The following is a 72089-nucleotide window of genomic DNA, read 5'->3' as shown; positions in this document are numbered from 1 at the left end:
ATCAAAGAAATACGAGCTAGTATAAAAACATTGTTAATTTACATAACTATTATTAGAATATGTGTTTGTATAATGAAATTATTCGTTTGTATGTGTGTTAGACCATGTATTATTAAAATTTATCGATTTACTTTAATATAATAATTGTTTAAGTAAGAATTGTAATATTATTATAATAGTATTGCATAATTAATTCTAATTTTATTCGTAAATCTTATGTTGTTTTGAAAACGTTTACTTTTAAAAAGCATGGAAGGTAACTCGTGGAACGGTTAGACCGGTTCTGCGTAATACGACGACGATTCGTGTAAATCATGAAAATTCATAGGAGCTGCTTTTACTCGTCACCACTTTGTCGTGTTACGAAGTAACCTCGCGTAATTTCCGCGAAGTTTGAACTCGGAATGAGTACGAGATAATAAATAGACTTACGAGGCGTCCTTAAACATTAAATCTTATTTTAAATGGTCAAATGATTGATTCAAATAAAAATGATGTATTCTAAAAATATTCAAATAAAACTTTTTACTAATTGGTTAGTGAACTAAAAATATTTAATTATATTTAAAAATTAATAGTTCATTCATTTTATGTGTTTTTGCAACTGAAAACAATTACGAGATTTTAATGTTTTATAACACTATAGTGTATAAGTAAATGATTAAATGATCGTTTACAATACAAATTATATATACTAATATAGAATGTGAAATAGTAGTCGATTGGATAGTTAATACAATCATTTCTTATACTTAAAAATATATAATGTTCATTTTAAATGTTCAGTCGCCTAGTAGCGGATACTTAAGATTTTTTAGAAATAAAATAAAAACTATTTCGAAAAAATTAACTTAATTTATTATTAAGTGAAATCAACAAACTATAGAATCAACATAAATTAACAAAAATACAACTTCTGCACAAACATATTTAAAAATAAGAATTAAGCTTTGATGTAAAAATATAAAATCGCTGGAAGTGTCACCTAGTACGGGAGAGATTTCACTTCGAGTAATTAGCACCGGAAGTTTTTGAATCATCCAGCATTGATCAAACATGTAGACGTATGAAAATTCAGGATTGTCTGACATGCTTCATGAGCCCACCCATAGCAACTGTAGCACTGAATCCAGTCTTCGCCATAGTTCGCTAAGCACCCTACGCAAATAGTTCTTTCAATTTTAGATATCTCAATTAGTGGCTGTTTCATCTTATCTCTATTTAAACTTTTATCGTTAGCTTTCACTCCTTTAGCTTGCTTCCCAAATACTTCACTACTTCCTTTGGCCTTCACGTATTTGGTTCATTACTCGTACTTTTCTTTTGCTATTTTCTATGTAGTTTTCACTGTTCAGCGTTAAAGAACTATTTTTTTCCGGTACTAGAGGAAAGTTTAGGAGCAAAATTACATGATCCATACATAATCCATTTTAAAAATAAACAAAAAAATTCATATACAACGAATAATAATAGAAAACTTTATAAATAGACAAGCAGAAGTAAATAGATTTCTGTAGATGGCATCAGCGACAAGTAGATGTCGAATACATATATATAAGACAGCTTGGAATACTCTTTAACATTTCGTGAAGGTATAGGTATATATACTTGGTAGTATCAGTTGTTAGCTTGTGTATACATTTTATTGTTATTTGTAATTAGAAATGTCAGTTTATAAGCCAACAAGGCGTCATTTGCGGGAGGTATTACTTTACTATTTTAATAGTAATGCTTACGCTTATGAGGCTCACCAAATGCTCGTACACGCTTATGGCAAGAATATTATATCCCTAAATACGTGTCAAAAAAACTTTAGGCGCTTCAAGAGCGGTGATTTCAACTTAAACAGATATAATTTTGAACCACAAAATAAAGAACGGTTAATTGGAGAATTAGTGCGTTTGAGACTTGAAGACCCGGGTATTACTCAAGGAATGATGGCAGCAAAAGTTGGAACAAGTCAAATGACAGTTTCAAATTACCTCAAAAGTCAGGAATATCAAAATAAAATAAAAAAACTACAGCAGGACCAAAGTTCTATACGTCCTGGTAATATATATATATAAAATTTTAATATAATACAATATATATATTTTGTCTTCTATTAATTTTACGGAAAAAATTGTAAAATTTAGGAAATAAAAATTTATTTTATCTGCAAATATAAATATAAATTAGGGTTGGTCAAAAAAATCAATTACTTTTTCTTTTTCAAGAAACACTGAAAAATTGAGTGCTAGACACCATAACAAATTTCTCACCAGATATGATGTCTTAATTTTAATAGGAAGATCCTCCGCATCGCAGTTTTTTGTTTTTTTCTCAGTCCAATAAAATAAAATTCATACCTCATCATTAATTAACTGTACAAAAAAATGTTTTAAAAGAATCTTGTAGGAAATTTAATGCTCTACAAAGAAGGTGTCTTATAATTTTTCCGTTAATCTCTCCATTTGAATGATATTGAAGATTTAAGTTTAATATTTTTAAGACAAATTTCATTTTTTATAATGAATTTTTTTACTCGACAATAAATGACTATTATATGATGCGCAATACAAATTTTTGTAGGAAATTAACTGCTCTATAAAAATTTATGAAAATTTATGAAAAGTCTTATGTTTTAGCGATTAAGTTAAGCGTTTAAAAGGTATTCGTCATCTAGTTTTTAGCAACCAATTTTTCAGTGTTACGTGTAGAAAAAAAAATTGATTTTTGGACCCACCCTACTATATATATATATGATATGAAATCCTTAAGGAAATTTTGAGGATTGTATAAACGCTACAAGTCGGCTTATTTTATCTTAGAAAGAACTACTTTAAAAAGAAAACATAGAGAATTGGAAGAGGAAGAATCCCTGAATACTCTGGATGAAATTCCACCTATAACTAATGACAAGATAGCAAAAAGACATGAATTAAGCATATCTAAAGCAGAAGGACTCAAAAAGAGTGTAGAAAACAGGCTGGAGTCAGGTTCTCAACCTAAAAGTAATATAAAATATTTAATATTACTATAATATAATGTATATATATATATATATATATATATATATATATATATATATATATATATATATAAGACATTATATCTTTAAGTAAATGTTGTGTGTGGTAAAAACGCTTCACGAAATGTAATTTCAACTTAGAAAGACCTACTTCAAGAACACTGTGTAGAGAATGGGAAGATAAAGAATTAGTGCGTTTGCTCTGTGAAAACCCTGGTATACCTCATAGCGAAATCGCAAAACAATTGGGAATGAGCAAGCGTATAGTTTCAAAGCGAGTACGCACTCAAGAAATACAAAGCTTATTAAAAGATAAAAGGCGTAAGCTAAGTTCTATAACTAATATATATAATAGTAACATAAATAATATAATAGAAAGTATAAATATATATCTATAATATTAAATAATATTCATATTTTGTTTCTTCTATTTTTGTTTGTTTGAAATAATTATGAAAATTAAGAAATAATATTAAACGACAGGAAAAATTATATATAATAGATATATACATATACAGGATTTTTTATCCTTAAGTACATGTTGTGTGTTACGTATAAACGTATTAAGAAAAGTGATTTAATTTCAGAAAGACCTACTACAAGAAGATCACGTAGAGAATGGGAAGATGGAGAATTAGTGCGTTTGCTCTATGAAAACCCGAATATACCTCACAGGGAGTTGGCAATACAATTGGGAATAAGCCAAACTACACTTCCAACTCGCATAAACAGTCCGGAAATACAAAACAAATTAAAAGAAAGAATGCAGGAGAAAAGTTCTATACCTAAAAGTAATATATATATTAAATACTAATATTATATAATGCATATATGTATGTATATAATGAAAATGTTATTTTCTTATTGACAGCTTTGGAACATGTCAGTTTAAAATGAAAGGAATTTAAGGAAAAGTTTTATTTTTTTGTTTGTTTTAAACCTATTTTGACACTTTTATTATAATTGTCAAAGTTTTTTTATGATTTGTTTTCTTTAGTGTATAATATCATATAAACCGTTACTAGACAGTACAAATAATATTGATTTACAAATATTCGCGTTTCACAGAATTCATTTTATATTTCAAGTACTAGATAAATATGATATAATATTCCTAATTTCTTTTTTTATATCATTTATCTGAAATAATATATTTATATAGAATATAATATTATTTCGAAAGTAGTAAAATTGATATAAAATTATTTAATAAACGAATAAATAATTTTTAAATAGATTAACTGTGTATATAAATTTAAAAACATTCTGTTTCAAATATTGTTTATAAACAATGATATATAAAATAACTCTGTGACTAACTGAGTATATAAATATTTATCTTTTTTTTTTCTTTTGCTATTTTGAATGTAGGTCTAACTGAACAGCGTTAAAGGTCTATTTCTGTTTGGTACTAGGGGACAGGATAATATTGACAATACGTGATATATTCCAAATCTGTTTTGAAAATAAAAGAATAATACATATATAACGTATAAAAATGGGGCGTCTTATAGATAAACAAATACTATATTGACTAAAGCACAGAAATGTTGCTGTAAAACTTACCTCAATCTTAGACGATGCAATGTTTTCCTGCTGATAAATGAAATCGACCGATGTTGCCTCGAGCGTCTCTGGATAAACTGGATCATATGACCCTGCACCTCTTTCACTTTTCTTGATTATTATTTTTTGAGATAAATGAGAAGCGGTCGCTAGGGAAAATCTCAAAAGATTATTTGATTTGTTTCTTTTATGTGTGGAATTGAAAGTTTTCCGCATTTTAACTATCTAATGAACACATTAACCGTTTCTGTATCGTTAAAGTATCATTGAAGAACATTTACCTACTCTAGAAATATTTTTACGTCCACTAGTAATAAACTAATTGCTTGATACTCTACAGGGTTTCAGAAAGTGTTAGTGCAAATTGAAATGTACCTTAAATGTAGATATGATTATCTTATAATCTTTAGACAAACATAAAATTATTATATTTATTGTAAATTTATTTTTATAATTGTAAATATATTGTACTTAATTTTTCATAATTCGATTATTTAACATTATTTTATGAATATCTAAAATATAATTTATTTTAAACATTACTTTATTTCTATTAAAAATTTTTGTTTAATCTAAATTATCTGCATATTACTCAAAGATAATTTTCAGGATAAATGATTTCCTCACTTATGTATTCTTATAACAAACATAAAAATATTTTTTCATATCATTATATTTTTGGTGCAGTTTCTTTCTAATGTATTATTAATAAAAAATGATTCGTTTTATTCAGAAGCACGGAAAAATGTCGTTGAAGGGGTTATACTTAGTTGCAAAGCTCAAAGAAGACGTCTTTTTCTAAATTTTTTATAGAAACAGTTTTTATTTATCAATTACAAGTTATAATAGTTCAAACAGAGGCTTTTTTTGAGAATACAATATCGCGTCGATCATGTAAAAATATTAATTTTCACCGCTCCTGTAGATGATCTCTCGAAGGACCTTCAAAAAAGATGCTTAGCGTTGATCTCCGTCTCAGCAGTTGGGATTATTTGAAATCAAAAACTGTTGTCGATTCTTTTAAACAATAGATCAATGCAGGAATTGGACGAATGTAATTATAAATATTTTGAATTTTGACAAAATGGTGGGTATTAGAATAATGTTTTGTTTTTGACTCAAATTTTCCTTTCAAAATAATTAAAAAAAAATATTAGTAAATTTTTAAAATTTGTACTTTAACTGCGTATAAACCCTTAAAATAATGCAATTAAACAATTTTTTAATATTATATACTTAATTTATAGGCTCCAAAAAGAAAGTTTTTCCAAATAAAACATTTTAAATTTTCAAAATTAAAAAATTTGTTTTTCGATTAAATAAAAAATATAACTAACTAACTCGGCCTACTCTGGGACTGGTAAGGATAATAGCAGAATTAGTCGAAGGTTTTTTTTAGAGAATAAAAAAGAAAATGCAAAATTGCGAACTTCGAAAATATAACGGTTTTATTAAAAAAATGCGAAAATTTCATGGATATCTTAGTTTTAAAATTTTATTTTTAAGTTTTTTAGATGTCCATATAAAAGCAAAAATTTGCAAAAAAAATCATGTGTGCAGATCACACGTGTTAGAAGTGAAACCTTCAAAAATCTAAGTTTCGAGAGAATGAGACGAATGGACAGTTTTAAGAGTAAGTTAATTGTAGGATTTACTTATTACAATATTATTACTATATATAATAAAGGTCACCGGTATGGTCTCTGTGTGGAATATCTGATGAAAAGTGCACTTTTCACAATTCAAGCAAGAAAAACGGAATGCTGAATGCGATTGTTATAAATAATCACCAAAATGCTAGGATGTTTATTAAAGGAAATATAATTCGTCAGAAATTAGGTAAAAATAAATAAACCTTTTTTTGAAACTTAGGTAAAATATTTTTTTTTTAGTATGGTTTTCTATTTCCCGTTTTCATCTATATTTTTGCGCTGTATAACAAACATTTTAGGATAGATGAAATAAAGACGTTATGAAAAACATAGGGAAAATACTGCTTGACTAAACGAAGGTTCAGGTAAAATGCAATGAAAGATCTAATAAAGATATTCTCTAGAAATGTTTTTTCAACTCTGTAGCCTACCACATTTCGCGAGACCCTTATTATTTATAACATATCTGGCCCTTATTTTTTGGATCACAAACTTATCTTTTTTAAATACTCTCGTCTAAATAAAGATCTGCACAACGAAAAATCCAAAAAATGCATTGAATCGTATCGCTCTCTCAGCTTATCGAACTGTGTACACTACGAGTCTTAAATTTCAGCTCCGTGGTAATCTCCACTGATTCACGCTGCACGTTCAACATCTTAAAAATGTTTTTAATTTATTGAAAAATTAGTATAAGTTTCTTAAATACTCAAATATCACAATTTGTAATATAATTTTCATATATGCATGGGTCAGTACATCTCTTTGGATATTTTTCATAAAAACATATAAAAATCAAATTTAATAGACATATTAGGTTGGGGAAAAAGTTATGCATTATTTTTACGTTATTTTCAAACCTTTATTTAACATACTTCTGGTTGTCTGATTTTGATCAAATATGCACAGTTTTGTTCGTTAATTTATTAACGTTTTAAAGGTAGCTTCATAATGCCTGTCTCATAAAAGTCTTGGTCCCTATTTGCGAAAAACTCTTGTGATCGATTTTTACAATCTTCTTTTAATGTCAATTTCTTATCAATAAGAAAGTTTTGCAGTGCAACAAAAATATGATAATCGCTTAGTGTAAGGTCTGGTCTATATGATGGATGCATCAAAATTTCCAAACCAATCTCCTGGAGGTTCTGGGAAGTCACTATAGTCATGTGTGACCAGGTGTTGTTCTGATCAAACACAACACCTCTCCTTTTGGCCAATTCTGGCCGTTTCTGGTCAATCACTTGCTTTAAATGATCCAGTTGTTGACAGTAATGATCCCAATTTAGTGTTTGGCCATATTTAAGCAACTCATAATAAATGATTCCTTTCCAGTCCCACCAAATGCACAGTAGAACCTTCCTGGCCGTTAGTCCTGGTTTGGCTACCATTTGAGCTGCTTCATCGCGCTTTGACCACGATTGTTTTCGCACAATATTGTCGTATGTGACCCATTTCTCATCCCCAGTCATCATCCGTTTAAGAAATGGGTCGATTTCATTCCGTTTGGCCAAGGCTTCGCAGATGGAAATTCGATGCATAATGTTTTTTGGTGTTAATTGGTGTGACACCCAAACATCGAGCTTCTTTTTGAATCCAGCTTTGCGCAAATGGTTTAAAACTGTTTTATGGTCGATCTTTAGCTCCTGGGCGATGCTACAACTACTAAGAAGCTGATCAACTTCGATTATTTCTGTGATTTTATCGACATTTTCGACGATAGGCCAGCCTGTGCGAGGTGCATCTTTAACATCAAAAATACCTGAACGGAATCGACGAAACCAAAATTGCACGTAATTATCTGTTACAGTATTGAGAGTGTAAGCACCATTTACAATTTCACCCGCCTAGCTTGAATTTTCGTCTTTAGAAAAGAAAAAGTGTGAAATGTACGGAATTTTCTCTTTGTTGACTTTCATTTTGAACACCCTGTAAATCACAATTAAATAGACCAAACAAAAAATGGTAAAGGAATTTTTTTTAGCTCTAAATGTCAACTTTCTAGCAAGGATAAATTTGAAATTGTTTGATTGATATTTTGCGAGAAATCGATAACTAAAGTCATCTAACGAAAAAATAATGGATTACTTTTTCCCCAACCTAATATTTTGTCTTTATGCATCAAATATATTTTATAAAGAAGCAAAATATAAAAATGTGACAATAATTTACTTGCTTTTGAATGGAATTTGTCAGCTGCTTTTCATTTATTCCACAGTATTTAATTTTTTTTCTCTGATGTATCTGGTAATCCTTTTTTTTTTTTTAAATATTTCAGACAATACAGTTATTATATTCTATATATTTCGTAACTGTTAATTTCAATATTTGCGAAATAAATAATTTAATATTAATTTTTCAATAAAATAGAAACATCTTTAAATCGAAAAGAAATACCACGTTTGGTAAAATAATAACAGACCACGCACCTTCTTTCTTTATTTCGGCCGTCGGTCCGTTTGAACCTTAATTTTTTGTCGCACACCTACGTGCTTATCTCTGTATATTCTTCTACCCTTCTATCGCTTCTACCAACAAACATTTCGAGTATCGAAAGAATATGTGTTTTTACGCTGCGTAGTATGCAGTCGCACACAAACACACACATATACAACCAGGGGCGATAACTACGAAGCATAGCATAAAAAGGAGACCGAGAATAGGAAAAACTGTATAGATATATTCCGTCTCTTTCTCTCGCAGGCTAAATCCTATATGTTTGTCTCTTTTTCTCTCATTATTTAGTAGAGAGTTTCATAGCTTCGTTACATAGCTGCGTTACCGTTTATTTACTATTCAGATCACTTCCATTCTAAAGAAGATTTCACTTCAATAAATACGTCCCAATAGGTTAAACTTTGAAAAAGTTATAGCCTTTTTAAATAAAAGAACCATTCTATTTAAAAATTATTAATTTTCTTTTGGTTTGGTAAAAAGATTTAAAATAATCTGAAAATTGTTTTTCATAGTGTAGAATAAGACAAAAAGCTTTCATCCAAATCGAAAGGCATCGGAGTACAAAGTGGCCGATTTGACGACGAATGCCCCATATATTTATAAATTTCTGTAGATGGCATTAGCGACAAGTAGATGACATACATATAAGACAGCTTGTAATACTCTTTAACATTTTGTGAAGGTAACTTGGTAGTACCAGTTGTTGACTTGTATTTACATCGAATAGTTATTTCAAATTAGAAATGTCTGTTTATAGGCCAACAATGCATCATTTGCGAGAAGTGTTACTTTATTATTTTAATAGTTACAAATCCGCTTCTGAGGCTCACCGAATGCTCGTACACGCTTATGGCAAGGGTATTATATCCCTAAATACATGTGTACAAAACTTTGGGCGCTTCAGGAGCGGTGATTTCAACTTAGACAGATCTACTAGAAAACGACTAAATAAAGAACGGGTAATTGGAGAATTAGTGCGTTTGACACTTGAAAACCCGTGTATTACTCAAGCAGAGATCGCAGCAAAAGTGGGAATAAGCCAAACTACAATTTCACTTTACCAAAGAAGTCAGGAATATCAAAACGAATTAAAAAAGCTACAGCAGGACCAAAGTTCTATACCTCTTGGTAATCTATATCAATTATATATCATTTTTATATATACATAAGATATTATATTCTTAAGTACTTGTTGTGTGTTGTATAAACGCTTCAAGAGATGTGATTTCTACTTAGAAAGACCTACTGCAAAACGACCAAATAAAGAACGGGTAATTAAAGAATTAGTGCGTTTAAAACTTGAAGACCCGAATATGACTCGAGCAGAGATGGCAGCAAAAGTAGGAGTGAGTGTAACAACAGTTTGGAACTACAAAAAAAGTCAGGAATATCGAAATGAATTAAAAAAACTACAGCAGGAGCAAAGTTCTATACCTCTTGGTAATCTATATCAATTATATATCATTTTTATATATACATAAGATATTATATTCGTAAGTACATGTTTGGTGTTGTATAAACGCTTCAAGAGATGTGATTTCTACTTAGAAAGACCTGCTGCAAAACGACCAAATAAAGAACGGGTAATTAAAGAATTAGTGCGTTTGAGACTTGAAGACCCGGATATGACTCAAGCAGAGATGGCAACAAAAGTAGGAGTGACTATAAGAACAGTTTACAATTACCAAAGAAGTCAGGAATATCAAAACGAGTTAAAAAAACTACAGCAGGACCAAAGTTCTATACCTTCTGGTAATATATATATAAAATTATAATATAATACAATATATATATTTTGTCTTCTATTATTTTTTCGGAAAAAATTTTAAAATTTAGGAAATAAAATTGATTTTATGTGCAAATATATATATATAAATTAGGGTTGGTTGAAAAATCAATTATTTTTTTTTTACAAGACACACTGAAAAATTAGTTCCTAGACACCTTTAAAAATTTCTCAACACATATGATCTCTCAAGTTTTATAGATCTTTTAATAAGTTTTAAGATCCTCCGGATCGCAGTTTTTTATTTTTTTCTCAGTCCAATAGAATAAAATTCATACCTCATCATTAATTACCTGTACAGAAAAATGTTTTAAAAATCTTGTAGGAAATATAATGCTCTACAAAAAGGTATCTTATAATTTTTCTGGTAATCTCACCATTTGAATGATATTGAAGATTTAATTTTAATTATTGTAAGACAAATTTCAATTCCGTTTATGTATTTTGTTACTCGACAATAAATGACTGGTATAAAATGCGCAATAAAAATTTTTGTAGGAAATTAACTGCTCTTAAAAAATTTATGAAAATTTATGAAAAGTCTTATGTTTTGTCGATAAAGTTAAGTGTTTAAAAGATATTCATCATCCAATTTTGAGCATCGAATTTTTCAGTGTGACGTGTAGAAAAAAAATAATCGATTTTTTTGACCCATCCAAATATATATATATATATATATATATATATAGAATATGAAATCCTTAAGTAAATTTTGTGGATGGTATAAGCGCTATAAGTCGGCTTATTTGACCTTAGAAAGAACTACTTTAAAAAGACAACATAGAGAATTGGAAGAGGAAGAATCAATGAATATTTTGGATGAAATCCCGCCTATAACTCCAGACGAGAGAGCAAATGACCATGGAATAAGCATATCTGAAGATGAAGGACACATAAACAGTGTGGAAAAACAAAACAATTTAAAAGAAAATGTGCCTGAGAAAAGTTTTGAACCTCTTGGTAATATATATATTAAATTTTAATATAACATAATATATAGATATTTTTCTATTTATTTTTCTGAAAAAATTGTATAATTTAAGAAATTAAATTTAACGATTAGAAAATGATATATCATTAATATAAGTACGGGATTCGTGAAAAAAATTGGACCACTGACCGACTGGACCAAGACTCGAACTACGAATCTTTCGCATTCCGGGCGACTGCTCTTATAACCAGTTGAGCTATCCAGAGCCCACCGACCAATTCTTCTCACGAATACCTAATAAGTTTGAATTGAAGGCGCTAGTCCTATATATATATAAGATATTAAGTAATTAAGTATATGTTGTGTATGGTAAAAACGCTTTAAAATATATAATTTCAACTTAGAAAGACCAAGTACTTCAAAAACACCACGCATAGAGTTGAAAGATGAAGAATTAGTGCATAATATGGATGAATTCCCGCATCTAACTCCAGACGAGTTAGCAGAAGAAAGTGATATTAGCATATCAATAGCTCAAACGTTTATAAACTGTATGAAAAAATATAACCAATAAGAAGTAAAAAGACGTAAGCAAATTTCTATATCTAATAGTAATATATATATAATAAAAATATTACTCTTTTCGAATTCGGCGAAATTTAATAAAAAATTTTATTATATTTTGGTTTTTTTTTTGTTTATTTAAAACATATATTCAAACTTTTACTATCATTATCAAAGTTTATTTATGATTTATTTCTTCAGTATATAATATTACATAAACCGTTAATAGGTATTAAAAATAATATTGATTTACGAACATTCGTTTTAAAGAATTCATTTTATATTTCAAGTGCTAGATACATATGATATAATGTACCTAATTTCTTTTTTTATATCATTGATCTGAAATAATATATTTATATAAATTAAAATATTATTTCGAAAGTAGTAAAATTAATATTTATAAAATAAAATTATTTATTCATTAAAGGAATAAATAATTTTTAAAATGATTAACCGTTTATATAATATTGAAAACATTGTGTATCAATTATTGTTTATTGTTTATAAACAATTATATATATAATAATTCTATAATTCAATGTGTATATATTTATATTTTTCTTATTTTTTTTTTCTGTTGCTATTTTGAATGTAGGTCTCACTGAACAGCGTTAAAGGACCATTTATGTTCGGTACTAGGGGACAGGATAATATCGAAAATACGTGATATATACAAAATCCGATTTGAAAATAAACGAACAATCCATATATAACGTATAATAATGATGCGTCTTATAGATGAAGAAATACTATATTGACAAAAGAACAGAAATGTTGCTGTAACCCTTACCGAAATCTTAGACGATGCAGTATTTTCCTGCTGATAAAAGAAATCGACGGCTCCTAATGTGGTTTTGAGCGTCACTGATAAATTGGATCGTATGATCCTGTACAACACGCTTTATCCGTTATTTATTATTATATTTTAATATATAGACCGTTTATTTTAAAAGTTGTTTAATGTTTTAAAAAGTCCATTTTTAAAAAGAAAGAGATATCACGTTATTTATACTTAATTTATTGTAAACTTCTCATGTATAACTAGATAGTATTTAACTTCTTAAAAAATGCCTATGTTTTGTACAATTTAAAATTTTTCGGCAAAAGAAATGCATAATCATTGATTACGAAAGTTTTATATTAAGAAAAAAAAGAAAGAAAGAAGGATTTTCTATATAAACCAGAGGATTATTATGATTTATTAAGACAATATAGAAAATATAAAAAATTCATTTTACATGAAATATAAAGACAGAATTTCGTCTCAAGAAAAAATCTTCATAACACAATCAAAAAGAAGATAAGAAGAAACTAATGAAGAAAAGGTTAATTGCTTGCTAATATCTTGGATTAGGTTTATTAAAATTGTACCATACACTATTTTATTTAAAACATCGATTAAAAACAAAGAATTTTAAACTGTAAATTATCTACATGTCCTAAAAAATCGCTGAATTTAAAAAAATAGCCTTAGCAGCCTTGTACCTAGATGAAAGACTTATAATTCATAAAAAATATAATCATATCAAGTAGTTATTATCTTATATACCTCCTGCGCATCATAAATTTTTCCAAACATTGCTATATGCAGAGTATAAGTTAATACTAATAATATCTTGAAATTTTAACAATTTAATTAACGTCTCAAATAAAAAATACTACTTCAATTTTAAATCTTGTCATTCTTTGTAAACAAAATTGGAATAATATAAAACATATTTTAAATGTGATATTTAATTTCTCAAAATTAAAACAAAACAATTTTTACAATTGTTGCGTTTAAAAAGCGGTGTAAGTTTATTTGCAGCCCGTAAATATATATTAGTGTAGTCAAGTGACGCACAGAGTCGGAAGATGAAGAATTAGAGCATATTATGAATGAATTCCCGCGTATAACTCCAGACGAGATAGCAAAAGAATATGGAATAAGCATATCTGAAGCTGAAGGACTCATAAACTGTGTGGAAATACAAAACAAATTAAAAGAGTAAGGGCTGGAGCCAAGTTCTATACCTAAAAGTAATATAATATATGTATATATATATATATATGTAGGGATAATTTTATTTAGGGTGAGAGGTGCGAGTTGAACATACACCCAGTTTAATCCTACTAATAAGATGTATTTAAAACAGGTATTAGAAAAAGTACAATAATAGTTTAACAATCATACGACTACAACTTAGATAAGCGACTGCGTTCTTACAACTGATAACGTCTTATAATGCAACTGCGATTGTTACGACTGAGGACTAACCGAATATTCCTGAACTCCTGAACCGACTGACTGACTTCTCTTTAAATCTGTGTCCTCTTATATTCCTCTGCGTCGTTCTCGAATTTTCCAGACATACGTCTCGAGAACCTTCTAGATTTTTACACATTCTCACCCACAACTTAACAATTTACAAAGAACCGACCACGCATCGTATTTCTTTGTTTCTACCATTGGGTTCTTTTCCCTTTAGTCTTTCGTCGCCTACCTACTTATCTATGTTTACTCTTCGACACCTAAAACTCTCCTACATTGGGCCATTCTGCGTATCTTCGGTCCCCGAAGATTGAGTTTCTTCTTCTTCTGGTTGGTACAATTTCATATAATCCGCTGCTGTGGTTGTAACTCGTGGCTCTTCTCCTTTACCAACGTTCTATACTTCGTATCGGTGGTTCCCGATAACACGTGCAACTTTATATGGTCTTAAATACTTGGCGGAAATTTTTATATTCGGACCAAACTACGTTCTTTTGATGAACACAACGTCACCATCTTTGTACTGTATTGCCTCTTTACATCGTTTGTTGGACTGTCGTCGGTTTTCCTCTTGTATCCACAAAAGGTTTTCTTTCGCTAATGCTCTAATTTGGTCGCGTTCTTCTTCAAACATTTCAAACATTCGAACAATTCAAATTGCTTCTTCCTCGATAGTTGTTTTGATGGCAATGTCCTCTTTCCGCTTCACCTTTACTCCAAAAAGGACTTCAAAGAGGGTACGGCCTATCCTACGTTGATATGTACTATTTAAATAGCGTTGTACCTTATCTACGTGTCGATACTACTGTTTTGGATTATCCAAAGACAACTTGGTCAAAACCGGTATTAGGGTTCCAATGATCCTCTCTACTTGATCATTGCCCCTTGAAACACCCGTCGTAACCAGCACGTGATGGATTCCTTCGGATTGGCAATATTCACGGAAGTCCTCCGACGTGAAGGCTGGCCCTCTGTTGCTGATGATCCATTTCGCGTTGCCAAATATCTTTTGTTGATCTTTCAGCCTGGCCAATACTTCCCTACTGCTGGTCGTCTTGGTTGGATACAACCAGGTGAATTCTGTAAATCCATCGATAACGACAAAAAGATGTTTATATTGTTTGCTAGTTGCAAAGAAGGTCTCGGTCAAAGTTGTTGTGGATCCAATGTTTCAATACCCGTCTTCGCGTAACAACGTAAGGTCCCTTCCAGAATCCACCAACGCCATGAAAACTTTACTCTGTATGGTTATCGTCCTTAGGTCTTCCGAGGCCATAACAAAGTTAACATGCTTCCCACATGTCTTCGAAATGTGTCCACATTTGTTACAACGAAAACATTTTGGACCTTTTCCTACCATCGGACACTGCTTTACGCTATGGTCGGCTGAACCACATGAGAAACAACGTGGTTTTTTCGTCTTACTTTGCTCCGTTCTCCTTCATCTTGGGTCCTCATTATCACTTCAGCTCGACCTCTTAGTAGCTCTTGATTTTTCTTTCATAATATCGCATATTTTCATATTTCTTATAAACTCCTCTAGAGATCGTGATTTATATAAGATCCCTTTATTCACCTCATCGTCTACCACCCCGTTAATTATGTGGTCTATCAACGCTCTTTCTTCAACTACACCCTGTGCTGCTATTTTCTTTATTACGTAGATATATTGACGATCTGTTTCGTCCGGCCGTTTCTTTCTTCCAACCCACTGAGCGTGAATCGTCGCGCTACTGATATTATCTTTAAATTCACCCGATAACTTCTCTTGTAAAGCTGCCCACAAGATAATACCTTTCTCCAATATTACAAATTGCTTAGCAGAACATCACAGACTCAAATTTTCCTTTCAAAATAATTAAAAAAAAAATTAGTGAATTTTTAAAATTTGTACTCTAACTGCGTATAAACCCTTAAGCTAATGCAATTAAACAATTTTATAATATTATATACTTTATTTATAGGATCAAAAAACAAAGTTTCTTAAAAAAAAATTTAAAATTTTGAAAATTAAAAATTTGTTTTTCGATCAAATAAAAAATATAACAAACTAACTCGGCCTACTCTGGGACTGGTAAGGATAATAGCAGAATTATTCGAAGGTTTTTTTTAGAGAATAAAAAAGAAAATGCAAAATTGCGAACTTCGGAAATATAATTGTCTTATTCAAAGAATGCGTAAATTTCATGGATATCTTAGTTCTAAAATTTAATTTTTATGTTTTTCTCAAATGTTTATATAAAAGCATAAATTTGAAAAATGATTACGTCCCAATAGGTTAAACTTTGAAAAAGTTATAGCCGTTTTAAATAAAAGAGCCATGTTTTTCCAAAGTTATATAATTTTTTACGTTTTCGTAAATAAATTTTAAATATTCTGAAAATTGTTTTTCATATGGTATAATAGGATAAAAAACTTTCCTTCAAATCGAAAGGCATTTTAGCCAAAAGTGGTCAATTTGACGACGAATACCCCATTTATATATATTTATTTATAGATTTCTGTAGATGGCATTAGCGACAAGTACACGTCGAATACATACATATAAGCAGCTTGGAATACTCTTTAACATTTTGTGAAGAGAACTTGGTAGTATCATTTGTTAACTTGTGTTTACATCGTATAGTAATTTCAAATTAGAAATGTCAGTTTATAAGCCAACAATGCGTCATTTGCGGGAGGTGATACTTTATTATTTTAATAGTAGAGAATTGGCCGGTGAAGCTCACCGAATGCTTATATACGCTTATGGCAACAGTATTATATCCCGTCAAACATGTTATAATTTGTATGCAAGATTCGAGAAAGGTGATTTCAACTTAGGCAAACATACTTCAAAACATCTAAGCAAAGAATGGTTAATTGAAGAATTAGTGCGTTTAAAACTTGAAGACCCAAGTATGTCTCAAGCAAAGATGGCAGCAAAACTAGGAGTGAGTAGAAGAACAGTTTACAATTACGAAAGAAGTCAGGAATATCTAAACAAAATAAAAGAAAAAGAGCAGGACCAAAGTTCTATACCTCCTGGTAATCTATATCAATTATATATCATTTTTATATATACATAAGATATTATATTCTAAAGTACATGTGTGTGTTGTATAAACGCTTCAAGAGATGTGATTTCTACTTAGAAAGACTTACTTCAAGGGCAGTAAAAAGAAAACGGAGAGTTGAAGAATTAGTGCGTTTGAGACTTGAAGACCCGGGTATTACTCAAGAAGAGATGGCAGCTAAAGTTGGAACAAGTCAAATGACAGTTTCAAATTGCCTAAAAAGTCAGGAATATCAAAACGAGTTAAAAAAACTACAGCAGGACCAAAGTTCTATACCTTCTGGTAATATATATATATAAAATTATAATATAATACAATATATATATTTTGTTTTCTATTAATTTTTCGGAAAAAATTGTAAAATTTAAGAAATGAAATTTATTTTATGTACAAATATATATATAAATTAGTGTTGGTCAAAAAATCAATTACTTTTTTTTTTTACAAGAAACACTGATAAATTGGTTGCTAGAAACCTTAAAAAATTTCTTACCAGATATGATCTCTTAATTTTTATAGGAAGATCCTCCGCATCGCAGTTTTTTATTTTTTTCAGTCCAATAGATTAAAATTCATACCTCATTATTTATTTATTATACAGAACAATGTTTTGATGGAATCTTGTAGGAAATTTAATGCTCTACAAAAAGGTATCTTATAATTTTTCTGGTAATCTCACCATTTGAATAATATTGAAGATTTAATTTTAATTATTTTAGGACAAATTTCATTTCTGTTTATGTATTTTGTTACTCGACAATAAATGACTGTTATAAAATGCGCAATAAAAATTTTTGTAGGAAATTAACTGCTCTAAAAAAATTTATGAAAATTTATGACAAGTCTTATGTTTTGTCGATTAAATTAAGTGTTTAAAAGATATTCATCATCCTATTTTGAGCATTCAATTTTTCAGTGTGTCTTGTAGAAAAAAAATAATCGATTTTTTTGACTCATCCAACTATATATATAGAATATGAAATCCTTAAGTAAATTTTGTGGATGGTATAAGCGCTATAAGTCGGCTTATTTGACCTTAGAAAGAACTACTTTAAAAAGACAACATGAAGAATTGGAAGAGGAAGAATCACTGAACATTCTGGATGAAGTCCCGCCTATAAGTACTGACGAGAAAGCAAAAGAACATGAATTAAGCATATCTAAAGCAGAAGGACTGAGAAAGAGTGTAGAAAACAGGCTGGGGTCAGGTTCTCAACCTAAAAGTAATATAATATATTAAATATTACTATTATATAATGTGCATATATATATACATAGAATAGATATTACATCCTTAAGTACATGTTGTGTGTGGTGCAAACGCTTCAAGAAAGACAATTTAAATTTAGAAAGACGTATTTCAAGATCACCAAGTAAAGAATTGGAAGAGGAAGAATTTCAGAATATTCCGAATGATATGTTTCGTAAGACTCCAGACGAGAGAGCAAATGAACATGGAATAAGCATATCCGATTATGAAGGACACATAAACAGTGTGGAAAAACAAAACAATTTAAAAGAAAATGTGCCTGAGAAAAGTTTTGAACCTCTTGGTAATATATATATTAAATTTTAATATAACAAAATATATATATATTTTTTTCTATTTATTTTTCTGAAAAAATTGTAAAATTTAAGAAATTAAATTTAACAATTAGAAAATGATATATCATTATTATATGTATGGGATTCGTGAAAAAAATTGGACCGCTGACCGACTGGACCAAGACTCGAACCACGAATATCTTTCGCATTCCGGGCGACTGCTCTTTTAACCAGTTAAGCTATCCAGGGCCCACCGACCAATTCTTCTCACGAATACCCAATAAGTTTGAATTGAAGGCGCTAGTCCTATATATATATATATATATATATATATAAGATATTAAGTAATTAAGTATATGTTGTGTATGGTAAAAACGCTTTAAAATATATAATTTCAACTTAGAAAGACCAAGTACTTCAAAAACACAACGCATAGAGTTGAAAGATGAAGAATTAGTGCATAATATGGATGAATTCCCGCATCTAACTCCAGACGAGTTAGCAGAAGAAAGTGATATCAGCATATCTATAGCTCAATCGTTCATAAACAGTATGAAAAAATACAACAAATAAAAAGTAAAAAGACGTAAGCAAAGTTCTATTTCTAATAGTAATATATATATAATAAAAATATTATTTTCTTTTCGAAATCGGCGAAATTTAAAGAAAAATTTTGTTAGTTTCGTTTATTTGTTTGTTTGTTAGAAACATATTTTCAAGCTTTTATGATCATTATCAAAGCTTATTTATGATTTATTTCTTCAGCATATAATATTACATAAACCGTTACTAGGTATTAAAAATAATACTGATTAACGAACATTCGTATCAAAGAATTCATTTTATATTTCAAGTACCAGATACATATGATATAATGTACCTAATTTCTTTTTTTATATCATTTATTTGAAATAATATATTTATATAGAATATAATATTATTTCGAAAGTAGTAAAATTGATATAAAATTATTTAATAAACGAATAAACAATTTTTAAATAGATTAACTGTGTATATAAATTTAAAAATATTGTGTATTTATTATTGTTTATAAATAATGATATATAAAATAACTCTGTGACTCACAGTGTATATAAATATTTATCTTATTTTTTTTCTTTTTCTATTTTGAATGTAGGTCTAACTGAACAGCGTTAAAGGTCTATTTCTGTTTGGTACTAGGGGACAGGATAATATTGACAATACGTGATATATTCAAAATCTGTTTTGAAAATAAAAGAACAATACATATATAACGTATAATAATTAGGCTTCTTATAGATAAACGAATACTATATTGACTAAAGCACAGAAATGTTGCTGTAAAACTTACCTCAATCTTAGACGATGCAGTATTTTCCTGCTGATAAAAGAAATCGACCGATGCTACCATGAGCGTCACAGGATAAACTGGATTGTATGACCTTGCACCCCTTTCACCTTTTTAGATTATTATTTTTTGAGATAAATGAGGAGCGGTCGCTAGGGGAAAACTCAACAGATTATTTGATTTGTTTCTTTTATGCGTGGAATTGAGAGTTTTCCGCATTTTAACTATCTGATGAACACATTAACCGTTTCCGTATCGTTAAAGTATCATTGAAGAACATTTACCTACTCTAGAATTATTTTTACGTCCACTAGTAATAAAATAATTGCTTGATACTTTACAGGTTTTCAGAAAATGTTAGTGCAAATTTAAATATACCTCAAATGTAGATATGATTATCTTATAATCTTTAGACAAACATAAAATTATTATATTTATTGTAAATTTATTTTTATAATTGTAAAAATATTGTACTAATTTTTTGATAATTCGATTATTTAACTCTATTTTATGAATATCTAAAATATAATTTATTTTAAACATTACTTTATTTCTATTAAAAATCTTTTTTTTAACCTAAATTATCTGCATATTACTCAAAGATAATTTTCAGGATAAATGATTTCCTCACTTATGTATTTTTATAACATACATAAAAATATCTTTTCGTATCATTATATTTTTGGTGCAGTTTCTTTCTAATGTGATATTAATAAAAAATGATGCGTTTTATTCAGAAGCACGGAAAATGGCATTTAAGGGGTTATGCTTAGTTGCAAAGCTCAAAGAAGACGTCTTTTTATGAATTTTTTATAGAAACAGTTTTTATTTATCAATTACAAGTTATAATAGTTCAAACAGAGGCTTTTTTTGAGAATACAATATCGCGTCGATCATGTAAAAATATTAATTTTCACCGCTCCTGTAGATGATCTCTCGAAGGACCTTTAAAAAAGGAGCTTAGTGTTGATCTCCGTCTTAGCAGTTTGGATTATTTGAAATCAAAAACTGTTGTCGATTCTTTTAAACAATAGATCAATGCAGGAATGGGAAGAATGAAACAGTAAATATTTTGAATTTTGACAAAATGGCGGGTATTAGAAAAATGTTTCGTTTTTGACTCAAATTTTCCTTTCAAAATAATTTAAAAAAAATATTAGTAAAATTTTAAAATTTGTACTATAACTGCGTATAAATCCTTAAATTAATGCAACTAAACAATTTTATAATATTATACACTTAATTTATAGGCTCAAAAAACAAAGTTTTTCCAAATAAAAGATTTTAAATTTTGAAAATTAAAAATTTGTTTTTCGATCAAATAAAAAATATAACAAACTAACTCGGCCTACTCTGGGACTGGTAAGGATAATCGCAAAGATGGTCATAGTTTTTTTTAGAGAATAAAAAAGAAAATGCAAAATTGCGAGCTTCGAGAATATAAGGGATTTATTCAAAAAATGCGAAAATTTCATGGATATTTTAGTTTTAAAATTTTAATGATATGTTTTTCTTAAATGTCCATATAAAAGCATAAATTTGAAAAATGATTACGTCCCAATAGGTTAAACTTTGAAAAAGTTATAGCCGTTTTAAATAAAAGATCCATTTTTTCCCAAAGTTATATAATTTTTTACGTTTTCGTAAAAAAATTTTAAATATTCTGAAAATTGTTTTTCATAGGGTAGACTGAGACAAAAAACTTTCATCCAAATCGAAAGGCATCGGAGTAAAACGTGGCCGATTTGCCGACGAATGCCCTATATATATATATATATTTATAAATTTCTGTAGATGGCATTAGCGACAAGTAGACGTCAAATACATATATATATATATATATATATAAGACAGCTCGAAATACTCTTTAACATTTTGTGAAGATAACTTGGTAGGCTCAGTAGATGACTTGTATTTACATCGTATAGTTATTTCAAATTAGAAATGTCAGTTTATAAGCCAACAAGGCGTCATTTGCGGGAGGTATTACTTTACTATTTTAATAGTAATTCATACCCTGCTGAGTCTTATCGAATGCTCGTAGACGCTTATGGCAAGGGTATTATATCCCTAACTACATGTGAAAGAAACTTTAGGCGCTTCAAGAGCGGTGATTTCAACTTAAACAGACGTACTTTTAAACAACTAAACAGAGAACGGTCAATTGGAGAATTAGTGCGTTTGAGACTTAAGGACCCGAGTATGACTGAAGCAGAGATAGCAGCAAAATTAGGAGTGAGTCTAAAAACAGTTTACAATTACCAAAGCAGTCAGGAATATCAAAATGAAATTGAAAAACTACAGCAGGACCAAAGTTCTATACCTCTTGGTAATCTATATCAATTATATATAATTTTTATATATATATATAAGGTATTATATTCTTAAGTACATGTTGTGTGTTGTAAAAACGCTTCAAGAGATGTGATTTCTACTTAGAAAGACTTACTTTAAGCGCACTAAAAAGAAAACGGTCAATTAGAGAATTAGTGCGTTTGAGACTTGAGGACCCGGGTATGACTCAAGCAGAGATGGCAACAAAAGTAGGAGTGACTATAAGAACAGTTTACAATTACCAAAGAAGTCAGGAATATCAAAACGAGTTAAAAAAACTACAGCAGGACCAAACTTCTATACCTTCTGGTAATATATATATATATATATAAAATTATAATATAATACAATATATATATTTTGTCTTCTATTATTTTTTCGGAAAAAATTGTAAAATTTAGGAAATAAAATTGATTTTATGTGCAAATATATATATATAATAGGGTTGGTCAAAAAAATCAATTATTTTTTTTTTACAAGACACATTGATAAATTGGTTGCTAGACACCCTAAAAAATTTCTTAACACATATGATCTCTCAAGTTTTATAGGAAGATCCTCTGGATCGCAGTTTTGTGTTTTTTTCTCAGTCCAATAGAATAAAATTCATACCTCATCATTAAAAACTGTACAGAAAAATGTTTTAAAAGAATCTTGTAGAAAATTTAATGCTCTAGAAAGAAGGTGTCTTATAATTTTTCCGTTAATCTCTCTATTTGAATGATATTGAAGATTTAAGTTTAATTATTTTAAGACAACTTTAATTTTTTATAATGAATTTTTTTACTCGACAATAAATGAGTATTATATAATGCGCAATACAAATTTTTGTAAGTAATTAACTGCTCTATAAAAATTTATGAAAATTTATGAAAAGTCTTATGTTTTAGCGATTAAGTTAAGCGTTTAAAAGGTATTCGTCACCCAATTTTGAGCAACCAATTTTTCAGTGTGACGTGTAGAAAAAAAAATTGATTTTTTTGACCCACCCTAATATATATATATATATATAGGATATGAAATCCTTAAGTAAATTTTATGGAATGTATAAACGCTACAAGTCGGCTTATGTTAATTTAGAAAGAACTACTTTAAAAAGAAAACGTAGAGAATTGGAAGAGGAAGAATCCCTGAACATTCTGGAAGAAATCCCGCCTATAACTCCAGACGAGAGAAAAAATATATATGGAATGAGCATATCTGAAACTGAAGAGCTCATAAACAATATGGAAAGACAAAGCAAATTAAAAGAAAATGAGCTGGAGAAAAGTTGTAAACCTCTTGGTAATATATATATTAAATTTTAATATAACATAATATATCTATATATATATCATTTTTATTCTATTTTTTTTAGAAAAGATTTTAAGATTCAAGAAATTAAATTTAACGAGTGAAAAAATGACATTTAATTGATATATATGTACATATGTATATAATGAGAATGATATTTTCTTTTTGAAATCGGCGAAATTTAACAAAAAAATTTATTATTTTTTTGTTGTTTGTTTGTTTATTTGAAACATATATTCAAACTTTTATTATCATTATCAAGGTTTACTTATTTCTTTAGTATATAATATTAGATAAACTGTTACTAGGAATTAAAAATAATACTGATTTACGAACATACGTTTCAAAGATTTCATTTTATATTTGATTTACTGTTTACAAATGATATATATATACGGGATTTATTTTTTTAAATAATTTATCTAAAATAATATATTTCTTTTAGAATGAAATATTTTTTTCATTGAAAGTAATAAAATTGATCTTTATCTATTCATTAAATTAATAAATAATCTTAAAATAAACTTTCTGTGGAATGAGATGATGTGAATTTGAAAACATTGTATATCAATTATTGTTTATAAAGAATGATATATAGAATAATTCTGTGGCTCACTGTGTATACAAAAATATTTGTCTTTTTTTTTTCTGTTGCTAATTTGAATGTAGGTCTCACTAAAAATATTTAAGGGACTCTTTCTGCTTCGTACTAGGAGACAGGATAATATCGAAAATACGTGATATATACAAAATCTAGTTTGAAAATAAACGAACAATCCATATATAACATATTATAATGGGGCTTCTTATAAATGAATAAGTATCACACTGACTAAAGCACAGAAATGTAGCTGTAACACTTACCTGAATCTTAGACGATGCAGTGCTTTCCTGCTGAATACAGTATTCGACCGCTCCTGATGTTGTCGTGAGCGTCACTGATAAACTGGATCCTATGATCCTTTACAACACATTTTATCCGTTTTTGATTATTATTTTTTAAGATCTGGACAGTTTATTTTAGAAGAAGTCTTAGTCCCATTTTTGTAGTAAAATAAGAAAAAAAAGAGAGAAAGGATTTCCCATATAAATCACAGGATTATTATGATTTAATAAAACAATATAAAAACCATAATAAATTCATTTAACATGAAATATAACGAGAAAATTTCATTTCAAAAAAAATTTTAAAAACACAAACAAAAAACAGAAAAGAAACAACATTATTGAAGAAATGATAAATTGATGTCAAGTTTGTTGGATAAGGTTTCTTAAAAGTGCACCGTACACTATTTTATATAAAACATCGATGAAAGACAAAGAAATAAAAACTATAAATTACATAATCGTCTTTAAAAATCGATAAAATTTGAAAACATAGTTCTCGCGTCTATGTACCATGATATCAGACCTATTAGTTATGGAAAATATAGAGATATCAAGTAGTTATTAACTTAAATACCTTCTGTGTACCATAAATATTTCAAAAAACTCTCATATATAGAGCATAAGTAAATACTACCAATATGTTGCAATTTTAACAATGTATATAACGTCTAAAATAAAAAGTAATATTTCTATTTTATAACTTGTCATTATTTGTAAAGAAAATTGGATTAATATAAAATATATTTTAAATGTAATATTTGATTTTTCAATATTAAAATTAAACAATATTTATAATTGTTTCATTTACAAAGTTGTTTAAGTTTATTTGCAGCCTATAAATATACTTTAGATTAGTAAAATTCACCTAAAACAAATTTATATAATTAAATGAAATATTGATAAATTTGTAGAAATATTGGCAGGCTTCATATAATTTGCCTAAATTTTTTAATGAACAGATATACAAAATATTAATATTCTTGTAACAAGAGAAAGTAGATTTACAAAACTTTAAAAAGAAACCTTCCATATATGAGTAGCCGACGCTAGGTGCTGTTAGACTTTACGTGAACTCTATATTAAATATAATAATAATATATTTTGTGGAGATATTTATATAGCTTTTCTGTAGATGGCGTTAGCGACAAGTTGACGTCGAATACGTATATATATATATATAAGATAGCTTGAAATACTCTTTAACATTTCGTGAAGATAACTTGGTAGTATCAGTTGTTGACTTGTGTTTACATCGTATAGTAATTTCAAATTAGAAATGTCAGTTTATAAGCCAACAATGCGTCATTTGCGGGAGGTGATACTTTATTATTTTAATAGTAGAGAATTGGCCGGTGAAGCTCACCGAATGCTTATATACGCTTATGGCAACAGTATTATATCCCGTCAAACATGTTATAATTTGTATGCAAGATTCGAGAAAGGTGATTTCAACTTAAACAGAATTACGAGAAAACGAATAAATAAAGAACGGGTAATTGGAGAATTAGTGCGTTTTAAACTAGAAGACCCGGGAATTACTAAAGCAGAGATGGCAGCAAAAGTTGGAATAAGTGACATGACAGTTTGCAGATACGAAAAAAGTCAGGAATATCAAAACGAGTTAAAAAAACTACAGCAGGACCAAAGTTCTATACCTCTTGGTAATCTACAGGAATTATATATCATTTTTATATATACATAAGATATTATATTCTTAAGTACATGTTGTGTGTTGTATAAACGCTTCAAGAGATGTGATTTCTACTTAGAGAGACTTACTTCAAGCGCAGTAAAAAGAAAACGGACAGTTGAAGAATTAGTGCGTTTAAAACTTGAAGACCCGAATATGACTCGAGCAGAGATGGCAGCAAAAGTAGGAGTGAGTGTGACAACAGTTTGGAACTACCAAAAAAGTCAGGAATATCAAAACGAGTTAAAAAAACTACAGCAGGACCAAAGTTCTATACGTCCTGGTAATATATATTCAAAATTTTAATATAATACAATATATATATTTTGTCTTCCATTAATTTTTCGGAAAAAATTGTAAAATTTAGGAAATGAAATTTATTTTATGTGAAAATATATATATATATATATAAATTTGGGTCTGTCAAAAAAATCAATTACTTTTTTTTTACAAGAAACACTGAAAAATTGGTTGCTAGACACCTTAAAAAATTTCTCACCAGATATGAGCTCTTAATTTTAATAGGAAGATTCTCCGCATCGCAGTTTTCTGTTTTTTTTCTCAGTCCAATAGGATAATATTCATACCTCATCATTAATTAACTGTACAGAAAAATGTTTTAAAAGAATCTTGTAGGAAATTTAATGCTCTAGAAAGAAGGTGTTTTATAATTTTTCCGTTAATCTTCCCATTTGAATGATATTGAAGATTTAAGTTTAATTATTTTAAGACAAATTTCATTTTTTATAATGAATTTTTTTACTCGACAATAAATGAGTATTATATAATGCGCAGTACAATTTTTTGTGGGAAATAAACTGCTCTATAAAAATTTATGAAAATTTATGAAAAGTCTTATATTTTAGCGATAAAATTAAGCGTTTAAAAGGTATTCGTCATCCAATTTTTAGCAACCAATTTTTTAGTGTGTCTTGTAGAAAAAAAATAATTGATTTTTTTGACCCATCCAACTATATATATATATAGAATATGAAATCCTTAAGTAAATTTTGAGGATTGTATAAACGCTACAAGTCGGCTTATTTTAACTTAGAAAGAACTACTTTAAAAAGAAAACATAGAGAATTGGAAGAGGAAGAATCCCTGAACATTCTGGATGAAATTCCGCCTATAACTAATGACGAGACAGCAATAGAACATGAATTAAGCATATCTAAAGCAGGACTCAAAAAGAGTGTAGAAAACAGGCTTGAGTCAGGTTCTCAACCTAAAAGTAATATTTTTTTTTTTTTTTTTTTTTTATTTAAAATAATGATTCCCTTTCGGGATACATGGGGTGCGTCGACTAGTTTTAATATAATACCTCTTTACAAATATACATTTTTACAATTACACCTATACACAAGTACACCTTTATTAACTTCTTCTTACTACTACATCCTCTTAACACCGCTCTCTCCTCCTACATAATTCCTTCATCCATTCCATTCCCTTTCCCTCCTCTCCCATCAACACTTCCATCCTCTCTTCCGTTTTCGAATAGTTACATTCCCTCATCACATGCATTCCTGTCTCTTTCTCTATCCCACACAATCTGCACATAACCTTCTCATCCTCTTTTATCCAGTATCTGCTTGCCCTCCATTCATTCCCTAATCTGAATCTTGCCATCATTTTCAATTTTTTCCCTTTACTTTTTTCTTGCAGATATTTTGGTATCCCTTCTGTTCTCCATCTTCCATATTCCCTGTTGTACTTTGATTCTTCTATCCTTTTATCCCTTTCCTTTCTTTCCTCTTCTACCACTTTATTTCTCCATATCTCTGCCACATTCTGTCCATTATCATCTCTTGCCTCTGCTTCCCATCTGCTTAGTCCTGCTCTTTCATACATTTTTTTCCTCAATCTACCCATTCTCGTTTCCTCCCATTTCTCCCTATCCATCTCTCTCCTGCAATGTCTCAGAAGTTCATTTTCCGCCCTCTTAATCTTTTCTTCATACTTAATCACCCTTACTCCTTCTTCCACTGCTATTCTTTCCACCTTCGTTTCCTCCCTTATCAAATATCCCGGTACACTTAAATCCAGTCCTAGTATATTCCTTAAGTACCTCTCCTGTATTCTTTCCAACTCCTTCCTCCCCTCTATCCCCCAAATTTCCACTGCCTACATGAATATACTCTTTACCATCGCATTGAACATTATCATTCTCCTCCTAAAGTCTCCACCAAATTTCCTCTCTCCAATGCTCCATACTTGTACCATAGCTGCTGCTGCTCTCCTTCTTACATCCTGAATATGGGACTCTTCCTTGTTATTGTACCTAAACGTGTATCCTAGATACTTGAACTCCTTTACCTCCTCTATCTCTTTCCCATTATAGAACCACTCTCTTTTCTTTCTGCTCCTTCCCTTACTGAACATCATCACCTTCGTTTTTTCCGTGTTTACTTCCAGATCCTTCCTCTTGCAATATCTCCCCACGCTTTCCATCATTTTTTCTAGTTCCCCCTCCGTCTCCGCTATTATCGCCAGATCATCTGCGTACGCCAAGGTGTATATTCTCTTCCCTCCTATCGTTATTCCTCCCTCCTGTCTTCTCCGCAAATATTCCTCTATGTCCGCAATAAATATAATAAACAAGAGTGGGCTCAATGGACACCCCTGCCTCACCCCTTTCTCCGTCCAAAACTCCTCTGTTATCTTCTTCCCTACTCTTACCCTGCTCTTCGTTTCTTCATATATCTTCCCTACGTTGTAAATTATATCTTTACCTACCATCTTTTTCTCCAAATATTCCATCAATTTCTCCCTATTTACCCTGTCAAAGGCTGCCTTCAAATCTACAAACATTACAAAAAGCTTTCCTTTCTCTTTGTTTATTGCCTTTTCTACTGCCGTCTTCAAAATATATATATTATCTATTTCCCCTCTACCTTTTCTAAATCCTGATTGTGTTTCTGGAATTAATTTCAACCTTTCTGCATCCTCCCCTAATCTCTTTTCCACTATCGCTGCATATATCTTGTATGCTGTACACATTAATGTCACTCCTCTATAGTTACCTACTTCTTTTCTATCTCCCTTCTTGAAAATTGGACATACTATTCCTTCTTTCCATTCTTCTGGCCACCCTTTACCTTTCCATATATCATTTATGATTTTTCTTAATTTCTCCCTAACCTCCCTACTCGCATATATCCACACCTCGTTTCTTATCCCATCTACACCCGGACTTTTCTTTTTCTTCAGTTTCCTTATTGCTTGTTCCACTTCTCCTATTTCTATTTCCCTCGTATCCTTTCCTTCTATCTCTATCCCTCTCTCCTGTCGTTTCCTCTCACCCGTCCCCTCATATTGCTTCATAAAGTGTTGTTTCCATTCCTCCATTTTTATATTCTCTTCTATCCTTTTTCTTTTACCTCTTTCCCTTCTGATGTATCCCCAAATCTCCCTCTCATCCTTTATTTCCATGACCTTCCTAATTTCTGTTTGCCTATATGCCTCCTTCTCTTTGCATTTTCTCTTGTGTCTTTTCCTCTCCTCAACATATTCTATCCTTTCAACTTTTCCCTCCTTAAATCCTCTCAGTTTTCTATTCAGGCTCGTTTTACTTTCTCTACATTCTCTATTCCACCATTTTTTCCTTTCCTCTCCCCATCTACCTGATTCTATTCTCTTTTTTGTTACTGCACTCTTTATTTTCTCTATCAATTCTACTAACTCTTCCTGCACTCATTCTTTACCAAACTTTACACCTTCTAGCTTTTCTCTAAACTTCCTTATTCCCTCCTCTGACCAGTCTTCTATTTCGATCCTCTCCTTTTTCTTTCCTTCCTCTAGACTATTCACTATTTTTTCCCTTATCCTTATTTCTATCGGCATGTGATCCGATTCTGTTCTCTCTCCTATTTGCATTTCTTCTATCTCCTGCAGTCCCAATATATCAAATATCTCCAAATATTCCCAAAAGTCCTTCTCCTTGTTCCTTATCCCTTCTACATTCTATGCCATTATTCTCACCCTTCTCCCTTCCTTTGTCTCTATACTTTTTCCCTTCTGTTTTTTCCCTCCTCCTTCTTGCCTCTTCTTGTTTCTCTTCTTTCTCTCCCTTCCACCTAGTTCCTGTTCTCCTCTGTTATATAAAAATTCTGTTTCTCCTTCACTAGCTTCTTTTCTCTATCACTCCATCTATACCACACTCCGTCTATTTCCAATTTTCTATAACGTATTATCACCTTCCTTCCTTGCTTTCTTAATTCCCTCGCCTGATTCACTATATCTCTTTGAACCATTCTCTCTTCCCTTGATCTGTCATGCTCAATATATACCGGTTCATCTCCTAACTTCTTCTTATTTTGCATAATACTCTCCTTTTCTTCTCTCTTGCTCAGTTTCACTCTTATAATTTTCTTTTCATACCCTATCAGATTCGCTTCTTCTACCTTCACCTCTGTGTCCAATTTTCGCTTAAAAAAGGCCTCCATCTCTTTCTCCAAACCTTTTCTATCTCTTTTTAACCCCCTTACTATTACACATCTTTTTCTTTCCTCCGCCTCCCACTTTTCACATCTTCTTTCTACCTCTTTTACCCATTTCTCTACCTCCGTTTGTTTTCCTGCTTCCATTCTTAACTCACTACTGCCTCCCACAACCCCCTTGTTTCCTTCTTTTGTATTGTTCTCCCATTCCTGTAATTTATTGCTAGAATCCTGTAATTTTTCCTCTAGTCTTACTTCTAACTCTTGACTTCTTCTCTCCCACTCCTTTCTCTTCCTTTCAATCTCCCTCGCCACCTCTTCCCTTATCACCATCCTCAACTTTGCCACCTCTTGCTTTATCTCTCTCTCCACCTCCGTCATTTTATCCATCATAATCAACATCAACTCTCTATCCGTCTTATTCGCATATTTTTCCTGTGACCCCCCCATTACTGACCCTTAACCTTCCATTTGCCCTGTACTTTTTTTTGTCACCTTCTCCCTCTCCTCCGGCGAATTCAACTATCTCTTTCTCGATATCATCTCTCTTATGTCTCCTGTACTCTCTGATCTGTGCCTAGACCAGGTCAGCGCCCTGTTCGGTCTCCCTCTTTCCTTCTTCTTTTCCTCCTTTTAAACACCTACCTCTTCTGTGCTCCCTTCAGAACCCTTCTTTACCGACCGTCCTATCTCACTTTGCCTCAAACCACTCTCCCAACCGTTGTCGTTTTTTGGCGCTTCTATCTCCATGCGCTCTTCTTTTCTATTCTCACTCTAACCTCCACTACCTTTTATACTTCACTCCTTTTTCACCTCTACTTCTAACCAATTTCCACTTCTATTATCTCTTTCCACTAAGCCCTTTTTCAACCTCACTTTCCTCTATTTTTTCCATCTATTAATCGCCTTTAAACTTATTCAAACTATATTTTCTCACACTACACCAACGAACGCTGTTTTCCCTTCAAGCGATCGACGCGCCTCCCCTAAAAGTAATATAATATATTAAATATTACTATAATATCATGTGTATTATATATATATATATATAAGAAATTATATCTTTATGTAAATGTTGTGTGTGGTAAAAACGCTTCACGAAATGTAATTTCAACTTAGAAAGACCTACTTCAAGAACACTATGTAGAGAATGGGAAGATGAAGAATTAGTGCGTTTGCTCTGTGAAAACCCTGGTATACCTCATAGCGAAATCGCAAAACAATTGGGAATGAGCAAACGTATAGTTTCAAAGCGTGTGCGCACTCAAGAAATACAAAGCTTATTAAAAGATAAAAGGCGTAAGCTAAGTTCTATAACTAATATAAGTAATAGTAACATAAATAATATAATAGAAAGTATAAATATATATCTATAATATTATATAATATCCATATTTTGTTTCTTCTATTTTTTTTTGTTTGAAATAATTATGAAAATTAAGAAATAATATTAAACAACAGGAAAAATTATATATTATAGATATATACATATACAGGATTTTTTATCTCTAAGTATATGTTGTGTTCTATAAACGTATCAAAAAAAGTGATTTCATCTCAGTAAGACCTACTTCAAGAAGATCACGTCGAGAATGGGAAGATGGAGAATTAGTGCGTTTGCTCTATGAAAACCCGGATATACCTCACAGGGAGTTGGCAATACAATTGGGAATAAGCCAAACTACACTTCCAACTCGCATAAACAGTCCGGAAATACAAAACAAATTAAAAGAAAGAATGCAGGAGGAAAGTTCTATACCTAAAAGTAATATATATATATTAAATAATAATATTATATAATGCATATATGTATTTATATAATGAAGATGTTATTTTCTTATTGACAGCATTGGAACATCAGTCAGTTTAAAATGAAAGGAATTTAAAGAAAAATTTTATTTTTTTGTTTCTTTTAAACATATTTTGACACTTTTATTATAATTGACAAAGTTTTTTTATGATTTTCTTTATTTAGTGTATAATATCATATAAACCGTTACTAGACAGTACAAATAATATTGATTTACAAATATTCGCGTTTCACAGAACTCATTTTATATTTCAAGTACTAGATACATATGATATAATATTCCTAATTTCTTTTTTTATATCATTGATCTGAAATAATATATTTATATAGAATGAAATATTATTTCGAAAGTAGTAAAATTGATATCAATTTATTCATTAAAGGAATAAATAATTCTTAAAATGATTAACCGTTTATATAACTTTGAAAACATTGTGTATTAATTATTGTTTATATACAATTATATATAAAATAATTCTAAGATTCAATGTGTATATAAATATTTTTCTAATTTTTTTTTCTGTTGCTATTTTGAATGTAGGTCTCACTGAACAGCGTTGAAGGACCATTTATGTTTGGTACTAGGGGACAGGATAATATCGAAAATACGTGATATATGCAAAATCCGATTTGAAAATAAACGAACAATCCATATATAACGTATAAAAATGGGGCATCTTATAGATGAAGAAGTACTATATTGACAAAAGAACAGAAATGTTGCTGTAACCCTTACCGAAATCTTAGACGATGCAGTATTTTCCTGCTGAAAACCGAAATCTACCGCTCCTTATGCTGTCTTAAGTTTTACTCGATTAGTTGAATCGTATGACCCTGCACATTTCACCTGTTTTGATTGTTATTTTTTGAGATAAATGAGAAGCGGCCGATAGGGGAAAACTCAACAGATTATTTGATTTGTTTCTTTTATGCGTGAAATCAAGAGTTTTCCGTATTTTACCTATCTATTGAACACATTAACCGTTTTTGTATTGTTAAAGTATCATTGAAGAACATTTACCTACTCTAGAAGTATTTTTACGTATATTAACAAAATAATCCCTTGATATTTGCCAGGGTTTCTGAAAATGTCACTGCAAAATATAAATTAGCCTCCAATATAGATATGCTTATCGTATAATCTTTGGACAAGCATAATATTATCATATTTATTGTAAATTTCTTTTTAAAAATCTAATAATAATATTAAAATATTTTTTGACTGTTTGATTATTAAACTTTATTTAATATATATCTGAAATATAATTTATGTTAAACATTACTTTTGTTCTTTTAAAGATCTTTTCTTCTAACCTAATTAATCTGCACATTAATCAAATATAATTTTCAGGATAAATGATTTCCTCACTTATGTATTTTTATAACAAACATAAAAATATTTTTTAATCATTATATTTATGGTGCAGTTTCTTTCTAATGTGTTATTAATAAAAAATGATTCGTTTCATTCTGAAGGACGCAGCAATGTCCTTTAAGGTGTTATGCCTAGTTGCGAAGCTAAAAAAAAAACGTCTTTTTATGAATTTTTTATAGGAACAGTTTATATTAATCAATTACAAGTTATAGTATTTCAAATAGAGGCTTCTTTTGAGAATACAATATCGCGTCGATCATGTAAAAATATTAATGTGCACCGCTCCTGTAGATGACCTCTCGAAGGACCTTCAAAAAAGATGCTTAGCGTTGATCTCCGTCTCAGCAGTTTGGATTATTTGTAATCAAAAACTGTTGTCGATTCTTTTAAACAATAAATCAATGCAGGAATTGGACGAATGTAATTATAAATATTTTAAATTTTGACAAAATGGCGGGTATTAGAATAATGTTTTGTTTTTGACTCAAATTCTCCTTTAAAAATAATTAAAAAAAAATATTAGTAAATTTTTAAAATTTGTACTTTAACTGCGTATAAACCCTTAAAATAATGCAATTAAACAATTTTTTAATATTATATACTTAATTTATAGGCTCAAAAAACAAAGTTTTTCCAAATAAAACATTTTAAATTTTCAAAATTAAAAAATTTGTTTTTCGATCAAATAAAAAATATAACTAGCTAACTTGGCCTACTCTGGGACTGGTAAGGATAATAGCAGAATTAGTCGAAGGTTTTTTTTAGAGAATAAAAAAGAAAATGCAAAATTGCGAACTTCGGAAATATGACGGTTTTATTCAAAAAATGCGTAAATTTCATGGATATCTTAGTTTTAAAATTTTATTTTTAAGTTTTTCTCAGATGTCCATATAAAAGCAAAAATTTGCAAAAAAAATCATGTTTGCAGATCACACGTGCTAGAAGTGAAACCTTCAAAAATCTAAGTTTCGAGAGAATGAGAGGAATAGACAGTTTTAAGAGTAAGGTAATTGTAGGATTTACTTATTACATTATTATTACTATATATAATAAAGGTCACCGGTATGGTCTCTGTGTGGAATATCTGATGAAAAGTGCACTTTTCACAATTCAAGCAATAAAAACGGAATGCTGAATGCGATTGTTATAAATAATCGCCAAAATGGTAGGATGTTTATTAAAGGAAATATAATTCGTCAGAAATTAGGTAAAAATAAATAAACCTTTTTTTGAAACTTAGGTAAAACATTTTTTTTTTTAGTATGGTTTTCTATTTCCCGTTTTCATCTACATTTTTGCGCTGTATAACAAACATTTTAGGATAGATGAAATAAAGACGTTACGAAAAACATAGGGAAAATACTGCTTGACTAAACGAAGGTTCAGGTAAAATGCAATGAAAGATCTAATAAAGATATTCTCTAGAAATGTTTTTTCAACTCTGTAGCCTACCACATTTCGCGAGACCCTTATTATTTATAACATATCTGGCCCTTATTTTTTGGATCACAAACTTATCTTTTTTAAATACTCTCGTCTAAATAAAGATCTGCACAACGAAAAATCCAAAAAATGCATTGAATCGTATCGCTCTCTCAGCTTATCGAACTGTGTACACTACGAGTCTTAAATTTCAGCTCCGTGGTAATCTCCACTGATTCACGCTGCACGTTCAACATCATAAAAATGTTTTTAATTTATTGAAAAATTAGTATAAGTTTCTTAAATACGCAAATATCACAATTTGTAATATAATTTTCATATATGCATGGGTCAGTACATCTCTTTGGATATTTTTCATAAAAACATATAAAAATCAAATTTAATAGGCATATTTTGTCTTTATGGATCAAATATATTTTATAAAAAAGCAAAATATAATAATGTGACAATAATTTACTTGCTTTTGAATGGAATTTGTCAGCTGCTTCTTATTTATTACACGGTATTCTTTAATTCTTTTTCTCTGATGTATCTGGTAATCCTTTTTTTTTAAATATTTCAGACAATACAATTATTATATTCTATATATTTCGTAATTGTTAATTTCAATATTTGCGAAATAAATAATTTAATATTAATTTTTCAATAAAATAGAAACATTATTAAATCGAAAAGAAATACCAAGTTTCGTAAAATAAAAACGGACCACGTACCTTCTTTCTTTATTTCGACCGTCGGTTAGTTTGGACCTTATACTTTTGTCGCATTCTTACGTGCTTATCTCTGTCTATTCTTTTACCTTTCTATCGCTCAAACCCACAAACATTTCGAGTATCGATAGAATATGTGTGTTTACGCTTTGTAGTATGCAGTCGCACACAAAAACACTCATATACAACCAGGAGCGATAACTAAGAAGCATAGAATAAAGAAAAGACCGAGAGTAGGAAAAACTGTATAGCTATATTCCGTCTAATTCTCTCGCAGGCTCAATGCTATATGTTTGTCTCTTTCTCTCTCATTATTTAGTATAGAGTTTCATAGCGTCGTTACATAGCTGCGTTACCGTTTATCTACTATTCAGATCACTTCCATTCTAAAGAAGTTTTCACTTCAATAAATACGTCCCAATGGTTAAACTTTGAAAAAGTTATAGCCTTTTTAAATAAAAGAGCCATTTTTTCCAAAGTTATATAATTTTTTACGGTTTCGTAAAAAAATTTTAAATATTCTAAAAGTTGTTTTTCATAGGGTAGAATAAGACAAAAAACTTTCATCTAAATCGAAAGGCATCGGAGTACAAAGTGGCCGATTTGACGACGAATACCCCATATATTTATAAACTTCTGTAGATGGCATTAGCGACAAGTAGACGTCGAATACATATGTATAAGACAGCTTGGAATATTCTTTCACATTTTGTGAAGATAACTTGGTAGTATCAGTTGTTAACTTGTGTTTACATCGTATAGTTATTTCAAACTAGAAATGTCAGTTTATAAGCCAACAATGCGTCATTTGCGGGAGGTATTACTTTACTATTTTAATAGTAAGGAATCAGCTGCTGTAGCTCGCCGAATGCTCGTACACGCTTACGGCGAGAATATTATATCTACAAGTACATGTGAAAGAAACTTTAGGCGCTTCAGGAGCGGTGATTTCGACTTAGACAGATCTACTAAAAAACGACAAAATAAAGAACGGATAATTCGAGAATTAGTGCGTTTGAGTCTTGAAGACCCACTTATGACCCAAACAATGATGGCAGCAAAAGTTGGAATTACTCAACAAGCAGTTTCTAGATACCAAAAAAGTCAGGAATATCAAAACGAGTTAAAAAAACTACAGCAGAAACAAAGTTCTATACCTCTTGGTAATCTATGTCAATTATATATCAGTTTTATTTATACATAAGATATTATATTCTTAAGTACATGTTGTGTGTTGTAAAAACGTTTCAACAGATGTGATTTCTACTTAGAAAGACTTACTTTAAGCGCACTAAAAAGAAAACGGAGAGTTGAAGAATTAGTGCGTTTGAGACTTGAAGACCCGGGTATGACTCAAGCAGAGATGGCAACAAAAGTTGGAACAAGTAGAATGACAGTTGGTAGATACCAAAAAAGTCAGGAATATCAAAACGAGTTAAAAAAACTACAGCAGGACCAAAGTTCTATACGTCCTGGTAATATATATTCAAAATTTTAATATAATACAATATATATATTTTGTCTTCCATTAATTTTTCGGAAAAAATTGTAAAATTTAGGAAATGAAATTTATTTTATGTACGAATATATATATATATATATATATATAAATTAGGGTTGGTCAAAAAAATTAATGATTTTTTTTTTACAAGACACACTGATAAATTGGTTGCTAGAAACCTTTAAAAATTTCCTACCAGATATGATCTTTGATTTTAATAGGAAGATCCTCCGCATCGCAGTTTTTTGTTTTTATCTCATTCCAATAGGATAAAATTCATACCTCATCATTAATTAACTGTACAGAAAAATGTTTTAAAAGAATCTTGTAGGAAATTTATTGCTCTACAAAAAAGGTATCTTATAATTTATCCGTTAATCTCTCAATTTGATTGTTATTGAAGATTTAAGTTTAATTATTTTAAGACAAATTTCATTTTTTATAATGAATTTTTTTACTCGACAATAAATGACTATTATATGATGCGCAATACAAATTTTTGTAGGAAATTAACTGCTCTATAAAAATTTATGAAAATTTATGAAAAGTCTTATGTTTTAGCGATAAAATTAAGCGTTTAAAAGGTATTCGTCATCTAATTTTTAGCAACAAATTTTCAGTGTTACGTGTAGAAAAAAAAATTGATTTTTTGGACCCACCCTACTATATATATATATATATATATATATATATATATATATGATATGAAATCCTTAAGTAAATTTTGAGGATTACATAAACGCTACAAGTCGGCTTATTTTATCTTAGAAAGAACTACTTTAAAAAGAAAACATAGAGAATTGGAAGAGGAAGAATCCCTGAATACTCTGGATGATATTCCGCCTATAACTAATGACAAGAAAGCTAAAGAACATGAATTAGGCACATCTAAAGCAGAAGGACTCAAAAAGAGTGTAGAAAACAAGCTGGAGTCAGGTTCACAACCTAAAAGTAATATAAAATATTAAATATTACTATAAAATCATGTGTATTATATATATATATATATATATATATATAAGAAATTATATCTTTATGTAAATGTTGTGTGTGGTAAAAACGCTTCATGAAATGTAATTTCAACTTAGAAAGACCTACTTCAAGAACACTATGTAGAGAATGGGAAGATGAAGAATTAGTGCGTTTGCTCTGTGAAAACCCTAGTATACCTCATAGCGAAATCGCAAAACAATTGGGAATGAGCCAACGTATAGTTTCAAAGCGTGTACGCACTCAAGAAATACAAAGCTTATTAAAAGATAAAAGGCGTAAGCTAAGTTCTATAACTAATATAAGTAATAGTAACATAAATAATATAATAGAAAGTATAAATATATATCTATAATATTACATAATATCCACATTTTGTTTCTTCTATTTTTTGTTTGTTTGAAATAATTATGAGAATTAAGAAATAATATTAAACGACAGGAAAAATTATATATAATAGATATATACATATACAGGATTTTTTATCTCTAAGTACATGTTGTGTTCTATAAACGTATCAAAAAAAGTGATTTCATCTCAGTAAGACCTACTTCAAGAAGATCACGTCGAGAATGGGAAAATGGAGAATTAGTGCGTTTGCTGTTTGAAAACCCGAATATACCTCACAGGGAGTTGGCAATACAATTGGGAATAAGCCAAACTACACTTCCATCTCGCATAAACAGTCCGGAAATACAAAACAAAATAAAAGAAAGAATGCAGGAGGAAACTTCTATACCTAAAAGTAATATATATATATTAAATAATAATATTATATAATGCATATATGTATGTATATGATGAAAATGTTATTTTCTTATTGACAGCTTTGGAACATCAGTCAATTTAAAATGGAAGGAATTTAAAGAAAAGTTTTATTTTTTGGTTTGTTTTAAACCTATTTTGACACTCTTATTATAATTGTCAAAGTTTTGTTATGATTTTCTTTCTTTAGTGTATAATATCATATAAACCGTTACTAGACAGTACAAATAATATTGATTTACAAATATTCGCGTTTCACAGAATTCATTTTATATTTCAAGTACTGGATACATATAATATAATATACCTAATCTTTTTTTCTTACTATTTATCTGTAAAAATATATTTCTTTTACAATAAGATTTACATTCAAAGGTAGTAAAATTGATATCAATTTATTCGTTAAAGGAATAAATAATTTTAAAAATGATTAACCGTTTATATAAATTTTAAAATATTGTGTATCAATTATTGTTTATAAACAATGATATATAAAATAACTCTGTGACTCACTGTGTATATTAATATTTATCTTATTTTTTTCTTTTTCTATTTTGAATGTAGATCTCACTGAACAGCGTTAAAGGACTATTTCTGTTTGGTACTAGGGGACAGGATAATATTGACAATACGTGATATATACCAAATCTGATTTGAAAATAAAAGAACAATACATATATAACGTATAATAATTAGGCTTCTTATAGATAAACAAATACTATGTTGACTAAAGCACAGAAATGTTGCTGTAAAACTTACCTCAATCTTAGACGATTCAATGTTTTCCTGCTGATAAATGAAATCGACCGATGTTGCCTTGAGCGTCATTGGATAAACTGGATCATATGACAATGCACCCCTTTCACCTGTTTTGATTAATATTTGTTGAGAAATATGAGAAGCGGACGCAAGAAGAAAATTAAAAAAATTATTTGATTTTTTTCTTTTATGTGTGGAATTGAGAGTTTTCCGCATTTTAACTATCTAATGAACACATTAACCGTTTCCGTATCGTTAAAGTATCATTGAAGAACATTTACCTACTCTAGAAATATTTTTATGTCAACTAGTAATAAAATAATTGCTTGATACTCTACAGGGTTTTAGAAAATGTTAGTGCAAATTTAAATATACCTCAAATGTAGATATTATTATCTTATAATCTTTAGACAAACATAAAATTATTATATTTATTGTAAATTTATTTTTATAATTGTAAAAATATTGTACTTAATTTTTCATAATTCGATTATTTAACTTTATTTTATAAATATCTAAAATATAATTTATTTTAAACATTACTTTATTTCTATTAAAAATTTTTGTTTAACCTAAATTATCTGCATATTACTCAAAGATAATTTTCAGGATAAATGATTTCCTCACTTATGTATTCTTATAACAAACATAAAAATATTTTTTCATATCATTATATTTTTAGTGCAGTTTCTTTCTAATGTATTATTAATAAAAAATGATTCGTTTTATTCAGAAGCACGGAAAAATGTCGTTGAAGGGGTTATGCTTAGTTGCAAAGCTCAAAGAATACGTCTTTTTATGAATTTTTTATAGAAACAGTTTTTATTTATCAATTACCAGCTATGGTTATTCAAATAGAGCTTTCTTTTGAAAATACAATATCGCGTCGATCATGTATAAATATTTGACTGCAACGCTCATGTAGATGATCTTCCAAATGACCTCCAAAAAAAGGCGATAGGTGGTGATCTCCATTTCGGCGGTTTTGATTAGCCGAAATTAAAAACTGTGGTGGATTCTTGTAAAGGATAGATTAATGCAAGTATTGAGCTAGAAGAGTAATAAATAATTTGATTTTTGACAAAATGGCGGCTATTTGAAAAAATGTTTCGTTTTTAACTGAAATTTTTGCTACAAATTGATAAAAAAATAGATAGTATTAGTTTTTTAAGTTTTTTTTCCTGGTTTAATACCTGGAGAATATATATTAGAAGATTGTGTTAAAATTTGAGACGGATAGGTTAAGTTATTTCTGAAAAATCGAGATCACCGACTTTAAAAACACCATTTTGAGAAAAACGCGTTAATAGTTTCAGAAGTAATTTAAACATAGTTAAAATTCTTTCTGTTCAACGTACATGGTATCATCCATTGCAGGGCAAAAAAAAGGACCTTTTGCCGTATCCGTCGCATCTAAAAATTTTAGCTGGTTCTGTCGTCGAGCCGTTTTTCCTGCTCGCGTGCTCCCATACGTTCTCGAGTCGATGATCATCACACGCTCCACATCCTCTTTTCGATATAAGCAGGAGCTGCGATACCTAATGAAAGTCCTAATGCACTCATAAAGTAAATAATTATTTTGTACCTTCATTAAACATTTCAATTGAAATAGAAGCCGCAATTTCAACAACTTTAGAGCCACATAAAAAAATTTCTGGAGTTGTTTTCCTTATTAACTGATTACAAATCTCGATATTGTTTTGTGTAAATCCACCAACACACCTTTCCAATAATTTTACGCAGATAGGGTCCTAATAAATTGGATATATATCTTTAGAAACATCAGCTGGTAAAGTTGGATAATCATGGGGTGTAAGACGATAATGTGTCTTTTGCTTGCACTTGCTGCCAATTACACCATGAATCTTCTCCACCTGAGTACATTTCGTGTAGGGTCTTCTGATAAGTCTACCAATAGTGATAATATATTACCCAAATTGCATTATACATATTATTAACAGAATCACAATTTCTTCTTATTGCCAAACCATAGTAAGCTGTCAGCTTATCTGTTAGTTTAGCCGTGAATTTACCTTTCCCAGATAGTACTTTTTTGCAATTTTTTTTCAATTTTTCCAACTGATTCTTTATCTTTTACTAGCTCGCGGAATCATGAGAGCAGCTTCTACTTCTGTTATTACTCTACCTGCTTTCTAACACTCTGACGTAGAATTAAAAATTCAGGGTTGTCTCTAAAAAAATTTATCGGATTAGCTTCAAATCTTCAGAGAATATACATAAATATATGTACATTTCAAAAATGCAAAAAAAAAATCGATTTTTTTGAAAATTCTAACCGCGTATAACCCCTTTAATTAATACAATTAAAATTTTTTATAATATTATGTACTTAATTTATAGGCTCAAAAAACAAAGTTTTGTTAAACAATAAAAAATTTTAAATTGTGAAAATTAAAAAATTATTTTTCGATCAAATAAAAATTAAAAAAAAACTAACTCTGCCCACCCTGGGACTGGTAAGGATAATAGCTGAATAAGTCGAAGTTTTTTTTAGAGAATAAAAAGGAAATGCAAAATGGCGAATTTCGAGAATATAACGGTTTTATTCAAAAAAATGCGACAATTTCATGGATATTTTAGTTTTAAAATTTTATTATTATGTTTTCTCAGATGTCCATATAAAAGCAAAAATTTGAAAAATAAGTACGTCCCAATAGATTAAACTTTGAACAAGTTATAGCCGTTTTAAATAAAAGAGTCATTTTTTTCCAAAGTTATATAATTTTTTTTGGTTTTTGTAAAAAAATTTTAAATATTCTGAAAATTTTTTTTCATAGGGTATAATAGGATAAAAAACTTTCCTTCAAATCGAAAGCCATCGGAGTAAAACGTGGCCGATTTGACGACGAATGCCCCATATATTTATAAATTTCTGTAGATGGCATTAGCGACAAGTAGACGTCAAATACACATATATAAGACACCTTGGAATATTCTTTCACATTTTGTGAAGATAACTTGGTAGTATCAGTAGGTTATTGGGTTTTATATCATAAAGTTATTTCAAATTTAAAATGTCAGTTTATAAGCCAACAATGCGTCATTTGCGGGAAGTGTTACTTTATTTTTTTAATAGTTGCAAATCTGCTCATGAGGCTCACCAAATACTCGTACACTCTTATGGCAAGGATATTATATCTCAATTTACATGTCACGATAACTTTAGGCGCTTCAGGAGCGGTGATTTCAACTTAAACAGACGTACTAGAAGACGACTAAATAAAGAACGGTTAATTCAAGAATTAGTGCGTTTGAGACTTGAAGACCCGGGTATGACTCAAGCAGAGATGGCAGCAAAAGTTGGGATTCCTCAACAAGCAGTTTCTAGATACCAAAGAAGTCAGGAATATCAAAACGAGTTAAAAAAACTACAGCAGAACCAAAGTTCTATACCTCATGGTAATAAATACATAAAATTTTTATATAATACGATATATATATATTTTGTCTTCTATTTATTTTTCGGAAAAAACTGTAAAATTCAAGAAATAAAATTGAACGATCGGAAAAAATGTATATGTATGTTTATGTATACATATATATAGAATAGATATTATATCCTTAAGTATATGTTGTGTATGGTATAAAAGCTACAAGTCGGCTTATTTTTACTCAGAAAGAACTACTTTAAAAAGACAACATAGAGAATTGGAACATGAAAAATTGGTTCGTTTGATTCCTGAAAACCCTCGTATGAGTCAAGATAAGTTAGCAAAGCAATTGGAAATGAGCCTACCTACAGCTTTAAAAGGCGTGAACACTCAGGAAATACAAAACGATTTAAAAGAAAAAGGGTTGGAGCCAAGTTCTATACCTAAAAGTAATATAATAAAATAAATATTACTATAATATAATGTATATATATATTTTTTTTCTTCTATTTTTTTCTTTTTTGAAAAAATTGTAAAATTCAAGAAATTAAATTTAACGATTAAAAAAAAATATATTATTGATATATATATACAGGATATTATATCCTTAGGTACATGTTGTGTATAGTATAAACGCTTCAAGAGATATGATTTTAACTTAGAAAGGCGTATTTCAAGAACACCAGGCACAGAGTCGGAAAATGAAGAATTTGTGCATAATATAGATGAATTCCCGCATCTAACTCCAGACGAGTTAGCAGAAGAAAGTGAAATAAGCATATCTATAGCTCAAACGTTCATAAACTGTATGAAAAAATTAAACAAATAAAAAGTAAAAAGACGTAAGCAAAGTTCTATATCTAATAGTAATATAGATATATAATAAAAATATTACTTTGTTTTTGAAATCGGCGGAATATAAAAAAAAATTTTATTATTTTCTCGTTTTTTTGTTTGTTTGTTTGAAAAATATTTTAAAGCTTTTATGATCATTATCAAAGTTTATTTATGATTTCTTTCTTCAGTATATAATATTTCATAAACCGTTATAGTAGGTATAACAAATAATATTTATTTACGAATATTCGTTTCATAGAATTAATTTTAAATTTGACGTGCTTTATATAAATTATACAATATACATAAATACTTCATTTTTATCATTTATCTGAAATAATATTTTTCTTCTAGAATAAATTTTCTTTTGAAAGTAATGAAACTGATCTGAATTTATTCATTAAAAAATAAATAAATTTAAAATAGATTTTCCGTTTATTAAAATGATATAAATTTGAAATGAATTTGAATTTGAAAACATTGGGTATCGATTATTGTTTATAAACTTTATCAGTAATGATATACAGAATAATTCTGTTACTCATTGTGTATATAAATATTTATATTATTTTTTTTCTTTCCCTATTTTGAATTTAGATTTGACTGTACAGCGTAAAGGACTATTTCTGTTTTGTACAATGGGACAGGATAATAAAAACATTACGTGATCAATACCTAATCCGTTTTCTAAATTAGCAGAAAAATTAATATGCAAAAAATAATAATTGAGCCTTTTGTAGATGAACAATTACCACATTGACATAAGCACAGAAATGTTTCTGTAACACTTATCTAAATCTTAGACGATGCAGTGTTTTCCTGCTGAAAACAGAAATCGACCGCTCCTGATGCTGTCTTAAGTTTTACTCGATTAATTGGATCGTATGACCCTGCACTACCATTACCCGTTTTTTATTATTATTTTTTAAAATATACGATTAGCCGAAGCTTGGTGCTGTTCAACGTTTCGTGAACTCACCTATATATTATATAAATATAGTAGTAATATATATTATGTATACACATATATGTAGGGATAATTTATTTAGAGTGAGAGGTGCGAGGTGAACATACACCCAGTTTAATCCTACTAATAAGATTAATTTAAAACAGGTATTAGAAAACGTACAATATTAGTTTCACAATCTTACGGTTACAACTTAGATGAGCGACTGAATTCTTACGACTGTTACAACTGATATCTAACTACGGCTACGACTGCTACTGTTCTACTTCTACGACTGAGACTGCTCTTTCTTATTTCTTTCCATGTCTTTTATATCAGAAATCACCTACACCCCTTTTTGAGAGGGAAGAAGCTTACAAATCTTACTGACCAATAGCATAAGGATCCACCCCATAGTCCACCGACAAGTACAGCCTATGGTTTTCGGTAGTGGGAACTATACATACAGAAACTTAATCTAGCACATCGGAATGTTACCCTTTTTATGGCATCGCATATGTTTACACAGGTATCTGAAATTCTTCAAAAGGTCCCGACACTGCACACATGGTTTTTATTACACAAATATCCTAATAATCCTTAAGGTTCGTTTATTGTTTTATGGCCTACCTGATCTTTTCTTTTAGTCTGAAAAGTTTTCCTTTTCAATGAAATAAGATTCACAGAAAGGACTGAATACTGAATACTAGTTTTTGTCAACCTCTGCTACACTTAAAACTCTCCTACATATATATATGGACCGTTTCTTTAGAAAGTTGTGTATGTCCATTTAAAAAAAAAAAAGAGATATAACGTAATTTATTTTAATGTCAACTTTTTATATATTAGTAGTTAATATTTAATTTCATATAAAGGCCATATGTTTTGTACAATATAAATGTGGTCAGTAAAGAAAAATGAGTAGTCTTTGATATGCAAATCTTTAATTTTCTCCAAACAAGAGAAACTAAACTTAGAACACTTTCAAAATAAACGGTCGATATAAATCTTTTCTGTAGATGGCATTAGCGACAAGTAGACGTCGAGTTCATATATATAAGAAAGCTTGGAATACTCTTAACCATTTCGTGAAGATAACTTGGTAGTATCAGTTGTTGACTTGTGTTTACATCGTATAGTAATTTCAAATTAGAAATGTCAGTTTATAAGCCAACAATGCGTCATTTGCGGGAGGTGATACTTTATTATTTTAATAGTAGAGAATTGGCCGGTGAAGCTCACCGAATGCTTATATACGCTTATGGCAACAGTATTATATCCCGTCAAACATGTTATAATTTTTATGCAAGATTCGAGAAAGGTGATTTCAACTTAAACAGAATTACGAGAAAACGAATAAATAAAGAACGGGTAATTAGAGAATTAGTGCGTTTTAAACTAGAAGACCCGGGAATTACTAAAGCAGAGATGGCAACAAAAGTTGGAACAAGTAAAATGACAGTTTGCAGATACCAAAAAAGTCAGGAATATCAAAACGAGTTAAAAAAACTACAGCAGGACCAAAGTTCTATACGTCCTGGTAATATGAATACATAAAATTTTAATATAATACAATATATATATTTTGTCTTCTATTAATTTTTCGGAAAAAATTGTAAAATTTAGGAAATGAAAATTATTTTATGTACAAATATATATATATAAATTAGGGTTTGTCAAAAAAATCAATTACTTTTTTTTTTTTACAAGAAACACTGATAAATTGGTTGCTAGAAACCTTAAAAAATTTCTTACCAGATATGATCTCTTAATTTTTATAGGAAGATCCTCCGCATCGCAGTTTTTTATTTTTTTTCAGTCCAATAGAATGAAATTCATACCTCATCATTAATTAATTGTACAGATAAATGTTTTGAAAAAATCTTGTAGGAAATATAATGCTCTACAAAAAGGTATCTTATAATTTTTCTGGTAATCTCCCCATTTGAATGATATTGAAGATTTAATTTTAATTATTTTAAGACAAATTTCATTTCTGTTTATGTATTTTGTTACTCGACAATAAATGACTGTTATAAAATGCGCAATAAAAATTTTTGTAGGAAATTAACTGCTCTATAAAAATTTATGAAAATTTATGAAAAGTCTTATATTTTAGCGATAAAATTAGGCGTTTAAAAGGAATTCGTCATCCAATTTTTCAGTGTGTCTTGTAGAAAAAAAATAATTGATTTTTTTGACCCATCCAACTATATATATATATATAGAATATGAAATCCTTAAGTAAATTTTGTGGATGTTATGAGCGCTACAAGTCGGCTTATTTGACCTTAGAAAGTACTACTTTAAAAAGACAACATGGAGAATTGGAAGAGGAAGAATCACTGAACATTCTGGATGAAGTCCCGCCTATACGTACTGACGAGAAAGCAAAAGAACATGAAATAAGCATATCTAAAGCAGAAGGACTCAAAAAGAGTGTAGAAAACAGGCTGGAGTCAGGTTCTCAACCTAAAAGTAATATAATATATTAAATATTACTATAATATAATGTTTATATATATATATATATATTGTTTTCTCGTCTATTTTTTTTTTTTTTAAAGTTTTGAGAATTCATAATTTGAAATTTAAAGATTGGAAAAATGATTATTAATTCATATATATATATATACACATAGAATAGATATTATATCCTTAAGTACATGTTGTGTATAGTATAGACGCTTTAAAAGATGTGAATTTAACTTAGAAAGACGTATTTCAAGAACATCAAGTACGCAATTAGAAGATGAAGACTTATTGGATACTATGGATGAAATCCTGCGTAAAACTCATGACGAGGTAGCAGAAGAATCGGAATTAGGCATATCTAAAGTTGAAAGGATCCTAGACTTTTCGGAATGGTAAAACAAGTAGAAAGAAAAAGGAGAGGAGCAAAGTTCTTTACCTAAAAGTAATTATTATATATATTAAATATTACTATATAATTTATTATATAATTTTTTCTTCTATTTATTTTTTTGGAAAAATTGTAAAATTTAAGAAATTAGGTCTAACGATTGAAAAAATGATATTTTATTGATATATATATATATATGTACATATGTATAGAATAAAAATGTTATTTTATTTTTGAAAACTTTGAAACATCAGTCAGTTTAAAATGAGAAAAATTTATAAAAAAGTTTTATTTTTTTGTATGTTCTTCTGTTTATTTGAAACATATTTTGAAACTTTTAAGATCATTGTCAAAGTATATTTATGATTTATTCATTCTGTATATAATATTAATATTAACCGTTTCTAGGTATTGAAAATAATATTTATTTACGAATATTCGTTTTAGAGAATTCAATTTATATTTAAAGTACTGGATAAAAATAATTTAATATACCTAATTGCTTTTTTTTAATAATTTATTTGAAATAATATATTTCTTCTATAATAAAATGTTCTTCAAAAGTAATGAAAATAAGATCAATTTATTCATAAAAAAAATAAATAATTTTTGAATAAATTAAATGTGTATATAAATTTGAAAATATTGTGTATCATTTAATGTTTATAAACTAAGATATATAAAATACCCCTGTGACTCATTGTGTTTATAAATATTTATCTTATTCTTTTTTCTTTTGCTATTTTGAATGTAGGTTTTACTAACCAGCGTTAAGGGACTATTTTTGTTTGGTACTAGGGGACAGGATAATGTCGACAATACGTGATATATACAAAATCCGTTTTGAAAATAAACGAACAATCCATATATAACGTATAAAAATGGGGCGTCTTATAGATGAAGAAGTACTATATTGACAAAAGAACAGAAATGTTGCTGTAACCCTTACCGAAATCTTAGACGATGCTGTATTTTCCTGCTGAAAACCGAAATCTACCGCTCCTTATGCTGTCTTAAGTTTTACTCGATTAGTTGAATCGTATGACCCTGCACATTTCACCTGTTTTGATTGTTATTTTTTGAGATAAATGAGAAGCGGCCGATAGGGGAAAACTCAACAGATTATTTGATTTGTTTCTTTTATGCGTGAAATCAAGAGTTTTCCGTATTTTACCTATCTATTGAACACATTAACCGTTTTTGTATCGTTAAAGTATCATTGAAGAACATTTACCTACTCTAGAAGTATTTTTACGTATATTAACAAAATAATCCCTTGATATTTGCCAGGGTTTCTGAAAATGTCACTGCAAAATATAAATTAGCCTCCAATATAGATATGCTTATCGTATAATCTTTGGACAAGCATAATATTATCATATTTATTGTAAATTTATTTTTAAAATTTTAATAATAATATTTAAATATTTTTTGACTGTTTGATTATTAAACTTTATTTAATATATATCTGAAATATAATTTATGTTAAATATTACTTTTGTTCTTTTAAAGATCTTTTCTTCTAACCTAATTAATCTGCACATTAATCAAAGACAATTTTCAAGATAAATGATTTATACACTTATATTTTGATACAACAAACATAAAAATATTTTTTAATCATTATATTTTTGGTGCAGTTTCTTTCTAATGTGTTATTAATAAAAAATGATACGTTTTATTCAGAAGCACGGAAAATGTCGTTTAAGGGGTTATGCTTATTTGCAAAGCTCAAAGAAGACGTCTTTTTTTATGAATTTTTTATAGGAACAGTTTATATTAATCAATTACAAGTTATGGTATTTCAAATAGAGGCTTCTTTTAAGAATACAATATCGCGTCGATCATGTAAAAATATTAATGTGCACCGCTCCTGTAGATGACCTCTCGAAGGACCTTCAAAAAAGATGCGTAGCGTTGATCTCCGTCTCAGCAGTTTGGATTATTTGTAATCAAAAACTGTTGTCGATTCTTTTAAACAATAGATCAATGCAGGAATTGGACGAATGTAATTATAAATATTTTTAATTTTGACAAAATGGCGGGTATTAGAATAATGTTTTGTTTTTCACTCAGATTTTCCTTTTAAAATAATTTTAAAAAAATATTAGTAAATTTTTAAAATTTGTACTTTAACTGCGTATAAACCTTTAAAATAATGCAATTGTTTTATTTTATAATATTTTATAATAATAAAAAATTTTTTTAAAATTTATTTTCTATATTATTTTTTCTATATTTGAAAAATAAGTTATATTATTGTATTTTTATTGGAAATATAAAGTAAATAAGGTTTATTTTTTTTTGTAACGTGTCTAGTTTCTTCTATTTAAAAACTTTCCTATTTTATTGAAAAATTAGTATAAATTTCCTAAATACGCAAACATTATAATTAAAAATCATGTCTTTGGATATTTATGGACCCGGGACTTGAACCACGGATCTTTCGCTTTCCGGGCGACTGCTCTTTAACCAATTGAGCTATTCCAGGGCCCACCGACCAGTTCTATTCCACGAATGATTAACAAGTTTGGCATGAAGGCGTTCGTCCCAAATTTATAAAAAAAATATTCTACAATGTTGTTTAATTTTTTTTCTCAGATGTATATGATAATCATTTCATTTTTTTTTTGTAAAATATTGCAGACAATACAGTTATTATATTCTATATATTTCGTAATTGTTAATTGCAATATTTGCGAAATAAATAATTTAATATTAATTTTTCAATAAAATAGAAACATTATTAAATCGAAAAGAAATACCACGTTTCGTAAAATAAAAACAGACCACGTACCTTCTTTCTTTATTTCGACCGTCGGTTAGTTTGGACCTTATACTTTTGTCGCATTCTTACGTGCTTATCTCTGTCTATTCTTTTACCTTTCTATCGCTCAAACCCACAAACATTTCGAGTATCGAAAGAATATGTGTGTTTACGCTTTGTAGTATGCAGTCGCACACAAAAACACTCATATACAACCAGAAGCGATAACTAAGAAGCATAGAATAAAGAGAAGAACGAGAATAGGAAAAACTGTATAGCTATATTCCGTCTAATTCTCTCGCAGACTCAATCCTATATGTTTGATTCTTTCTCTCTCATTATTTAGTATAGAGTTTCATAGCGTCGTTACAAAGCTGCGTTACCGTTTATCTACTATTCAGATCACTTCCATTCTAAAGAAGTTTTCACTTCAATAAATACGTCCCAATGGTTAAACTTTGAAAAAGTTATAGCCTTTTTAAATAAAAGAGCCATTTTATCCAAAGTTATATAATTTTTTACGGTTTCATAAAAAAATTTTAATTATCCTAAAAATTGTTTTTCATAGGGTAGAATAAGACAAAAAACTTTCATCCAAATCGAAAGGCATCGGAGTACAAAGTGGCCGATTTGACGACGAATACCCCATATATTTATAAATTTCTGTAGATGGCATTAGCGACAAGTAGACGTCAAATACATATATATAAGACAGCTTGGAATACTCTTTCACATAATGTAAAGATAACTTGGTAGGCTCAGTAGATGACTTGTATTTACATCGTATAGTTATTTCAAATTAGAAATGTCAGTTTATAAGCCAACAAGGCGTCATTTGCGGGAGGTATTACTTTACTATTTTAATAGTAATTCATACCCTGCTGAGTCTTATCGAATGCTCGTAGACGCTTATGGCAAGGGTATTATATCCTTACCTACATGTAAAAGAAACTTTAGGCGCTTCAAGAGCGGTGATTTCAACTTAAACAGACGTACTTTTAAACAACTAAACAAAGAACGGTCAATTAGAGAATTAGTGCGTTTGAGACTTGAGGACCCGAGTATGACTGAAGCAGAGATAGCAGCAAAATTAGGAGTGTGTCTAAATACAGTTTACAAGTACCAAAGGAGTCAGGAATATCAAAATGAAATTGAAAAACTACAGCAGGACCAAAGTTCTATACCTCTTGGTAATCTATATGAATTATATATCATTTTTATATATACATAAGATATTATATTCTTAAGTACATGTGTGTGTTGTATAAACGCTTCAAGAGATGTGATTTCTACTTAGAAAGACTTACTTCAAGCGCACTAAAAAGAAAACGGACAGTTGAAGAATTAGTGCGTTTGAGACTTGAAAACCCGAGTATGACTCAAGCAGAGATGGCAACAAAAGTTGGAAAAAGTATAAGGACAGTTTACACTTACCAACAAAGTCAGGAATATCAAAACGAGTTAAAAAAACTACAGCAGGACCAAAGTTCTATACATTCTGGTAATATATATATAAAATTATAATATAATACAATATATATATTTTGTTTTCTATTATTTTTTCGGAAAAAATTGTAAAATTTAGGAAATAAAATTGATTTTATGTGCAAATATATATATATATATATAATAGGGTTGGTTGAAAAATCAATTATTTTTTTTTTACAAGACACATTGATAAATTGGTTGCTAGACACCCTAAAAAATTTCTCAACACATATGATCTCTCATGTTTTATAGGAAGATCCTCCGGATCGCAGTTTTGTGTTTTTTTCTCAGTCCAATAGGATAAAATTAATACCTCATCATTAATTAACTGTACAGAAAAATGTTTTAAAAGAATCTTGTAGGAAATTTAATGCTCTACAAAGAAGGTGTCTTATAATTTTTCCGTTAATCTCTCCATTTGAATGATATTGAAGATTTAAGTTTAATTATTTTAAGCAACTTTCATTTTTTATAATGAATTTTTTTACTCGACAATAAATGACTATTATATAATGCGCAATACAAATTTTTGTAGGAAATTAACTGCTGTATAATAATATATGAAAATTTATGGAAAGTCATATTTTAGCGATAAAATTAAGCGTTTAAAAAATATTCGTCATCCAATTTTGAGCAAACAATTTTTCAGTTTGTCTTGTAGAAAAAAAATAACTGATTTTTTTGACCCATCCAACTATATATATAGAATATGAAATCCTTAAGTAAATTTTGTGGATGTTATGAGCGCTACAAGTCGGCTTATTTGACCTTAGAAAGTACTACTTTAAAAAGACAACATGAAGAATTGGAAGAGGAAGAATCACTGAACATTCTGGATGAAGTCCCGCCTATAAGTACTGACGAGAAAGCAAAAGAACATGAATTAAGCATATCTAAAGCAGAAGGACTGAGAAAGAGTGTAGAAAACAGGCTGGGGTCAGGTTCTCAACCTAAAAGTAATATAATATATTAAATATTACTATTATATAATGTGCATATATATATACATAGAATAGATATTACATCCTTAAGTACATGTGTGTGGTGCAAACGCTTCAAGAAATACATTTTAAATTTAGAAAGACGTATTTCAAGATCACCAAGTAAAGAATTGGAAGAGGAAGAATCCCTGAACATTCTGGATGAAATTCCGCCTTTAACTAATGACGAGACAGCAATAGAACATGAATTAAGCATATCTAAAGCAGAAGGACTCAAAAAAAGTGTAGAAAACAAGCTGGAGTCAGGTTCACAACCTAAAAGTAATATAAAATATTAAATATTACTATAATATCATGTGTATTATATATATATATATATATATATATATATATATATATATATATATATATATATATATATATATAATAAATATTACACATTATTTATGTAAATGTTGTGTGTGGTAAAAACGCTTCACGAAATGTAATTTCAACTTAGAAAGACCTACTTCAAGAACACTATGTAGAGAATGGGAAGATGAAGAATTAGTGCGTTTGCTCTGTGAAAACCCTGGCATACCTCATAGCGAAATCGCAAAACATTTAGGAATGAGCAAGCGTATAGTTTCAAAGCGTGTACGCACTCAAGAAATACAAAGCTTATTAAAAGATAAAAGGCGTAAGCTAAGTTCTATAACTAATATATATAATAGTAACATAAATAATATAATAGAAAGTATAAATATATATCTATAATATTATATAATATCCATATTTGGTTTCTTCTATTTTTTTTTGTTTGAAATAATTATGAAAATTAAGAAATAATATTAAACAACAGGAAAAATTATATATTATAGATATATACATATACAGGATTTTTTATCTTTAAATAAATGTTGTGTGTTGTATAAAGTATCAAAAACAGTGATTTCATCTCAGTAAGACCTACTTCAAGAAGATCACGTAGAGAATGGGAAGATGGAGAATTAGTGCGTCTGCTTTATGAAAACCCGGATATACCTCACAGGGAGTTGGCAATACAATTGGGAATAAGCCAAACTACACTTCCAACTCGCATAAACAGTCCAGAAATACAAAACAAATTAAAAGAAAGAATGCAGGAGGAAAGTTCTATACCTAAAAGTAATATATGTATTAAATATTAATATTATATAATGCATATATGTATGTATATGATGAAAATGTTATTTTCTTATTGACAGCTTTGGAACATCAGTCAATTTAAAATGGAAGGAATTTAAAGAAAAGTTTTATTTTTTTGTTTGTTTAAACCTATTTTGACACTTTTATTATAATTGTCCAAGTTTTTTTATGATTTGTTGTTTTTAGTGTATAATATCATATAAATCGTTACTAGACAGTACAAATAATATTGATTTACAAATATTCGCGTTTTACAGAATTCATTTTATATTTCAAGTACTAGATACATATAATATAATATACCTAATTTTTTTTCTTACTATTTATCTGAAAAAATATATTTCTTTTACAATAAAATTTAATTTCAAAAGTAGTAAAATTGATATCAATTTATTCACTAAAGAAATAACTAATTTTAAAAATGATTAACCGTTTATATAACTTTGAAAAAATTGTGTATCAATTACTGTTTATAAACAATTATATATAAAATTCTAAGACTCAATGTGTATATAAGCATTGTTCTTATTTTTTTTCTGTTGCTATTTTGATTGTAGGTCTTACTGAACAGCGTTAAAGGACTATTTATGTTTCGTACTAGGGGACAGGATAATATCGACAATACGTGAAATATACCAAATCTGTTTTGAAAATAAACGAGTAATCCATATATAACGTATAATAATGAAGCTTCTTATAGAATTAAAAATACCACATTGTCCTAAGCACAGAAATGGGGCTTTAGCACTTATCTAAATCTTTGACGATGCAGTGTTTTCCTGCTGAAAATAGAAATCGACGGCTCCTGATGTGGTTTTGAGCGTCACTGATAAATTGGATCGTATGATCCTGTACAACACGCTTTATCCGTTATTTATTATTATATTTTAATGTATAGACCGTTTATTTTAAAAGTTGTTTAATGTTTTAAAAAGTCCATTTTTAAAAAGAAAGAGATATCACGTTATTTATACTTAATTTAATGTAAACTTTTCATGTATAACTAGATAGTATTTAACTTCTTAAAAAATGCCTATGTTTTGTACAATTTAAAATTTTTCGGCAAAAGAAATGCATAATCATTGATTACGAAAGTTTTATATTAAGAAAAAAAAAGAAAGAAGGATTTTCTATATAAACCAGAGGATTATTATGATTTATTAAGACAATATAGAAAACATAAAAAATTCATTTTACATGAAATATAAAGACAGAATTTCGTCTCAAGAAAAAATCTTCATAACGCAATCAAAAAGAAGATAAGAAGAAACTAATGAAGAAAAGGTTAATTGCTTGCCAATATTTTGAATGAGGTTTCTTAAAAGTGCACCGTACACTATTTTATATAAAACATCGATGAAAGACAAAGAAATAAAAACTATAAATTACATAATCGTCTTTAAAAATCGATAAAATTTGAAAACATAGTTCTCGCGTCTATGTACCATGATATCAGACCTATTAGTTATGGAAAATATGGAGATATCAAGTAGTTATTAACTTAAATACCTTCTGTGTACCATAAATATTTCAAAAAACTCTCATATATAGAGCATAAGTAAATTCTACCAATATGTTGCAATTTTAACAATGTATATAACGTCTAAAATAAAAAGTAATATTTCTATTTTATAACTTGTCATTATTTGTAAAGAAAATTGGATTAATATAAAACATATTTTAAATGTAATATTTGATTTTTCAATATTAAAATTAAACAATATTTATAATTGTTTCATTTACAAAGTTGTTTAAGTTTATTTGCAGCCTATAAATATACTTTAGATTAGTAAAATTCACCTAAAACAAATTTATATAATTAAATGAAATATTGATAAATTTGTAGAAATATTGGCAGGCTTCATATAATTTGCCTAAATTTTTTAATGAACAGATATACAAAATTTTAATATCTTGTAACAAGAGAAAGTAGATTTACAAAACTTTAAAAAGAAACGGTCCATATCTGAGTAGCCGACGCTAGGTGCTGTTAGACTTTACGTAAACTCTATATTAAATATAATAATAATATATTTTGTGGAGATATTTATATAGCTTTTCTGTAGATGGCGTTAGCGACAAGTTGACGTCGAATACATATATATATATATATTTCGTGATCATAACTTGAAAGAATCAGTAATTGACTTGTGTTTACATCATATAGCTGTTTCCAATTAGAAATGTCAGTTTATAACTCAACAATGCGTCATTTGCGAGAAGTGTTACTTTATTATTTTAATAGTTGCAAATCTGCTTATGAGGCTCATCAAATGCTCTTACATGTTTATGGCAAGAATATTATATCAAAAACAACATGTCAAAAAAACTTTACGCGATTCAGGAGAGGTGATTTCAAATTAAACAGACCTACTTTAAAACCACTAAATAAAGATAGGGTAATTGGAGAATTAGTGCGTTTAACACTTATAGACCCGCGTATTACTCTAATAGAGATAGCAGCAAAAGTGAGAATTAGCCTAAGTACTGTTCACAGAACGCGTAAACAGTCAGGAATATAAAAACAAGTTAAGAGAAAAAATGCAGGAGCAAATCTCTATATCTTTTGGTAATATAATATATATATATATATATATATACTAGGGGTGCCCGGCCACGCGTTGCTGTGGCTTTTTTACGTCAAAACTTCTTTAGAATTAGATGATACGTTCATTTAATATAGTTTTTAAGTATTCAATGAAGTCTTATTATTATTCACTTAGAATTTCGGTGAGTTTACATTAAGCACAAATGTGCATCAAATTTGTAATTTCACATTTAAATAATATCATATTTGAGTATAATTATTTCAAAAGTTGTTTATTAAAGATATATGAATATTGCTGTGGCTAAGAAGTACGTTACATTATATTATTGTTAACAATTTAATACCGTGAAATTATCATTTACGACTAAAGACGAAAACGTTTTACCCGGTATAAAAATCAACGGAATCGGAATATGAATTTTAGGTCAAATTTTGAAAACGATTGATAAAAATTATCGTTTGATTCATATATTTCGTTTAATATACCAATAATATAATTATGTGACATAATATGATAATACTTATTTGTATTTATTTTAATAAAAGAGAATTAATAAAGCACTAAAGGCAAAAAAAAGCACAAAAAATTGCATAATCAAGAATAATTTATTACACTGTATTACGTTTACGATATTGTCAATTTAACTAATTTAGCCTTAGCAACACGTGGCCGATTATGGTAGCACCACATACACGTGGTTATACTAATAAATTGTAAGTTACATAAAACGTTTGTACTTTTAACATGGCGCTATCTAATGAATACACTCATTTCAGTCAACAAATTACCTTATACCGCCATCTGTTAGAATCTTATCAAACTAAAAGAGATAATCATGACTCTTTGTTAATAAACAAATAATTCGCAATCAAATAATATTGCGATTATAAATTATAATATAAACTATCCTATCTTTCAAGTTGAATAAAACTTCACACTGTATGCAAGATTTTATTAAAATCGGTTTAGTAGTTTAGGAGTCCATTGCGGACAAACAACGTGACACGTAATTTATATATATATATATATATATATATAAAGTTTTAATATAATATAATATGTATATTGTGTCTTCTATTTATATTTCGGAAAAAATTGTAAAATTAAAGAAATAAAATTAATTTTATGTATATATATATAAATTAGGAAGGGTCAAAAAAATCAATTTATTTTTGTTTTACAAGAAACACTGAAAAATTGGTTGCTAGACACCTTAAAAAATCTCTCACCAGATATGATCTTTTAATTTAATAGGATCATAAATCATAATCAAAAATTAAATAGGATCATCAATAGCATCGCAGTTTTTTATTTTTTTCTCAGTCCAATAGAATAAAATTCATACCTCATCATTAATTAATTATACAGAACAATGCATATAATAATTGATGTAATAAATTATCAATAATGATATAATAATTAAATAACCTAAATAAAATTAAATTGATTTAATAAATAATAATTAATGATATAATAATGAGATAATGATATAATATCAATTAATTAAATTAATAAAATTGGTCATTTATAATTAAACAAAATTCATATTACAAATCACAATTAATGTTAATTTTTCTCTCAAATTATTAAAAACATTTTTTATCCTCCCTCAAATTAATTAAAAATTAATTCGTTTATTTGTATGATACAAGAAACAAATAAAATTCTTTATCATGTCATAGTATACGAACCATTGATTAAAAATAGAATAAGAATAAGAAGAATATGAAGAAGAGAAAAATAAAATAAAGACAAAAAAATAAATTAACGACTTTCTAGAGAGAGAGAGAGAGAGAGAGAGATAGAGAGAGAGATAGAGAAAGAGAGAGAGAGAGAGAGAGAGAGAGAGAGAGAGAGAGAGAGTGAGTGATAAGGAGGAGAAATCCCCTTCCTTCCTCACCTACACCATGCACGTTCATGCTCGATCATACTTGAGGAGGAGGTGTCTCCGACTTCCTTACGTCATCGTCGTATCTTCGTAGTAATAAAGAAAAAAAAGGATAGATGAGACGGATAGATAAAGATGGAAGATAGAAACGTCATTTTTTTAATGATGTAGTAGCCTAACTACGACAAAAATGACGACTGTTCACGGACTTTACGAGAGTAATCAACCCTCTAAAAATATTTGCACATCTTATGTGTTTGCCTGTGTGTGTCTATGTGTGTGTGTTGGAAGATATAATTTTTCTACGAAACGATATAAAACAACTATAAATTTATCAAAAAGAAAAGAAGGATTAGAAATAGGATTCAGGAGATTTGACTAACAAACAAACAAAGTTTTTTTTTTTTTTTTGCTATAATTGGAAGAAAAAATTTTACGTGTTCGGTTATAAATATAACTATGACTTTATAATGTCTTATTAGGTTATCTAATATACGTCATACTCGTCATTTGACCAACTAAGATTCATCATACGGATCCATTCTTAAGATTTGAATTTTTTTCTTCAACCGATTTAAACCATTACGTGCCAATAGCCTTCTTTAGGACTCATTTTTAAGTTGTTGTTTCTTTTTTAAATAACTGCAACTTCAGAAATAAACTATAAATATTATAAATTATATTATGATATAATATAGTTATATTACATAAATATACCGGCTACTCAAATATTATAAATATATATATATATATATATATATATATTTTACAATAATATTTGAGTGGCCGGCGCTAAATGCCGTTTAACGTAACGTAAACTCCCCCTACATATTAAATATAGTAGTAATATATTTTGTATGATCATATTTATATATATATATATATATATAGCTTTTCTGTAGATGGCATTAGCGACAAATAAATGTTGAATACATACATATAAGAAAGCTTGAAATATTGTTTACCATTATGTGAAGATAAGTTGGTAGTATCAGTAGGTTATTGGGTTTTATATCATAAAGTTATTTCAAATTTAAAATGTCAGTTTATAAGCCAACAATGCGTCATTTGCGGGAGGTATTACTTTACTATTTTAATAGTAATTCATACCCTGCTGAGTCTTATCGAATGCTCGTAGACGCTTATGGCAAGGGTATTATATCACAAAGTACATGTGTAAGAAACTTTAGGCGCTTCAAGAGCGGTGATTTCAACTTAAACAGACGTACTTTTGAACAACTAAACAAAGAACGATCAATTAGAGAATTAGTGCGTTTGAGACTTGAGGATCCGAGTATGACTGAAGCAGAGATAGCAGCAAAATTAGGAGTGAGTCTAAATACAGTTTACAATTACCAAAGCAGTCAGGAATATCAAAATGAAATTGAAAAACTACAGCAGGACAAAAGTTCTATACCTCTTGGTAATCTATATCAATTATATATCATTTTTATATATACATAAGATATTATATTCTTAAGTACATGTTGTGTGTTGTATAAACGCTTCAAGAGATGTGAATTCTACTTAGAAAGACTTACTTCAAGCGCACTAAAAAGAAAACGGGTAATTAAAGAATTAGTGCGTTTAAGACTTGAAAACCCGAGTATGACTCAAGCAGAGATGGCAGCAAAAATAGGAGTGACTATAAGAACAGTTTACAATTACCAAAGAAATCAGGAATATCAAAAAGTATTAAAAAAACTACAGCAGGACCAAAGTTCTATACCTCCTGGTAATATATGAAATTTTAACAAAATACAATATATATATATATTTTGTCTTCTATTTATTATTCGGAAAAAATTGTAAAATTAAAAAAATGAAAACTATTTTATATATATATATATATATATAAATTAGGGTGGGTCCAAAATATCAATTATTTTTTTTTTTTTTTACAAGAAACACTGAAAAATTGGTTGCTAGACACAATTCTCACCAGATATGAGCTTTTAATTTTAAGAAGGAAAATCCTCCGCATCGCAGATTTTTATTTTTTTTCAGTCCAATAGATTAAAATTCATACCTCATTATTTATTTATTATACAGAACAATGTTTTGATGGAATCTTGTAGGAAATTTAATGATCTAAAAGAAGGTATCTTATAATTTTTCTGGTAATCTCACTATTTGAATGATATTGAAGATTTAATTTTAATTATTTTAGGACACATTTCATTTCTGTTTATGTATCTTGTTACTCGACAATAAATGACTGTTATAAAATGCGCAAAAAAAATTTTTGTAGGAAATTAACTGCTCTAAAAAAATTTATGAAAATTTATGAAAAGTCTTATGTTTTGTCGATTAAATTAAGTGTTTAACAGATATTCATCATCCAATTTTGAGCATTCAATTTTTCAGTGTGTCTTGTAGAAAAAAACTAATCGATTTTTTTGACCCATCCAACTATATATATATATATATATATATATATATATATATATATATATATATATAGAATATGAGATCCTTAAGTCAATTTTGTGGATAATATAAACGCTACAAATCGGTTTATTTTAACTTAGAAAGAACTACTTTAAAAAGACAACATAGAGAATTGGAAGAGGAAGAATCACTAAACAGTCTGAATGAAATCCCGCCTATAACTCCAGACGAGAGAAGAAGTATATATGAAATGAGCATATCTGAAACTGAAGAGGTCTTAAACAATATGGAAAGACAAAACAAATTAAAAGAAAAAGGGCTGGAGCCAAGTTCTATGTCAAAAAGTAATATAATATATTAAGTATTACTATAATATAATGAATATATATATATTTTAAGGTTTCTTCTTTTTTTTTAAATTCTAAAAATAAAAAAATTAAATTTAAAGATTGGAATAATGATATTTAGTTTAAATATATATATACATAGAATAGATATTATATCTTTAAGTACATTTTGTGTGTGGTATAAACGCTTCAAGAAAGATAATTCCAATTTAGAAAGACGTATTTCAAGAACACCAAGTAAAGAATTGGAAGAGGAAAGATCACTGAACAGTCTGAATGAAATCCCGTCTACTACTCCAGACGAGATAACAAATATATATGGAATGAGCATATCTGAAACTGAAGAGTTCCTAAACAATATGGAAAGACCTAAAAGTAATACATATATATATATATATATATATATATATATATATATATATTATGTTTATAATTTTTCATTTATATATTATTGTGGAAAAATTGTAAAATTTAAGAAATTAAGCTTAACGATTGGAAAAATAACATTTACATTATATATATATATAATGTAAATGTTATTTTTTTTTAAACTTTAGAAAAACGGTCAGTTTAAAATGAGAAAAATTTATATAAAAGATTAATTTGTTTTTTGTTTTAAACATTTTTTGAATCTTTTAAGATCTTTGTCAAAACATATTTATGATTTATTCCTTCTGTATATAATAATATATCAGCAGTTACTAGGTATTATAAATAATACTGATTTACGAACATTCGTTTCAAAGAATTCATTTTATATTTCAAGTACTAGATACATATGATATAATATACCAAATTTCTTTTTTTTTATCATTTATCTGAAATAATATATATTCATATAGAGTAAAATATTCTTTAGAGAGTAGTAAAATTGATATTAATTTATTCGTTAAATGAATAAATTATTTTAAAATCGATTTACTGTATATATGAGCTTGAAAATATTGTACATCAATTATTGTTTATAAGCAGTGAAATATAAAATACCTCTGTAACTCATTGTGTATATAAATATTTATCTTATTCTTTTTTCTTTTGCTATTTTGAATGTAGGTCTAACTGAACAGCTTTAAAGGTCTATATCTATTTGGTACTAGGGGACAGGATAATATCGACAATACGTGATATATAACAAATCCGTTTTAAAAATAAAAGAACAATTCATATATAACGTATTATATGGGGCTTCCTATAGATGAACAAATACTATATTGACTAAAGCACAGAAATGTTGCTGTAACACTTACCGAAACCTTAGACGATTCAATGTTTTCCTGCTGATAAATGAAATCGACCGATGTTGCCTTGAGCGTCATTGGATAAACTGGATCATATGACCCTGCACCCCTTTCACCTGTTTCGATTAATATTTTTTGAGAAATATGAGAAGCGGACGCTAGAATAAAACTTAAAAGATTATTTTATTTATTTCTATTATGTGTGGAATTGAAAGTTTTCCGCATTTTAACTATCTAATGAACACATTAACCGTTTCCGTTTCCGTTTCGTTAAAGTATCATTAAAGAAGATATACTTACTGTAGAAATATTTTTACGTCAACTAATAATAAAAAAATTCCTTGATACTTGAAAGGGTTTCTGAAAATGTCAGTGCAAATTGAAATGTACCTCAAATATAGATATGCTTATCTTATAATCTTTAGACAAACATAAAATTATTATATTTATTGTAAATTTATTTTTATAATTGTAAAAATATTGTACTTATTTTTTAATAATTCGATTATTTAACTCTATTTTATGAATATCTAAAATATAATTTATTTTAAACATTACTTTATTTCTATTAAAAATCTTTTTTTTAACCTAAATTATCTGCATATTACTCAAAGATAATTTTCAGGATAAATTATTTCCTCACTTATGTATTTTTATAACAAACATAAAAATATTTTTTCATATCATTATATTTTTAGTGCAGTTTCTTTCTAATGTATTATTAATAAAAAATGATTCGTTTTTTGCAGAAGCACGGAAAAATGTCGTTGAAGTGGTTATGCTTAGTTGCAAAGCTCAAAGAAGACGTCTTTTTCTAAATTTTTTATAGAAACAGTTTTTTATTTATCAATTACAAGTTATAATAGTTCAAAAAGAGGCTTCTTTTTAGAATACAATATCGCGTCGATCATGTAAAAATATTAATGTTCACCGCTCCTGTAGATGACCTCTCGAAGGACCTTCAAAAAAGATGCTTAGCGTTGATCTCCGTCTCAGCAGTTTGGATTATTTGTAATCAAAAACTGTTGTCGATTCTTTTAAACAATAGATCAATGCAGATTTGAACGAATGTAATTATAAATATTTTAAATTTTGACAAAATTGTGGCTATTTAAATAAATATTTCGTTTTTCACTCATATATTCGCTCTAAATTGTTAAAAATAAATAGTATTAGTTTTTCCTAATTTTTTTTTCTGGTTTAATACCAGAGGAATAAATCTTAGAAGATTGTGTTGAAATTTGAGACAGTCCACTTAAGGGGCTATTCTACTTTATAATTTTTTTTTTTCAAATTTTCTTTTTCGATTATTTGTAAGTAAATATTTTTAAGAATACTCTCTGAAAATTTCAAAACGATCAGAGCATCCTAACTGTACTTTTTCGTCCCTCGAATCTACCCGTGCGCGGGTAAAAGAAGTACCTAAAAAAACTTTAAATGTGTTTTTCTCGGAATCACATTTTGAACCTCGTGTTGTAAAAATCTCCAAAACTAGCTATTCGATTCGTCTGAAATTTTTACCACATAATGGTAAGGTAAGCTGGTAGCAGATTTATAAAAAAATTATCATTTTAACTATTTTTTTTTGGCAAGAAATGAGAAAAAAAAATAGATTTCTTTGATAATTTTTTTTCAACTTGCGCCATTTTGTTATTTTTGCATGTAAATGAAAAAATCTGCTACCACCGGTAGCTGTAGTCTTTGTGAACATAAAACTATTCGAGTTTTTCATTTCAGATAATCCGATGTCCAGATTTTTACAACAGCGCAAAGGCTAGACTATTTTTAGGCATTCAGTTACAAGGGCCTTTCCAATGTATATAGAGCGTATAAAATAAATAAAAAAAATTTTTTAATGTATTTTAAGAGTATATTTATTAGGCACAACAAACCCTACATCAATATCTTTCTTAGTTTTCTAATAATAAATTGACAAAAATACCTATTTTTTCGAGCGACTAAAGTAGAATACCCCCTTAAGCTATTTCTTAGAAATCAGATCACCAACTTTTAAAACAACGTTTTGAGAAAAATGCGTTTATAGTTTCAGAAGTAGTTTACACATAGTTCAATTCTTTTTTCTTTACTTTACATGGCATCATCTATTCCAGTGCAGTAAACGGGACCTTTTGCGTATCAGTAGCTTCTAATAATTCCAGCTGGTGTTTTCGTCGAGCAATTTATCCTTCTTTCCGAGCTCCCATGCGTTCTCGCGTCAGGGATCATCACACGCTCTGCGTCCTCTCTGTCGACATGAGCAGAAGCTGCAGTGCATAATGAAAGTCCTAATGCACTCATAAAATACAATAATTATTTTGTACCTTTATTAAACATTTCAATTGAAATGTAAGCCGCAATTTCGACAATTTTAGAGCCACATAAAAAAATTTCTGGAGTTGTTTTCCTTATTAACTGATTACAAATCTCGATATTGTTTTGTGTAAATCCACCAACACACCTTTCCAATAATTTTACGCAGATAGGGTCTTAATAAATAGGATATATATCTTTAGAAACATCAGCTAGTAAAGTTGGATAATCATGGGGTGTAAGACGATAATGTGTCTTTTGCTATCACTTGCTGCCAACTACACTATGAACCTTCTCCACCTGGGCACATTGAGTGTTGAGGCTTCTCATCAGTCTAACAATAGTGATAATATGTTACCCAAATTGCATTATACATATCATTAACAGAATCACAATTTCTTCTTATTGCCAAAACATAGTAAACTGTCAGCTTATCTATTAGCTTAGATGAGAGTTTACTTTTCCCTGGAAGTATTTTTTTGCAATTTTTTCCGCCTGTTTAAACTGTTTCTGTATTTTTCTTTACTAGTTCGCGTAGTCGTCTACCCATTCTTTTCTAAACATGCCCGATACAATTTTTTCTACATCTTTAACTTCACCGTAAGAAGCAGCATGAAGAATCCCAGAATATGTTTTTAAATCGTTATTACCTATATAGTTTCTATAACGACTATGGATTTTTCTTTGACATAACACGATTTTCACACTTTTCACACACTACAACGATATTAAAACCAAGTCTACGGGGAGAAGCAGTTTCAAATTTTATTTTTCCATCACAAGAGTTACGTTTCACATAATCACTTATCGCAGCAAATACGTAATATTTAGGTAAACAATATCTTATCTCTACTGCCTATCGTATTTCATGATATTTTATTTCGTAGGCTTATCGCAGGATCCGTTTCACAGAAATTGAATATTATAAAAAATAACAAATATAAAGTTTATCGTCTACAAAGGATTTTGGGGTACTAAAATGAACTGAACGCAAGACTTTACACTCTGACGTGGCATTATAGATTCAAGTATATCTCCGAAAATATTTACCGGATTGGCTTTAAATTTTCAGAGAATATACTTGAATATATGAACATTTCGAAAAGCTCAACAAATAAAAATCGATTTTTGAAAATTCTAACTAGGCATAGCCCCTTAACAAGCAAAGATTTCTACGTATTCGCAAGAGGATGATGAAAGAAAAAATTTGTCGTGTCAAGATTGGTTAGATGACTTCACATAGGTGTTTACGAGATTGATTTTCTAGACCTGTAAATCCCTCGAACATACCTTCACATTTTATAATTATTATTATATATATTATAAATTATATTATAATATAATGTATGTAGATATATTTTATATATATAAGTTAACCACTAAAATATTATAAATAAATATAAATATATTTTATTATAATATCTGAGTGGCCGGCACTAGGTGCCGTTTGACGTTACGTATACTCCACCTATATATCAAATATAGTAGTAATATATTTTGTGTAGACATATCTATAGCTTTTCTGTAGATGGCATTAGCGACAAGAAGATGTTAAATATATACATATAAGACAGCTTTAAATACTCTTTAACGTTTTGTGAAGATAAGTTGGTAGTATCAGTAGGTTATTGGTGTTTATATCATAAAGTTATTTCAAATTTAAAATGTCAGTTTATAAGCCAACAATGCGTCATTTGCGGGAGGTATTACTTTACTATTTTAATAGAAGGGAATCTGCTAATAAGGCTCATCTAATGCTCATACACGCATATGGCGAGGATATTATATCCCTAACTACATGTAATAGAACCTTTAGGCGCTTCAGGAGCGGTGATTTCAACTTAAATATATATAATTTAAAGCTACAAAATAAAGAACGGTTAATTAGAGAATTAGTGCGTTTGAGACTTGAGGATCCGAGTATGACTGAAGCAGAGATAGCAGCCAAATTTGGAGTGAGTCTAAGAACAGTTTACAATTACCAAAGCAGTCAGGAATATCAAAATGAAATTGAAAAACTACAGCAGGACCGAAGTTCTATACCTCTTGGTAATCTATATCAATTATATATCATTTTTATATATACATAAGATATTATATTCTTAAGTACATGTTGTATGTTGTATAAACGCTTCAAGAGATGTGATTTCTACTTAGAAAGACTTACTTCAAGCGCAGTAAAAAGAAAACGGACAGTTGAAGAATTAGTGCGTTTAAAACTTGAAGACCCGAATATGACTCGAGCAGAGATGGCAGCAAAAATAGGAGTGAGTGTAACAACAGTTTTGAACTACCAAAAAAGTCAGGAATATCAAAACGAGTTAAAAAAACTACAGCAGGACCAAAGTTCTATACCTTCTGGTAATATATATATAAAATTATAATATAATACAATATATATATTTTCTCTTCCATTAATTTTTCGGAAAAAATTGTAAAATTTAGGAAATGAAATTTATTTTATGTACAAATATATATATAAAAATTCAATTACTTTTTTTTTTACAAGAAACACTGATAAATTGGTTGCTAGACACCTCAAAAAATTTCTCACCAGATATGAGCTCTTAATTTTAATAGGAAGATTCTCCGCATCGCAGTTTTTTGTTTTTTTCTCAGTCCAATAGGATAATATTCATACCTCATCATTAATTAACTGTACAGAAAAATGTTTTAAAAGAATCATGTAGGAAATTTAATGCTCTACAAAGAAGGTGTTTTATAATTTTTCCGTTAATCTTCCCATTTGAATGATATTGAAGATTTAAGTTTAATATTTTTAAGACAAATTTCATTTTTTATAATGAATTTTTTTATTCGACAATAAATGAGTATTATATAATGCGCAGTACAAATTTTTGTGGGAAATAAACTGCTCTATAAAAATTTATGAGAATTTATGAAAAGTCTTTTATTTTAGCGATAAAATTAAGCGTTTAAAAGGTATTCGTCATCTAATTTTTAGCAACTAATTTTCTAGTGTGTCTTGTAAAAAAAAAAATTGATTTCTTTGACCCATCCAACTATATATATATATATAGATTATGAAATCCTTAAGTAAATTTTGTGGATAGTATAAGCGCTATAAGTCGGCTTATTTGACCTTAGAAAGAACTACTTTAAAAAGACAACATAGAGAATTGCAAGAGGAAGAATCACTGAACAGTATGAATGAATTCCCGCCTATAACTCTAGACGAGAGAACAAGTATATATGGACTGAGCATATCTAAAACTGAAGAGGTCATAAACAATATGGAAAGACAAAACAAATTAAAAGAAAAAGGGCTGGAGCCAAGTTCTATGTCTAAAAGTAATATAATATATTAAGTGTTACTATAATATAATGAATATATATATATTTTAAGGTTTCTTCTTTTTTTTTAAATTCTAAAAATAAAAAAATAAAATTTAAAGATTGGAATAATGATATTTAGTTTATATATATATATATACATAGAATAGATATTATATCTTTAAGTACATTTTGTGTGTGGTATAAACGCTTCAAGAAAGATAATTCCAATTTAGAAAGACGTATTTCAAGATCACCAAGTAAAGAATTGGAAGAGGAAGAATTTCAGAATATTCCGAATGATATGTTTCGTAAGACTCCAGACGAGAGAGCAAATGAACATGGAATAAACATATCCGATGATGAAGGACACATAAACAGTGTGGAAAAACAAAACAATTTAAAAGAAAATGTGCCTGAGAAAATTTTTGAACCTCTTGGTAATATATATATTAAATTTTAATATAACAAAATATATATATATATATTTTTTTCTATTTATTTTTCTGAAAAAATTGTAAAATTTAAGAACTTAAATTTAACAATTAGAAAATGATATATCATTATTATATGTATGGGATTCGTGAAAAAAATTGGACTGCTGACCGACTGGACCAAGACTCGAACCACGGATATCTTTCGCATTCCGGGCGACTGATCTTTTAACCAGTTAAGCTATCCAGGGCCCACCGACCAATTCACGAATACCCAATAAGTTTGAAATGAAGGCGCTAGTCCTATATATATATATATGTATATAATATATTAAGTCCTTAAGTATATGTTGTGTATGGTAAAAACGCTTTAAAATATATAATTTCAACTTAGAAAGACCAAGTACTTCAAGAACACCACGCATAGAGTTGAAAGATGAAGAATTAGTGCATAATATGGATGAATTCCCGCATCTAACTCCAGACGAGTTAGCAGAAGAAAGTGATATCAGCATATCTATAGCTCAATCGTTCATAAACAGTATGAAAAAATACAACAAATAAAAAGTAAAAAGACGTAAGCAAAGTTCTATTTCTAATAGTAATATATATATATATATTAAAAATATTATTTTCTTTTCGAAATCGGCGAGATTTAAAGAAAAATTTTGTTAGTTTCGTTTGTTTGTTTGTTTGTTAGAAACATATTTTCAAGCTTTTATGATCATTATCAAAGCTTATTTATGATTTATATCTTCAGTATATAATATTACATAAACCGTTACTAGGTATTAAAAATAATACTGATTAACGAACATTCGTATCAAAGAATTCATTTTATATTTCAAGTACCAGATACATATGATATAATGTACCTAATTTCTTTTTTTATATCATTTATCTGAAATAATATATTTATATAGAATATAATATTATTTCGAAAGTAGTAAAATTGATATAAAATTATTTAATAAACGAATAAACAATTTTTAAATAGATTAACTGTGTATATCAATTTAAAAATATTGTGTATTTATTATTGTTTATAAATAATGATATATAAAATAACTCTGTGACTCACAGTGTATATAAATATTTATCTTATTTTTTTTCTTTTTCTATTTTGAATGTAGGTCTAACTGAACAGCGCTAAAGGTCTATTTCTGTTTGGTACTAGGGGACAAGATAATATTGACAATACGTGATATATTCCAAATCTGTTTTGAAAATAAAAGAACAATACATATATAACGTATAATAATTAGGCTTCTTATAGATAAACGAATACTATATTGACTAAAGCACAGAAATGTTGCTGTAAAACTTACCTCAATCTTAGACGATGCCATGTTTTCCTGCTGATAAATGAAATCGACCGATGTTGCCTTGAGCGTCACTGGACAAACTGGATCATATGACCCTGCACCCCTTTCACCTGTTTCGATTAATATTTTTTGAGAAATATGAGAAGCGGACGCTAGAATAAAACTTAAAAGATTATTTGATTTGTTTCTTTTATGTGTGGAATTGAGAGTTTTCCGCATTTTAACTATCTAATGAACACATTAACCGTTTCCGTTTCCGTTTCCGTTTCGTTAAAGTATCATTAAAGAAGATTTTCTTACTGTAGAAATATTTTTACGTCAACTAATAATAATACAATTCCTTGATACTTGAAAGGGTTTCTGAAAATGTCAGTGCAAATTGAGATGTACCTCAAATATAGATATGCTTATCTTATAATCTTTTGACAAACATAAAATTATTATATTTATTGTAAATTTATTTTTATAATAGTAAAATAATGCACTAATTTTTTGATTATTCGATTGTTTAACTTTATTTTATAAATATCTAAAATATAACTTATGTAATACATTACTGTGGTTCTATTAAGGATTTTATTTTTTAACCTAATTATTCTGCAGCTTACTCAAATATAATTTTCAGGATAAATAATCTCCTCACTTCTGTTTTGTAGCAACAAACAAAAAATTATTTTTTTCATTATATTTGTTTTTTAGCTTCTTTCGAATGTGTTATTAAAAAAAAATGACTCGTTTCATTCTGAAGCCCGCAGCAAAAATAAAAAAGATGTCTTTTAAGGGGTTATGCCTAGTTGCGAAGCTCAAAATGGACGTCTATTTATGAATTTTTTAGAAGAATAGTTTTTATTTATCAATTACAAGTTATAATAGTTCAAACAGAGGCTTCTTTTGAGAATACAATAGCGTGTCGATCATGTAAAAATATTCATGTTCACCGCTCCTGTAGATGATCTCTCGAAGGACCTTCAAAAAAGATGCTTAGCGTTGATCTCCGTCTCAGCAGTTTGGATTATTTGTAATCAAAAACTGTTGTCGATTCTTTTAAACAATAGATCAATGCAGGTATTGAACAAAAAGAAAAAAATATATTTTGATTTTTTACAAAATGGCGGCTGTTTGAGAAAATGTTTGGTTTTTTACTGAAATTTTCGCACCAAATTAATAAAAAAAAAAATTTATGAATTTAAAATATCATGTGTGCAGATCACAAGTGTTAGAAGTAAAATCTCTATTTTACTTGCTTTTGAATGGAATTTGTCAGCTGCTTCTCATTTATTCCACGGTATTCTTTAATTCTTTTTCTCTGATGTATCTTGTAATCATTTTTTTGTGTAAAATATTTCAGACAATACAATTATTATATATTCTATGTATTTCATATTTATTTATTATAATATTTGCGAAATAAAGAATTTAATACTAATTTTTTAATAAAACAGAAACATTTTTAAATAGAAAAGATAATACCCGTTTTGTAAAAAAAAACTATAGGCATGAATATTATCGCATCGATATTAAAGATTATAAATATAGATCGCGCGAATTTCAACAGACCTTCCCGGTTTTTAAAATTCTGTTCTCATGAAAAGGAACCGACCTTGGGGTATGGGTAACTGACAAAAACTAACATTTTCAAAATTCTATCTATCAAGATGGAATGCCGAATGTGATAGATGTAGATAGAAACAAAAATGGTAGAATGTTTATCGGTGGAAAGATATCCTGTCCTAACCTAAGTAAATTTAATATATTTTTTTTTTT

General features: G+C 28.6%; 3 protein-coding genes, 2 long non-coding RNA genes and 1 pseudogene across 5 annotated transcripts; 5 read left to right on the top strand and 1 right to left on the bottom strand.

The window, feature by feature from the left end:
* Positions 1–7154: 7154 nt before the first annotated feature.
* LOC149032791 (histone-lysine N-methyltransferase SETMAR pseudogene) lies at positions 7155–8767 on the bottom strand (annotated as a pseudogene).
* An 8182-nt stretch (positions 8768–16949) lies between these two features.
* Positions 16950–18513, top strand: LOC149032790 (uncharacterized). The gene is made up of 3 exons (XM_089171676.1): positions 16950–17244; positions 17352–17555; positions 18314–18513. Exons 1-3 carry the CDS (start codon positions 16950–16952, stop codon positions 18511–18513), a joined length of 699 nt encoding a protein of 232 aa, XP_089027802.1.
* Positions 18514–32001: 13488 nt separating this feature from the next.
* LOC149032789 (uncharacterized) lies at positions 32002–33280 on the top strand. Its single transcript, XR_016176320.1, has 3 exons — positions 32002–32094; positions 32357–32560; positions 33147–33280. It is a non-coding gene; the product is annotated as an uncharacterized LOC149032789 (long non-coding RNA).
* A 3589-nt stretch (positions 33281–36869) lies between these two features.
* Positions 36870–40123, top strand: LOC149032788 (uncharacterized). Its single transcript, XM_089171675.1, has 6 exons — positions 36870–37296; positions 37405–37533; positions 38403–38585; positions 38723–38902; positions 39166–39369; positions 39954–40123. The coding sequence occupies exons 1-6, from the start codon at positions 36912–36914 to the stop codon at positions 39971–39973; spliced, it is 1101 nt and encodes a 366-aa protein (XP_089027801.1). The 5' UTR covers positions 36870–36911; the 3' UTR covers positions 39974–40123.
* A 13868-nt stretch (positions 40124–53991) lies between these two features.
* On the top strand, positions 53992–55255 carry LOC149032787 (uncharacterized). The gene is made up of 3 exons (XR_016176314.1): positions 53992–54061; positions 54325–54528; positions 55107–55255. It is a non-coding gene; the product is annotated as an uncharacterized LOC149032787 (long non-coding RNA).
* Positions 55256–68450: 13195 nt separating this feature from the next.
* Positions 68451–70448, top strand: LOC149032786 (uncharacterized). Its single transcript, XM_089171838.1, has 4 exons — positions 68451–68584; positions 68803–69006; positions 69395–69577; positions 70134–70448. The coding sequence occupies exons 1-3, from the start codon at positions 68527–68529 to the stop codon at positions 69562–69564; spliced, it is 432 nt and encodes a 143-aa protein (XP_089027964.1). The 5' UTR covers positions 68451–68526; the 3' UTR covers positions 69565–69577; positions 70134–70448.
* The last annotated feature ends 1641 nt before the right edge of the window (positions 70449–72089 follow it).

Source organism: Polistes dominula, unplaced genomic scaffold (assembly GCF_049000335.1).
Source record: "Polistes dominula isolate Pdom_NZ unplaced genomic scaffold, Pdom_raw_medaka contig_84, whole genome shotgun sequence".
NCBI lineage: Eukaryota > Metazoa > Arthropoda > Insecta > Hymenoptera > Vespidae > Polistes > Polistes dominula.
The sequence above is the reverse complement of the archived record's forward strand: the minus strand, read 5'-3'. Positions and strand labels throughout refer to the sequence as shown.

Excerpts from the sequence above, each read along its gene's own strand:
- LOC149032790 (XM_089171676.1), top strand. The coding sequence starts at position 16,950 with ATGCTTATATACGCTTATGGCAACAGTATTATATCCCGTCAAACATGT. Across the intron at positions 17,245-17,351 it reads CCAAAGTTCTATACCTCCTG|AAAGACTTACTTCAAGGGCA; the intron begins GTAATCTATATC and ends ATTTCTACTTAG. Across the intron at positions 17,556-18,313 it reads CCAAAGTTCTATACCTTCTG|AAAGAACTACTTTAAAAAGA; the intron begins GTAATATATATA and ends ATTTGACCTTAG.
- LOC149032788 (XM_089171675.1), top strand. The coding sequence starts at position 36,912 with ATGTCAGTTTATAAGCCAACAATGCGTCATTTGCGGGAGGTATTACTT. Across the intron at positions 37,297-37,404 it reads ACAAAGTTCTATACCTCTTG|AAAGACTTACTTTAAGCGCA; the intron begins GTAATCTATGTC and ends ATTTCTACTTAG. Across the intron at positions 37,534-38,402 it reads AACAAGTAGAATGACAGTTG|AAAGAACTACTTTAAAAAGA; the intron begins GTAGATACCAAA and ends ATTTTATCTTAG.
- LOC149032786 (XM_089171838.1), top strand. The coding sequence starts at position 68,527 with ATGGAAAGACAAAACAAATTAAAAGAAAAAGGGCTGGAGCCAAGTTCT. Across the intron at positions 68,585-68,802 it reads GCCAAGTTCTATGTCTAAAA|AAAGACGTATTTCAAGATCA; the intron begins GTAATATAATAT and ends ATTCCAATTTAG. Across the intron at positions 69,007-69,394 it reads GAAAATTTTTGAACCTCTTG|AAAGACCAAGTACTTCAAGA; the intron begins GTAATATATATA and ends ATTTCAACTTAG.